The sequence below is a fragment of the Euphorbia lathyris genome, chromosome 2 (assembly GCF_963576675.1).
Source record: "Euphorbia lathyris chromosome 2, ddEupLath1.1, whole genome shotgun sequence".
Taxonomy (NCBI): domain Eukaryota; kingdom Viridiplantae; phylum Streptophyta; class Magnoliopsida; order Malpighiales; family Euphorbiaceae; genus Euphorbia; species Euphorbia lathyris.
The window spans coordinates 59,692,925-59,765,013 of NC_088911.1; the positions used below are offsets into that span (position 1 = coordinate 59,692,925).

A 72,089-nucleotide genomic window follows, 5' to 3' on the forward strand; every position below is an offset into this window, starting at 1 on the left:
TAGTGGGAGGTCACCTGAAGGTTGTACATTTTAGTTTGAAATTTTTTTGGTTGTATACCAAAGTATGAAAATAGGTAAAAGTTGTACACCACGTATGTAATTTACCCTTGCATTTAAGTCCACAAATCCCCCTTTTGTTTGATCTCCAATCTGAAATGTGTGGGTGATTATTCTATAAAACATCCAAGCGATAACTTTATCAATATGACTTATCATCTTCTTTTCAGCCCAATGCGACAAATGTGCTTGTCGTGGTCTTGAAAGTCAAAGTTTGTATGTTAATATATGTATAACATTCAAGTTTCATACATTACAATGTCTGAAATGTGTACCTGCCAATTGTTGTCCCTCATAAAACCATCATTGTAGAGTAGCTCTTATGTACTCTACCAACATTGTCATAGGTAAACGTCTTCCTACCACCATAATTGCGTTCCATAATTCTTCTATGTTTGTGGTAATCATGTTATACCGACGAGTATGAAATTATGCATGTGACTATTAGATATGGATATTTCTGCTGTAATTTAGGAATATAATTGATTTGTAATTATCATGTTCACACATATATCTTGTGTATATATATCACATTATCAATGAATGGAAAGGCAAGGATTCTACATTATCAGTGACCACTTCTTGATGCCGACTTGCTCTAAATATTCTATTGTAGGGCTATGTAGTTGCCGAAGTCGAGAAAATGCCTCATTCAGAACAAAAAATCTATAAGCTTTAGTAGCTCGCCAGTACACCTCATCTATCTTTGTAATTTTCCATAATGGCTTTCATATTCATTCTCATATATTGACAAAAACATCCATGTATCGCATTTGGAAACACTAAATTCACGGCACAATCAATTCCCTTATGCCTATATGAAATTATGGCAAAATTCTTTATATCCCCAATACATTATTTAAGCTTGGTCATAAACCAAGTCCATGCCTCATTGCTTTCGTTTGATTGAACCCCAAAAGCAATATGATAAATCTGCTTATTACCATCTTTGCCAACTGCAATGCACAATTGGTCGGAATATTTACCTTTTAAAAATGCTCTGTCGATATAAAGAACAGGTTGAATATGTTCTTTAAACGCTCTAAGTGAAGGACCCATCGCCAAAAAGAAGTACTTGAAGTGATCATCATCATCAGTTTGAATATGTGTCATCGTATATGGATTGCATTTTTTTAAGGTATCACAATAGTCCGATAACAGCATATATGACTTTTCCGGTGAACCCCCACATCTTCTAAGGCCTAACATCTTGCTCTCCAAGCTTGCATGTAAGACATGTTGATTGCATGCACTTTATCAAAAAATTTAACAATGTCCTTTCGTCGATACTCTATCTTCGAGATCAAACCTATCCGCAAATAATATACCAACAACTTGTTTCCCTACTTGCTTATGATGTGGTAACATTTGATCTTTGGCATATGTGTGTTTGTTCATTTCATCCATTCTTCGGAGCATAAACATATCAAAATTGGGTATCGCAATACCTCTAGCTCACCATTTACATGTCTCATCATGCTTATATCTAACTTCAAACATGGACTTGCTAGATTTGTACACTCTCCATTCGAACCTATTCTTAATTGCGTATTTTCCAAGTGTATCTTACAATTCTCGTTTGTTTGAGAATATATCATGCAGCTTTAACTCGACAACCCTTTTTAATGCACTAGATTCAATAGGAATCACATGTGCGTCATGGACCTCTGGTTGCCATCGAAATGGACCAGTCCTCTTTCTTCTTCTTTCTTCATCATCTGCCTCATATATACTTAATGATACATGGTCAGGTTGTGCATTGGTTTCGGGAACACCTTCGCGATGAGATTGTTTCTGAGGGATATGTTGTTCTTCATATACTGTTTTTTCATTTGCATCATCATCATCATTGGGTTATATTGGCCCCAAAGATCTTCTTCATATACCATTTTTTTGAGGTCAAAAAACATATTTGAGCTAATATCATCTAAACAAGGGTTAGATGCAAGATTGAAATCTGTGATCTTTTCTTTGCCTGGACGATGAGTGTTAAGTTCAACGGTGGTGTCAACTCCAATGGTGGCGTCACAACTTAATTAAATAATATTCTCTTTCTTCATATCTCGCGGTAGTTGTGCATCTATTGTTCGTGGTTCAAAATTAACATATAGTGGCATAACATCGCTTGGATTCATCCAGCAATACTCTATGAAGCACTCAACATCACTTGAATCAACAATCATAACTATTATCCCCAAGAGCTTTGTTTGGATTGTATATATAGTTTGCATAGTCATGTGTACGTCAAATGATGTTGAATCAACATGTGCATAAGTGTAGACTCTCTCTTGTAAAATTTCGAAGTTGATTTTTGTTGAAAGTCGAAGCGACTTTGATTCACCCCCCTGTATGTTATGGCTTTTCCCATGGTTATTAGTTGGCAGTTCCACATGATCACACGTAAGAAATTGTCGGTTGACTTACTGCTACTGTTAAAAGTAAACACATAATCAAACAAAAAAGAAGAGGGAAAATGCCAAGAAATGTGTTTCATATTTCACATGACCGTGAATTAATGATACAATTGCGGAGTCGTAGTTCGCATAACCGCAAAGTAATAATACAATTGTGGAGTCACAGTTCTTTGCAATTATGCAATCTGAGGACCCTATTTTTTGATATTATAGCTTCATAGTTTACGATTTTGCGAAGCAAAATTATAAATTGCCAAGTGAATGGGTAAACGCTGATACATACGAAATGGTAAAATTTACTTAAAATACACAAAACTATCATATACAAAGTAATTTCAAGATGTAAAATCAATAAAAAAAATACTTACATGAAAAGCTTGAATCTTGGATTGATGTATGAAATTGAAAGATTGCAAAGGATTGGAAAAAGAGAGAAAGAAAGAAATAAGGAAGAGGAAGAAGAAATGGCTAAGTGTTATATTATATATATGAAGGATATTTTGGGAAAGTCCATATTGAAATAGTCTAGATATATAATGGGTGGTGTAGTGAGTCTAAATAGTTAAATGGGCCTCCAAATTGAGCTAGTTTTGTAATTTACCCATTTAATTTTTGTTGATTAAGTGCTTTAGCTTTTAAATTGATAGATTAAGCTCCTAATTAATTATTTTTAGGGTAAATTATAAAACTGGTCCAATTGAGAGACCTATTTACATATTTAGACTCATTAGACCACCTCTTACCAAACTAGACACTTTCAAAGTGAACTTTCTCGAAGTGTCCTTAGTATATATATTATCACTTAATCAATTCTGAAAGACAACTGTAGATTCACTTCTCATCCTAATCAATCCAACTTCAATTTCATATGTTAATCCAATATCCAAGCTCTTCATGTAAGTATTTGTTGGTTTTACATATGTAAATTCCTTTATATAGGTTAGTTCTGTGTATTTTAAGTTAGTTTGCACCTTGGAGACTGAAATTTGGAGTTTTTATCCAACCAGATGGGTTCGCAGTTTATGATTTTGCTCCGCAGAATCGTAAACTCTAAAGCAATTAGCTTCGCAAAATCGTTAACTATCATCCGAATTTAGGTATAAGGGTTATGAGAATAGGGTTTACAGTTAATATAACTGCGAAGAACTGCAAAACAAATTAACTTCATAGTTGCATTAACTGCGAAGCACATTTATTTCGCAGTTCTCTGCCATTTTCCCTAGTTGTTTTGACAATGTGTTTGTTTCTCAATAGTGGTAGTATGTCAACCGGTTATGTTTTATGTGCGATCACGTGGAACGACCGATGGATGACAAAGGGAAAAGCCATCATATACTTTAATGGTGAATCAAAGTTTCTTCGACTTTCAACAAAAATCAACTTCGAGATTTTACAAGAGAGAGTCTACACTTCTATTAGTGTTGATTCAACATCATTTGACCTACGTATGGCCATGCAAACAATGTACAGTCCAAACAAAGTTCTTGGAATAGAAGTTCCTATTGTTGATTCCAGTGATGTTGATTGCTTCATAGAGTATTGTCGAATGAAAATCCAAGTGATGTGATCCTACTATATATTACTTTTGAACTATGAACAATAGATGCCAACTACCATGAGTTATGAATAAGGAGAATGTTGTTCAAACAAGTTGTGATCCCACTGTTGAAGTTGACACTCATCAACCAGGCAAAGAAAAGGTCACGGATTTCAACCTCACATCCAACCTTGATTTAGATGATATGAGCTTGAATCCTTTTTTTTTATCATGAAGTAACGGTATATGAAGAAGATATTTGGGGTCCTTATAACTCCAATGATGATGATAATGATAATGATGATGAAGGCAAAAATCCAAAGAATTAGAAAGATTGACGAGGTGTATCGGTGAGCTACTAAAGCTTATAGAATTTTTGATTTTAACGAGGCATTTTCGAGACTGAGACAACTACACTGCCCCACCATAGAATATTTAGAGCAAGTCAACATTGAGAAATGGTCACGTGCAAACTCTCATACTCGTTAGTATAACATGATGGCCACAAACATAACATAATCATGGAACGCAATAATGGTTATAGGAAGATGTTTGCCTATCACAATGTTGGTAGAGTACATAAGAGCTACTCTTCAAAGATGGTTTTACGAGAGACAATAATTAGCATGTCAGAAATTTCAAGTCATCATATAGGGATAAATTACACCAATGGTACCTGAGCTTTACCCTAATTCACACTTTGATATCTAGGTTTCATTTTATCCTAAAAATATACCTGAATTAATTGGTCGGAACTTGCCCTCGGGATCTGTGTGAGTCATTCAGATCTATTTTAAGACCAAGCCACCTTCTCTTATAGGGCCGAACTTCACTTTTTTTTTGAAGGCTCGGGATATTCTCCTTTGATATGGTTGTACATGATACAACATCGTCATCTTCTTTTCCTCGACTAGTGCTAACTGTGAGGGGAAATTAGACAAGTCTAGACACAATAGAACTATAAGATTTTATCTATTTTTATCTATTTCCCTTTTTCCAAGATCCGTTAATCGTTATTTCATATAAAGAGGGATTAAACATATGTACCTTAGTTGACGAACTATCTACCGTTGCAAACGAAGTGCCCACGTGGATATCACGTCAATCACGAACACAAACAAAAACCAAAACCAAAAGTTAGTAATCAACCAAATAGCAATCAAGTATAGATTGCCTCTAACAGTATCCACACGAATTAAGAAACGAATGGAACATAGGAAATAATTTAGTCGAATGAGAGACGGGAAGAAATCCTATTTCCTATAGTGTGTTGGCCGAAAATCTCATGGCAAGGGGGTCTATTTATAGTCCTCAATTAATTGAATCACAATTCAATTAGGTTTAGTTAATTAGAATCCTAACCATATTAGGTATTCTAATTAGATAATAATTGTATTTATCAAACATTATCTTATATCAAATATAATATATATTTAATAAATACTATCCTAATCTCATTAGGATAATTAATTAGGTTAAGATAATAATATAGATGTATAATCACATTATACTATCTAATTAACATTATCCCTTTAATTGATTTAACCATAAATATAACCTAATTATATTTATCTAAATAAATCAATTAATCCTCCTAATTTATATACTACAAATTTCGCCCCCTACATGTCTCCCTCTTAAATTACCATTCCATTCTCTGGTCTTAGTGTGACCCATTAGGTTCTTATAGCAGTTAGCTGTACATGTTTATTTAAATTAATTTAACCAAACTAATTTAATCCTAAACATATAACGGAATGAGTGTGAAGACTGTTTTATCAGAATCGTCACATTCCCCTAGAGCGATAAGAAGTCATGTTGATTCTAACGTTTGCCTTTTAGTATTAGGTCTAGTATAATTCAATCATTCATCAACTATATCGTTAGACGAATCTGTAACTATGGAATATGTCAAGTTACATATAATGAGACGTCTGTTTTACTTGTTCAGGTAGAATTAACTCTGGATAAATACGTTAAGTGAAATCTCTATTTCTGCTGTTAACCCTATCACCTTGCAAGGGTTTAAGTTAATTCTCCACAAGTGGTCCATGGATATATCTCCTATCTATCAGGAGTGAGGAATGCTCAATCTAATATTACCTATGTGCTTGCACAGAATCAAAGCATCACACTCCATAATTTAGAATCACTAATTAATGTTTATTTGAGTCTGAGGATTACTTATACCTACTAACACCATTTGAGATGAAACAGGTGACATTAGATAAATCCATCCATCCTGTTATCTCAAGTGGAGTCCCCAATCCTAATGAACTCCTTCACCGGATCCACGTAACTGCCAAGATATCTGAATACATAAAGCTTGTGAGATCAGCTCTCTGTTCACAATAGAAGACACTATTACATGCAAGTCTCAACAGTAACATGTTAATCCCACAAACACATTACTTGACTTGGGGTTGTTTTAAGTTTATCAGTTTATTATAAAGTTATGTCTCACTTCATGCTTGTATGAACACTTTATGATCACTTAAATAAACTTCGAATTTCTTTTATTTAACTTGATTAGTTCTGATAAAAGATAAATACCTTTATATAGTTAAACATACTATATGTTATAAAACAAACGATTCATTTACAACTGGTTTATATCTTACAACAATTGGCTATATGACACTAAACCCCAACATACTGATCAAACCTCTTTCTGACCCACTCTACCTCGGGTATCCTAGCCTCTAGTGTGATTCTCAATGACTGCTTTTCTATCTCGATGGGTAATACCACCTCTACCTCATAGACTAAAGAGAATGGAGTTGCCCCAGTTGAAGTTCTGATCGTGGTGTGATAGGCCCATAGTGCAAATGGCAGTTGTTCGTGCCAATTTCTGTGAGAGTCGGTAGTCTTAACAAGAATTCTCTTGAGGTTCTTATTTGTTGCTTCTACCATTTCATTGGCTTGGGGATGATACGGAGATGACCTTCGGTTCTTAATCCTATACTCTCGGAAGAGGTTCTTCACTTCTCCCTAAAATTGAACTCTATTATATGTAATCACGTGATGAGGCACCCCGAATCTCGTAATAGTGGACTTCTCAATGAACCTTCTCATATGCTTTGCTCCTAACTTACTAAACGATTCAGCCTCAACCCACTTAGTGAAATAGTCAATGGCTACCATAATGAACTTATGTCCATTTGATGCATTAGGCCTTACTTCGCCAATTATTTCTATGCCCCAAGTTGCGAAGGGCAAGATCGGAGCCAACAAATGTAGTGTTGGGGCCGACAAGTGATTGTAATTGCCGTGTATCTGGCAGTCGTGATACTTCTTGGCGTATTCATGGAAATCTTTCTCCATTGTAAGCCAGTAGAATCCTTGTCTCAAGATCTTATTTACTAGCACCGCTCCTCCTATGTGGGCTCCGCAAATGCCCGAGTGCATTGACTCCGTTGCTTCCTGGGCCTCTCTCTCGTCCAGGCACCTTAGATGTAATCCATCTATATGCCTCTTATAAAGCATGTCAATCTTCGGATTACCGCTCGGTCCCATGCTTCTGAATCAGATGGATATGTGCCATCCTTCATGAAGGTCACAATGTTGAAATACCATGGCTTATTATCGACCCCTATGAACATCACATCCTCATAATAAGGTGTTGGGGTTTTGGTGTCCTATAGACAATTGTTCTAGGATACAAACTTAATGTAAATGAATTGTTCTTTATATCATTTGTTTTAATGAGATATATGTTTTATAACTATATAAAGGCAATCCCTTTTAAGCACTAAATAAAGTCTAATAAAAGGAAATCCGTAAGTTTGTTTAAAGTGATTATAAAGTGTTCATATAAGCATGAAGTGAGACAAAACTTTATAATAAACTAATAAACTTAAAACCACCCCAAGTCAAGTGATATGTTTAGGATTGATATATCACTATTGAGACTTGTATGTAACAATGTCTTCTGTCCGACAGAAAGCTGATCTCACAAGCTTCATATATACAGATATCTGGACAGTTACATAGATCTGATGAAACGTTGTTCATTAGGATTGGGGATCCGATTTGAGATAACAGGATGGGTAGATTCATCCTTGTCACATGTTCATCTCATTGGTATTAATAGGTATAACTAATCCTCAGACTCAAAGGAATGTTAATTGGTCATCCTGAATTACTGAATGTGAGACTTTGATCCTGGAGTCCCACGATCCTTAACAGAGATGACTCTAGGGTGTGAACGGCAAAGGTTGGGTGTCACAGGAGGTAATGTCAGGGTAGTTATACATTGGATTGAGCATTTATCACTCCCGATTAATGGGAGATACATCCAAGGATCGCTTGTGGAAGACTTGACTCTAAATCCTTGCAAGGTGATAGCTTAAGAGTAAGAAATACAGATTTCACTTAACCTATCTTTTTGAGTTGACTCGGCCTGTACAAGTAAAACGAACGTCTCGCTATATGTGACTTGACATCATCCATAGTCATAAGATTCAGTTCAAGGATGTAGTTGATAAAGGATCGAATTATACTGTAACTAATACGGAAAGGTTAACGACGGAATCAACCTGTCTTCTTAACGGACTCTGGGGGAATGATTACAGACTTGCCAATAACATACTCAGTACATCATTCCGTTATGCAAAGATTAAATATAATTCTTGAAGAAATTAATTTAATAGTTGCATACGGCCAGAAGTGGTAAGAACCTAATGGATCACACATAAGACTTGGAACCAAAAGAGAGATGAATGTTATTAATTGATGGAAGCCCAATTGAGCCCAGTAAGGCCCATTTAATAAAGGGGGCCGAAATTTATATATAATTAGTAATTAATTATTTTGATTTTATTAATCCTAATTTGATTAGGAATATGAATTAAATTAATTAAGCGATAATTAAGTTAGGAGTTTTAATTAGATTAATATACTCCTATTATTATCCAATAAGGTTGTTTATTATTATCCTAGATATATTAGATATATAGTGAGATAATAATTAGGAATTATATTCCGAATGGAATTCCTATTAAGTAGCCTATTCCTATCTAACTAGGGTTTAGATACAAGTGATTATATATACCCCCTACTACATAGAATTTCGACTAAGCCTATATACTCCCCTTTGTGAATTTCGATTTTTGCAAGAGAGAGAGAGAAAAGAATTCGACTCCCCTAGTTCGTGGACAAGAATTCATACGGCTTCCATCGATCGATTAATTTCATCTATCTCCCTTTTTCTTTGATCTTGTGTTGATTAATTAGAGGCAATCTATTTTGGTTGCATCTCATACGGTTGATTCTAACTTAATCTTCTTGTGTTTTACTTTGTGCTTGGGAACTCGGATTAGAGTTGTGGGCACTTCATTAACAATGGTAGATTGTTCATCGTAAGGTATTTCTTCTTAACCCTCTTTATATGAAATAACGATTAACGGATCCTATGGTTATATGGAAGTAGGCTAAAATTTTTATATTTCCGCTGCTATACCTTAGCCTAATTTCCAACAGTGGTATCAGAGCCATCGTTAAATCCGTTATTTCATATATGAAAATTTAGAAGTTTTTCAATAGGATTGAATAAATATTTATGGTTAGGTTAATTGATAAATAAGTTTTGATTAATTAATCCTAAGGATAAATAAGTTTTAATTAATTGTTAATTAAAATTGATTATGCATATGTTCCTAATTATTTCGGTTGATAATCATTATCACAGAATCTATTAGTTTTATAGTTAGGTTAATAAAATCAGTTTTATTAAATCTAAAGATAAAACGGAAACCTATTGTAGTTTTTCCTATTTCTGAAAATCGTTTTTAAAATCTGATATATATATATATATATATATATATATATATATATATTTATAAATAATAATAAAAAATATATATATATATAACGCGACAGCGGGCCGAATCGCGCCTCGCGGCGCGACTGGCCGCTGTCGCGCGCGGCTGCTGCCTCGCGGCAGCAGCTGCGTGCGGCGCTGGGGCGCCGCTGCCGCAAGGCAGCGACATCCCGCGCGCCCTAAGGGGCCGCTGCCGATTGGCCCGACCCGATACCCACTTGATTTTAAATGGTTTAAAATCGTTTTATATTTGAATATATATATATTTCAGAAATTGATAGTTTTATGTTTTTGATTATCGAATGAAAATTTGTTTAAAAGTTTGTTTTACCAATTTGTAAATCAAAATGTTAAATGAATTAAAATCTAAATAATTGGAACATACATAATTAAAGTTTTGTATAGTTATATTAACCTAAAAGTTTAATATAAAAGGATACGAAGTAAAATTGGATGAAAGTTAATTTGATAAGTTAATGTGATTAACATAAATATTACATAAGATAGTTATGTAATCAACCAATTAAATTTATTTAATTGAGTCTATGGATGTTTGGAGTTATGGACATATTTGGACCCTCTCTTTAGTCTTTTGGTATTTTTGAAATAGGGCCTACGAGTCCTGCCTATCTACTATCTATTGTAATTTCTCCTCTCATCTAATTCCCTTCAATTCAGTTGAAGTTTTCTTTAGTAGTATAGAAATTAATATGTAATTTCAAGGCGCCATGGAGAAGACGGAGGACCTAAAGAGAAATATGTAATAGTTAGTATTTCCTTAGGTTTGCCCTTTTATTCCGTCTCTGGCTCGACGGAATAATTTAGATGATATGTCCATAACGCCAATGTATGTGAATGTATGTGTCTGATGTATGCTAAAGCAAATCAAGACTAAGTTAGATTATGAGACCTAAAATAAAATCTCTCATTAAAAAGTTAAGTAAATAAGTAAGTTATTAAAATCGGTTGCCCCTCCCTAATATTATAATTCAGCCGGCAGTATTGGGGGCCTTTGGGTTGTTGAGTAAACTCAAGCTCGGGGTCTTATGGTAACACCTGAATTATCGAAAATCGTTCTTTCATGAATATGGGGTAATACTTAAATTAGATTATGATAATTGGATGAGTAAACTCATGTTGCCATAAACTAATGGGCAAGATGGTTGAGATTAATATGAATAGCATATTAGTTACTAATGTGATTAGTAACCCAATAACCTAGGAATCACATTAGAGATGTGATTGATCATATGAATCTACCTAATGAATGAGACTAGCTTGTTGAGTAAACTCAAGGCGAAATCTCAGGAGTTAGGATCCTAGCTCACTAAAGGATTTGTGAAATTCTTCGAATTAATATGGAGGGTAATTAATTTGTCAAAATAGTGGGAGCAATCTAAAATAAACTAAAAGACCTATAATTTTAGATTGTTATACTTTAAAGCAAATGAATGACATACGTTTACTCTTTCTCACTCTCAAGTTTAATTAAACACTCTTAAAATCATGACTAACACCAATCTGCAAAATATACTTACCAATAACAAGTTGAATAGTTCAAACTTCACCGACTGGTTTCGTAACCTCAAAATCGTTTTGAAGTTCGATAAAATAGGGTATGTACTTGATACATCGATACCCCCTATCCCTGAGGATGATGCTCCCATCGAGGAAATCGATGCTTACCAGAAGCACAAGGCTGATGACGATCATGCCGGATGCATCATACTTGCATCAATGACATCGGAATTACAAAGGCAACTATGCATGTTCCATCATCATGCACCTAAAGGAACTGTTTGGGAAACAGACCAGGTGCGAACGCTATGAGATATCCAAGTTGCTATATCGTTGCAGGATGCAAGAGGGCACATCAATCATGACACATTGTGTCAAGATGATTGGCTACATTACCAAACTTTCTAGTATTGGATTTGCGATGGATAACGAATTAAGTATAGACTTAATTCTTCAATCCCTCCCAGAAAGTTATTCACAGTTCATTATGAACTATCAGATGAATGACTTGCAAACCTCTCTTGAAGAGCTTGCAAATATGCTCAAGTCAGTTGAGCCCAATATGAAGAAAGACAAAGACATACCGGCTCTTGTCATTGAGGGATCAAAGAAAAGGAAAGGGAGCTATCCCAATCCTAATTATCCCAAGAAAGGTAAGAAAGCTGTGCCCTACAAAGCTAAGGGAAAGGAAGTGAAGAAGCCCAAAGGAGAGTGCCACTTCTGTGGTAAAGACGGGCATTGGAAAAGAAACTGTTGGTGTACCTAGCCTTCCTCAAAAGGGGAAGAAGCTGGGACTTCAACATCTGGTATGTTTTATATTGAAATTTCACAGTCTGATTCTTTTGGTACTTGATACCAGATGCAGCCTGAGGATATTCCAGGAATATCTAGAAATATTATTTCTATTAGCCGCCTTGTTGACGACGGCTTTTCATATTTCAATAAAGACAAACGTTGCGATTTTTATAGAGATTCGATCTTCTATTTTTCAGGAATATCACAAAATGGGATTTATGTGTTAGATGGCAAAATTTCTGTTTTCGCAATTGATACCAAAAGACATAACCTAGATAATTCAACTTGCTTGTGGGATTGTCATATAAACAAGAGACGCATGCTAAAAGCTACATTCAGATGGGCTTATAGATCCAATCGATTCCGAATCATTGGAAACATGCGAATCGTGTTTAAAAGGTAAAATGACAAAGACACCCTTTAGCAATAAAGGTGAGCGTGTATCAGACACTCTAGGACTCATTCATTCAGATGTATGCAGTCCTATGTCGGTCCAAGCAAGAGGAGGATTCAGATACTTCATTAGCTTCATAGATGACCATACTCGATATGGTTACATCTACTTGATGAAGCACAAATCAGAAGCTTTTGACAAGTTCAAATGCTTCAAGAATGAAGTAGAAAATCAATTAGAAAAGAAAATAAAGACACTTCGATCCGATCGAGGTGGCGAATATCTTTCTGATGATTTTCTGAATTATCTAACTGAATGTGGGATATGCTCACAATGGACACCCCCCTATACACCACAACACAATGGTGTATCCGAGAGGAGAAACCGTACCCTATTAGATATGGTACGATCCATGATGAGCATGGCCTTGCTTCCAAAGACGTTCTGGGGCTATGCCTTAGAAACTGCCCTCTTCACCCTAAATCGAGTACCAACTAAATCCGCTAGTTCCACACCATATGAATTGTTCATTGGTAGGAAACCCGTGTTCTCATTCATGAGAGTATGGGGTTGTTCAGCGTTTGTCAAACGCATTGCGTCCGACAAACTAGATTCGAAATCTGATAAATGTTTCTTCATTGGATACCCTAAGGAAACTATGAGATATTACTTCTATCATCCAGATGATCAGAAAGTAATCGTATCCAAGCACGCAACCTTCTTAGAGAAAGAGTTTCTCGAAGAAACACAAAAGGGAAGCGTGATTGAACTTGACGAAGTTCAAGAAGAAGAAACACTGACTGAAACAACAGAGGCGGTTGAGGTACCCGAAGGAGTCCCATTAGATGAGACTCCAGTGCCACCTATTCGTAGATCACGAAGAGTTCGTGAACTCCCAGTTAGATATGGTTTTCTAGTGGGAGATGATAATGAGGTTCCCGTGTTAGACGACGAACCCGAAAACTACGAAGAGGCTCTTACTAGTCCAGATTCTAAAGAATGGCTTGAGGCCATGGATTCTGAAATGGATTCCATGTATACTAACCAAGTGTGGACTTTGGTTGATCCACCCGAAGGGATAATACCCATTGGGTGCAGGTGGATCTTCAAAAAGAAGACAGACATGGATGGAAAGGTTAGCACCTACAAAGCTAGGTCAGTAGCGAAAGGATATCGTCAGAAGCGAGGAATTGATTATGATGAAACTTTCTCTCCTGTGGCTATGTCCAAATCAATCAGAATCATGCTTGCAATTGCCGCTCACTACGATTATGAGATTTGGCAAATGGATGTGAAAACAGCTTTCCTAAACGGAAACCTGCTTGAGGATGTATACATGATGCAGCCTGAAGGTTTCATATCAAAGGATGCAAATAAAGTTTGCAAACTTCAAAGATCCATTTATGGATTCAAGCAAGCATCTAGAAGCTGGAATAAGCGTTTTGACGAAACCATAAAACAATTTGGTTTCGAACAAAATTGCGAAGAAGCTTGCATTTATAAGAAAGCAAGTGGGAGCTCTATAGCATTTCTCATACTATATGTGGACGATATATTATTAATGGGAAATGACGTTGCTCTCTTACAGTCAGTGAAAGTTTGGTTATCTGGTAACTTCTCAATGAAAGACCTTGGTGAAGTAGCCTATATACTTGGTATAAAGATCTACAGAGATAGATCGCGTAGACTGCTTGGTCTTTCACAGGCTACATACATTGAAAATGTGCTAAATCGGTTTAGCATGCTTGAATCGAAATGAGGTAACTTACCCATGCTACATGGAGTAAAGTTAAACAATCATCAATGTCCTAAAATCGATGATGATAAACGGCGCATGGATGTAGCCCCGTACGCCAGCGCAATCGGTTCGATTATGTATGCTATGCTATGCACTAGACCTGACGTAGCGTTCGCGTTATCTGTAACGAGTCGTTACCAAGGGAATCCGGGAGACGAGCATTGGATTGCTGTCAAGAACATTCTTAAGTACTTGAGAAGGACTAAAGATATGTTCCTAGTGTACGGAGAAGGAGATCTGAAAATAGAAGGATTTTCAGACGCTAGTCATCTCACAGATGAGAATGATTTTAAATCCCAATTAGGATACCTGTTTATCTTGAATGGGGGCGCGGTCAGTTGGAAGAGTTCCAAGCAGGGAAGCGTAGCTTTCTCTACGACCGAGTCAGAGTACATCGAGGCTACGGAAGCAGCAAAGGAAGCAGTTTGGATTAGAAAGTTCATTACAGAACTAGGTGTGGTGCCTGACATTGTCAATCCCATTACTCTGTACTGTGATAACAATGGAGCCATTGCGCAAGCAAAGGAACCACGATCTCATAATGTATCCAAGCACTACCTTAAGCGATACCACATCATTAGAGAGATTGTGGCTAGAGGAGATGTGAGAATAGAAAGAGTACCTACAGAGGACAACGTTGCAGATCCGTTGACAAAGCCTTTAACCCATAAAGTACATGATCGTCATTTAACTTCTACTGGGATAAGTTTTAGAAACAATTGGCTTTAGTCCAAGTGGGAGTATGTTGGGGTTTTGGTGTCCTATAGACAATTGTTCTAGGATACAAACTTAATGTAAATGAATTGTTCTTTATATCATTTGTTTTAATGAGATATATGTTTTATAACTATATAAAGGCAATCCCTTTTAAGCACTAAATAAAGTCTAATAAAAGGAAATCCGTAAGTTTGTTTAAAGTGATTATAAAGTGTTCATATAAGCATGAAGTGAGACAAAACTTTATAATAAACTAATAAACTTAAAACCACCCCAAGTCAAGTGATATATTTAGGATTGATATATCACTGTTGAGACTTGTATGTAACAATGTCTTCTGTCCGACAGAAAGCTGATCTCACAAGCTTCATATATACAGATATCTGGACAGTTACATAGATCCGATGAAACGTTGTTCATTAGGATTGGGGATCCGATTTGAGATAACAGGATGGGTAGATTCATCCTTGTCACTTGTTCATCTCATTGGTATTAATAGGTATAACTAATCCTCAGACTCAAAGGAATGTTAATTGGTCATCCTAAACTACTGAATATGAGACTTTGATCCTGCTGTCCCACGATCCTTAACAGAAATGACTCTGGGGTGTGAACGACAAAGGTTGGGTGTCACAGGAGGTAATGTCAGGGTAGTTATACATTGGATTGAGCATTTATCACTCCCGATTAATGGGAGATACATCCAAGGATCGCTTGTGGAAGACTCGACTCTAAATCCTTGCAAGGTGATAGCTTAAGAGTAAGAAATACAGATTTCACTTAACCTATCTTTTTGAGTTGACTCGGCCTGTACAAGTAAAACGAACGTCTCGCTATATGTGACTTGACATCATCCATAGTCATAAGATTCAGTTCAAGGATGTAGTTGATAAAGGATCGAATTATACTGTAACTAATACGGAAAGGTTAACGACGGAATCAACCTGTCTTCTTAACGGACTCTGGGGGAATGATTACAGACTTGCCAATAACATACTCAGTACATCATTCCGTTATGTAAAGATTAAATATAATTCTTGAAGAAATTAATTTAATAGTTGCATACGGCCAGAAGTAGTAAGAACCTAATGGATCACACATAAGACTTGGAACCAAAAGAGAGATGGATATTATTAATTGATGGAAGCCCAATTGAGCCCAGTAAGGCCCATTTAATAAAGGGGGGCCGAAATTTATATATAATTAGTAATTAATTATTTTGATTTTATTAATCCTAATTTGATTAGGAATATGAATTAAATTAATTAAGAGATAATTAAGTTAGGAGTTTTAATTAGATTAATATACTCCTATTATTATCCAATAAGGTTGTTTATTATTATCCTAGATATATTAGATATATAGTGAGATAATAATTAGGAATTCTATTCCGAATGGAATTCCTATTAAGTAACATATTCCTATCTAACTAGGGTTTGGATACAAGTGATTATATATACCCCCTACTACATAGAATTTCGACTAAGCCTATATACTCCCCTTTGTGAATTTCGATTTTTGCAAGAGAGAGAGAGAAAAGAATTCGACTCCCCTAGTTCGTGGACAAGAATTCATACGGCTTCCATCGATCGATTAATTTCATCTATCTCCCTTTTTCTTTGATCTTGTGTTGATTAATTAGAGGCAATCTATTTTGGTTGCATCTCATACGGTTGATTCTAACTTAATCTTCTTGTGTTTTACTTTGTGCTTGGGAACTCGGATTAGAGTTGTGGGCACTTCATTAACAACGGTAGATTGTTCATCGTAAGGTATTTCTTCTTAACCCTCTTTATATGAAATAACGATTAACGGATCCTATGGTTATATGGAAGTAGGCTAAAATTTTTATATTTCCGCTGCTATACCTTAGCCTAATTTCCAACATAAGGCTCATGAGATCTTCAGAGCACCAGTGACTTTGAGGCGAGATTTCGAGGATTGTAGAAACGACATTCCTTGAACCTCTGTATTAGCCCTCCCAATTGATCCAGATACATGCATAGTCTTTCTTCCCTTAACCCCCAATCTCCGTAGACCTATTCGATTATCAGCTTCGAATCGCCCCAAATGATTCTAACCCCTAAATGCATGCCTCTTATTCAGCCATATTATTGATTAGTGGGAAAGATAACTTTGTAGGCATCGAGTCCTCTCATCCTCCAGGGTGATAAGCATGACTCCTACCCCCGCTCCATTTGAGTTTACTGCCCCATCAAAATACATCTTCCATGACAGCACCTCTATCGCATTTAAATGTTCATCCGAGAAATCATAATTTGTCTCCTCCTCGTCAGTCCCTAGGGGTTAATTAGCCAAGAATTCTAACACTGCTCTCACCTTGATCACCTTTTTCGTCACATATTCAATGTCAAATTCAGATAGAAGTAGCAACCATCTTGCTAGCTTTCCAGTTGGGGATGAAGTTTGGTATAAATACTTCACGGGATCTATCTGGGAGATAATAATAATAACCTTGTACGACTAGAACTAGTGCCTCAACTTCTTTGTGAGCCACACCACTGCAATACACATCTTCTCAAGCATATTGTACTTGATTTCATACTCTAGCAATTTTTTGCTTAAGTAGTAAACAATGTGTTCCACTTCCGTGTCCCCTTCCTGGGCCAACATCGCTCCAGTGGACTGTTCCTCAATCGCTAAATATAACAACAGTGGTTTTCGGTGGCCTTAGCACTGACGGTTTAGTCAAATACTTTATGATGCTCTCTAGGGCCTACTAACACTACTCATTCCACACTACAGGTTGGTTCTTTCTTAATAGTTTGAAGATCGGCTCACAAATTATGGTTAAACATTCAATGAATCGACTGATATACTGTACTCGGCCTAGGAATCCTCTTACTTCCTTTTTTTATCTTGGGTGCTGGCATTTCCTGTATAGCTTTCACTTTGTCCGGATTAATTTCTATTCTTTTGTTTCCTATTACATACCCTAGAATCTTCCTTGATGTAACCCCGAAGAAGCACTTCTTCAGATTCAATCTTAGCTTCAATTCTTTAATTTTCACCATGAACTTTTCTAGCACCTTGAAGTGCCCCTCTCTCGTATCCGACTTGATCATTATGTCATGGAACATCGCCATCACCATTCTTTGGTATGTTTCCCCGACATTCTTTAAACCGAAAGGCATAACCCAGTAGCAATACGTGCCATATTCTATTGTGAATGAGGTCTTTGCTTTATGTTTCTCTGCCATTTACACCTAGTTATACCCCACGTAACCATCTACTATTGTGTGCAACTCACTAGACGCGACACTGTTGATCAACACATTAATATGAGGAAGTGCAAACCCATCCTTTGGGGATGCCTTATTGAGATCTCGATAATCGACGCACATTCTGACCTTGTCGCCTTTCTTTGCAATTGGGACCATATTAACCACCCACGGTGGATACTCGATTACTTCAATGAAGCTCGCTTCAAGCTACCTCTTGACTTATTCTATGATATTTTCAGCCCATTCTGGCCTTATGCGTCTCAACTTCTGCTTAACTGGCTTTGCATCGGGGTATGTTGGTATACAGTGAGTCATAATTGATTTGTCCATCCCTAGCATGTCTTCATAAGTCCAAGCAAATATTTTCTCGTGTTTTTTAATTATTCTCTCGAATGATTTTCTCTCTTCAACAGTTAAATTTTGAGCAATCTATATAATTTTAGGATTTTCATCCGTGCTAAGATGAAAAGTTGACATTTCTATCATATTGATTTCAAATATAGGCCTATTATATGAATGAGAACACATCGAATGATTAGGATCAACAATAAGCAAGTAAGTAAAGTTAGAGTTTATTTCATTAATGGCGGTTTTGAAACATCATCATTTTCAAAGAGAGCTACAATATAATCATTATCTATTTTCTCCTTAGATCCTGAAGTCTCAGGGTCGTCCTCCACCTTCCAGACCTCCTCGACAGTGATCACTTATTCATACAGGCTAGCCTCCACTACCATGATCTCCTCCACGAAGCAACTCTGCTTGTCTTGACCCTATTTGGCCACATCATTGAAGATTTCAAAATCCGGGAGGATTTTTCCATCTCCAGAAGTCCACGGTTCTGGTGCCCCTGTGTAAATTTGACTGTGCCCCTCATATATGAAGTGCTTCTTCAGGTCCATTTTTTCCTTATTGTCTGAGTTGGAGGAGCCATAAGATGTCGGTGGCGGAGATGCGTATGTTGAGATGGATGTGTGGTCACACGAGAAAGGACCGGGTGCATAATGAAATAATTAGGACAAAAGTAGGGGTCACATCTATTGAGAATAAAATGAGAGAAAACCGACTAAGGTGGTTTGGCCATGTGAGACGTAGAGCGCTTGATGCGCCGGTTAGGAGAACCGAAGAGTGGCAAAGGGATGTAGTGGTGAGGGGTAGGGGAAGACCTAAGCAAACTTGGAGGAGGGTGATCGAGAGTGATATGAGTTTATTGGGAATTGAGGAAAATATGGTAGTGGATAGGACGGAGTGGAGGGAGCGAATCTGTGTCGCTGACACGACTTGATTTTCACGGTTTTATATGATGGTTCATGTTAGCCGACCCCGAATCATTTCGGGACTAAGGCTTTGTTGTTGTTGTTGTTTGTCTGAGTTGGAGGAGCTTCCTTTCTCATATCCCAGACCCCTTTCTAGTCTTCTGGCTCTTGAACTCTGGAAATTCAGGCAAACCTTGATGCTGTGCTCCTAGTCCCATACCTGGAATGAAATTTCCCTTCATCATCTTCAGGACGTCCATATTCATGTTGGAGTCGTATATCCTAGATACATGGAACCCCAAGAAGATCTGTGGTTCTATCCCAAGTGCAGCCACAGAGCTCAACTTTTCCGCTTTGATCGTCACAACTTCACCCTTAAAAGGAAACTTAATCATCTGGTGGAGAGTAGATGGTACCCTCCCAGTTTATGGAACCATGGACGTCCTAAAAGCACGACAAAGGTTAGAGGGATGTCTAAAACTGTTAATTCTGTCTCTTTTTTGTGAGGGCCCACCCCTAGTTTGGCTTTAAACACTCCCTCAATGTGGCGTCGACTATCATCATATGCTCGGATAACAGTTTCTGAAGCCGTCAGATCTCCTTTTTCTATCCCAACCTTAGACAAGAGATTTAAGGGACACACATTAGTGGCGGAACCATCGTCCACCATTACACAACCAGTTCTTTTCCCATTTATATATGCCCTTATGTACAAAGGCTTATTGCGAGCCTTCCCCTCCTTTGGGAGATCTTCATCAGTAAAGGTAATTTCTATGTTCTTTCAGGCCATGATCGCCCCTACCAACTCTACCGGTTCCGTATTTGTCGAAATGACCAGATTCTGCAATTCCCGGATCAGATTCTCTCCATGATACTTTGAGTGGAATATCATCTCCCACACTGTCGATTTCGACTGGGTTTTCTTCAATTGTTCTAAGACTTGATCGTCCGATTTAGGGGCCGACCCATCCTCATTTATTGGTTCGACAATTAGGGCTCTCTCCTCCGCCACCCTACCTGATCTGGTCATTACTGCGGCATCTGCTTCTTTGTCAGAATCTGCCCATATGTCTATCATCAACACTTTCTTCTTAATGTCCTCTTCGTCGGAGGAACTTTCGCAGATATCAACCACCATCATATCCATCATCTGAGGTGCATCTATGTTCATGTAAGGCAAATTTGATCCACAAGTACGGGCCCATCCCCATACCTCTTCAAAATTCTCCAGAAACGCACATCTTAGCATCCTCCTGATGTGCGGGAGAGAGCTTACAACGATCATAGCCACTTGGTCTAAGTCGCCTATTTCCTAATGCTATTCGGCATACCGATATCTCCATCTCCTCAGATAATCCTCAAAGGATTCATACCACTAGCTCCACCTCTCTCAACGTTATAGCCCGTGGTATGTATTTCTCATACTTTTTGATAAAGCATATATGAGCAATCCCCAACGACTTTTCACTTCTAGCGGAAGCAAAATATACCATCGCAAAGCTTCCCCGACCAAAGACTTAAAGAACAAGTCCGTCATTTCTCTCTCTATGAAACCAGTCACCTCATTTTGTTACTTGGTCAGGAAAATTGATTTTTTAAAAAAACTTTGAAGGCTCAAAACTATGAGATTCTCAACTGATTTTAGTGAAGTAAAAAGTGAGAGTTGAAGATGGTCATGTGATCAAATTTTAGAGCTAAAGAACACTGAAATTGGAGTAGTATAAGAAAATTAGGCAAAGTAGGTTGATCAGAACAATTTGAGAAATTTAAGCTAAATGAAATGAAATGATGATTTGAGGTTGGAAATAAAGAAAGCACGGAATTGGCTACTAAAATGATTTAAAAGGGTAAAATTGTGTTTTGTGTTGTTGGTTGATTGAGAGTGTAGAAGAAAGATAATGCCTCTTATTTTTGAAAAAATGACTTTGGTGAGCAAGAAATCAACATCCACTAACTCAAATCTCCCTAATAATTAGCTAAATTCACTCTTCATTAATTTAATTGACATTATGCTTTGTTTATAGGAGAAAAACGTGGCCAAAAAACATGAAGAGTGGCTAAAAGTTGCCTTGAAAATAACTGAACTCGTAAAATCTTGTGTATTTTTTGCTTCAATTTCGAAAATTCATATCTTCTTCATCAGTGATCTGTTGGAGCTCCATACATAGGGGTGAGCAGAACCGAACCGAAAACCCAAAGACTGAAAAAACCGGACTGAAAAAACGAACCAACCCGGACCAAATTATATTTTGGTTTGGTTCGATCCTAATTTTTAAGCTAGTTTGGTTTTCGGTTCGGTTTGATCCGGTCCAAAACCGAATAAAACCAAACCGAAATAGAATATGTACTACTCCTAATTTTAAGGTTTTAAATTAATTAACTAATTATATATAGAAAAGAAAAAATAATTAAACATGTTTTTTCTCTCTCAACTAATTATATATACAAAAGAAAAACTAATTATATAATTATTTTCTTTATATAATTGTTTAGTTAGTGAAGATACAAATAGTTATAGGTCTCTAGTGCTTTGTTTGGTCCAAACATAAACCAAACCGGATCGAACCGAAATAATTTGGTTCGGTCCAAACCAAACCGAATTATAATTTGGTTTAGTTTGATCTTAAAAAGTAGAGATAATTTGATTCGGTCCAATTCAGTTTGGTTCGGTTTTTAAATCGAACTGGACCATGCTCACCCCATACATGGTGTCTGAAAACCTTGATAGGATTCCATAGTGTCAATCTAACAATTCGATATTTGATGTCTTGAAAAAATCATCCGAGTGCACTTAGTTAAAATATAGGAACTAAATTCAACTTTATAACTTCTTTTGCTTTTATTATTTTTCTGTATTTTTTAATTTTTTTTTTATATTTGAATTCCATTTTTTTTTTTTATTTTGGAAATAAAACCATACCATAATAAAATTCTCAAATTCTAATCGTACAATTTTAGGGTGTTGTAATATTAGATTTGACCCAACCTATCATATGCATATCCCTACGTGGCACAGTAATTACTATAGGGTAGAAAATAAAAGAGAGAAAAAACAACAACAACTGTTTGGTGTTATGAGCAGATCGTCCGTACACTGCATAAAGTGCACATGTGACGGTCTTGATTAAGATGCAAAGTGCACTCGGTACTACTTTGATTCGATATTTATTGTGTTGAAGAATAGATCAGGACCGTTGGTTTGTTTTACTGAATAACAATACGTGTCAATAGGGAAGCCTGAATTACCTTGATAGAGTCAAATACGATTGGACGGCCGTGATGTCATCGCAAACTGAAAAATTTCACATCAGATCACTTCTCATTATTTTAAGTTTATATTTCTCTCTCATATGGTGGTCCCCCCTCATATCCGATCCCTCAGATCCAGCCGTGCAATGCGAATCATGAGATTCCCTCTTCACCATTCACCCTCTGCGCATCATCACACTTTATTATAGCCCTCTCCTCTTACTTATCGTAATTCACCAAAATCTCGTGTACGATAAATTGGTAGAAGAGAAAAGCACAGCTTCAAAGTTGAAATTCTCTCCACCTCCACACTCTTACATACACCCGTTTTCTGCGGCTCCGCTTCGTCGCCAACGGATAAGATCCCTTTCTGCCACCGCCCATCCAGCGGCCAAGTCTTAACGACATCCACGTGTCTAAATCGTGATAGACGGTCTTCTGTTTATCTATAGTTAAAAATCTAACTCACCGGTGGTTACTAACAATAAAAAGGTTAAAAAAAAAAACAAAAAAACTCTCCTTCTTTCTTTCTCCTCTCTCTCCAGCACCTATAACTCTTTAGTCGATGGTTTTCCAGATCTAGCAAAGATATCAATTAACAAAACTAGCTCTCTCTCTCTCTCTCTCTCTCTCCGAGCTTGTATCGCTGAAGAATAGAGGAAAAACACTCTGATTCGAAAGAAGTCGCATTAATGTTGCGAATGGCGAGCTCGTTCCCTGAGGAGGTATTGGAGCATGTTTTCTCCTTCTTACAGAACGATAAGGACCGGAACGCTATATCTTTAGTGTGCAAGTCCTGGTATGAAATAGAGAGGTGGTCAAGGAGGAGGATTTTCGTCGGAAACTGTTATGCGGTCACTCCGTCAATGGTCATTAGGAGGTTTCCTGAAGTGAGATCGGTGGAGCTCAAAGGGAAGCCGCACTTCGCAGACTTCAATCTCGTTCCTGACGGTTGGGGTGGTTATGTTTTCCCTTGGATCGCGGCTATGTCCACTGCCTACCCCTGTCTTGAGGAGATCAGATTAAAGAGAATGGTGGTATCGGATGATACCTTGGAGTTAATTTCCAAGTCCTTCAAAAATTTTAAGATTTTGGTGCTTTCATCTTGTGAGGGTTTCTCTACCGATGGACTTGCTGCCATTGCTGCCAATTGCAGGTTTTTTTTTTTTAAATACCTTCATTTCCTTTTACATTGTTCATGGTTGTTGATAAATGTGGATTTGGGATGACGAGATGCAGATTTGATTAGATTCCTTGATTTGTTTGGTTTATCCTTTTGGGTTTATTTCTGTTAGATCTGAACCGTGTTTGTTCTTTGAATCTCGCTGGTTGGTTTTTCCAATTGCTAATTTCTCAATTGCTGCGAGTGTTTCGACTTTGGTGTGAGATTGTCATTCGATTATGGATGGTTGCTTCCTTGTACATTGTGGGTTTCTTAAGATTCCTCAACTGAATTCTCTTTCATTTATGTCATTGTTGCAGGAAGAGCGTATCTTTCTCTTTTAAATATTAACGGAAGATCAAATTAATTGTAATGATGATATATACATTAAAAAAGGACCAAATTCTATGAGTGTACTTTTCATCAGTGAGTTTAGGATCAGTTATAATGTAAAACTTTGTTCTTAACGTGACAATTTTGGTCGGCTTATGAGCTAGTAAAGCGGAAAGCTGGTGAGTTAGTTCAGTCATTTCATATGATTTTAAAAGCTGGGCCACAAAATTTTATCAGAAATTTGATTCAATTTGCTTTCTTATTGGGATAAAATCAGTAAAGAAGATCTACTGTATCTTTTGTATTTTGAATAGATATATTTCAAGTGTCTTAGGCAGTGTTCTAAATTAATCCAATTGTCTGTAGGAATCTGAGGGAGCTCGATTTGCGGGAGAGTGAGGTGGATGATCCCAGTGGGCACTGGTTGAGCCACTTTCCTGACTCATTCACATCATTGGTCTCTCTTAACATTTCCTGCTTAGGGTCTGAGGTGAGTTTCTCAGCCTTGGAGCGTCTAGTGGGCCGGTGCCCCAATTTGAGGACTCTTCGGCTCAACCGAGCTGTTCCCCTTGACAGGCTTGCAAACATACTTCGCAGGGCACCCCAACTAGTTGAGTTGGGTACAGGTGCCTACTCGGCTGAGTTGCGGCCTGATGTCTTTTCAAGCCTCTCTGGAGCTTTTTCTGGGTGCAAGGAATTGAAAAGTTTATCCGGGTTTTGGGATGTGGTCCCAGGTTACCTTCCTGCAATTTATCCTATCTGCTCTGGCCTAACATCATTGAACTTGAGTTATGCAACTATCCAAAGCGTTGATCTTATTAAGCTTGTTAGTCAATGTCAGAGTTTGCAGCGCCTGTGGGTAAGTTTTTCTTTCTAAACAATGGCTTTGATTAGGATTCCATTTGGCAATGCATCATTCAAAGCAGTTAATTGCAAGTTAAATTCTAACTGAAGTTTGTTTAAAATTTGAATGTAAAGAAAACTATAATTTTCCCATTCTGTTTGCTGATTTTCTGTAGAATTATGTGCTGGATCCACAACTATAGCTTTTCTGAGAGTAATGTCAGGGTGCCAAATATGGATCTTAGTCTAAGTTGTCTATCACTTTGTGTTCTTAAGATAATCAAGGACGTGAATGCAGGTGCTGGATTACATTGAAGATGTTGGACTCGAAGCTCTTGCAGAATTTTGCAAGGATCTGCGAGAATTGAGGGTGTTCCCATCTGACCCGTTTGGTCCAGAGCCAAATGTGTCTTTGACAGAACAAGGCCTTGTCTCAGTTTCTCAGGGTTGCCCTAAGCTGCATTCTGTTTTGTACTTTTGCCGTCAAATGACTAATGATGCGTTGGTGACCATTGCCAGGAGCTGTCCAAGCATGACTCGGTTTCGTCTTTGTATTATTGAACCAAGAACCCCTGATTATGTAACCCTTCAGCCACTGGATGATGGTTTTGGAGCGATTGTTGAACACTGCAAGGATCTCCAGCGCCTTTCCTTATCAGGTCTCCTAACTGATAGAGTGTTTGAGTACATTGGAACTCATGCCAAAAAACTAGAGATGCTCTCTGTAGCATTTGCGGGAGATAGTGATCTTGGACTCCATCATGTGCTGTCCGGGTGCGAAAACCTTCGGAAACTAGAGATTCGAGATTGTCCCTTTGGGGACAAAGCTCTTTTGGCCAATGCTGCAAAGCTGGAGACAATGCGATCCCTTTGGATGTCTTCTTGCTCAGTGAGTTTTGGAGCATGTAAGCTGCTAGGTCAGAAGATGGGCAGGCTAAATGTCGAAGTGATTGATGAGAGGGGACCTCCAGATTCAAGACCGGAAAGTTGTCCTGTTGAGAAGCTTTATATTTACAGGACTCTTGCTGGCCCTCGTTGTGATATGCCTGGCTTTGTTTGGACAATGAACGAAGATTCTTCATTGAGGTTTTCATGAAAGTTGTCCATTATTCTTCTGGTTGAAGCCCCTTTGTCTGGATTGAATGGATGCAGCAGGTACATGCCCCATATGCATATGCTACTCTTGTTGCACAGTTAAATATCTGTAGCTTGATATAATTGCAGCCTGATTGGTGAGTGGGAACAAAATGTGGAAGGTATACTGAGGCTTGAGAGCTCAATTGCCATCCATTTTTTTAAACAGTTGGCTGAGCTATATTGGTTAGCAGTTAGTGAGTAATAAAAAAGATAAGGAAACAGACTGTTTTCAAAGTATGTAGTATTAATCAGATCAGAGTTATTTAATTCGAGATACCTTGTATACTTTTGGAATGTTTAATGCATTTATTTACATTATGAGGATAATTGAGAAATAAAGTTGGAGATTCACGTGCATAACAAGTGAAGTGAGATAGATATTATGATGTGTTTGAAATATGAAGATTTTCTCTTTATTCTCTTTTGACACTTTATATGACTTTATTATATTTGCATTGATGAGCCAATGCCAGATTCCAGGTATTGTAATGATGAAACCAATTAGAAAGATGTTTTTTCAAAATCAATATTTCTGTGCCCTGCCCTTGTTTATTAAGCAGAGCCTTCTCTAATCATTTTGTTAATGGGTAGTAGCAGTAGCAGTAGCAGAAGAGGCTCATTTCTGAAATGTGTGGAAAGTAAGTAATACATTAGGGCATGGTCTGTTTTTGAGCTGTAGGTGTAACCAAGGGAGGGAACCAGGAGATAAAAGGTAGCAGGATTGGATTGGATTGGATTAGGTGATTTGATTTTGATTTAATTCATATGTTTTGGGAGTGTAGGATTGACTGAGACAATGGAATAAATAAAGAAACTATTATGTTCATGTGTGGTAACTTTCAGCCTTTTCCTTTTCTTAGAAATTGTGAGCCTCGACTGCTGTGCCATGTGATGGATAGAAGATAGATTCGGTGATATTGGGTGGACAGCTTTTTCTTTGCTCTCTCTCTTTCCTACAAGTTCCATTTTTACACAGTTTATTTTCATATACATATCTTGTTATCTCCTTATCACCTTTGTTAATAGGTTAAAGATCCATACATACAGACACGTGGATTCTATATCATCTTGAACAAAAACTTAAAAATCTTAACTATGGAGTTTAAATGTACTCCATCTCTAAAAATATGTATACTGATGATACAAGTCAAAATGAGGTAATGAATTTACAATTGTTCCATTAATGATCCTTACCTTAATTATACTATGTAATAATGTTATCCGAAAAAAGAAAGATGTACTTGTTGTTGAGTGTATGGTGTAGTGGAATAGTAAAGATTTGAATTGGTTGATGATGGGCACACGGTTCATGTATTTATCAAGTATGATGATTTATATTCTCTCTTACCATGATTGTTGCTGATTGATTTCCTTTCAAGTATTTCTTTTACTGTTTTACTTCAATCATGAGATGAGATGAACAAATATGCTTTTTTTTTTATGGCAGTAAAATATAGTAAATGGGCCAGTCATTGGAAAAAAGAAGACCTTTTTAATTGATTAAGGGAATCAAATCAATGATTTTGCTACCTTCTACTTTCCCTCCCAAACCCTTATAGTATTTGGATCAGATCCAAATAATTCCCAAAGTTATGCTACATATTTACTTGTTAAAACCAAATTAAGATTTTTTTTTGAAAAATAAATAGGATTTTATAAAATTGTTGAATTTCAGAAGGTTGTACTTCAAAAATGACTCATCAGACACTACTATGGATCAACTGACACAAAGGGTGAGCGACTTGTTCGTGAATCATGAACGAAAGAACCTAAGGAATTCTCAAACATGGAGGACAACTCCATGGTAGGCGGCGGGAAGCTAGAAGAGGTTTGGTCGGCGCTGAAGAGATAGGGTGGTAGGAGGGAATATTAAGTCCTAATATTGGGTTAATCATGGTTTCTGATACCATGTAAATGCTAAAATAATAAATGAATGAATGAGTTTAGCTTGTCTTGGTTAGAGGTTACAGAAAGTATATCTTTATAGAAAGAAGTAATCTAGCCTTATTCTAACTCTATCTTAAATAAAGCCTAGATAAAAGATAAAGATACAAATAAGTATATATATATATCTAATTCCCTATTGTTTTAGTGTTAGTTTTACCATTTAGATGCATATTTAGTTTGTTTTATGTTTTAGATGTGTTTTTGGAGATTCAATTCAAATTGGAGATTAAAATGCTAATTTTATGGAGCTTAAAGTGAAATTGGAGAAATTTGTCACGTCTCAAGGCATGCCCATGGCTTAGACCATACCGAAGAAAGAGATTTTGCACTAAAAAGTTGATTTATCCTAACCCATGTTCATGGATAAAAACCAATCCGAATTAAGAGTTTAATTGTGATTGTAAAACTTTCTTTATATTTTTATTATCATTTGTAATATATTTTATTTAGTAAGATATTATTAGGATGGCTATTAAATCCTAAGTAGAGTTTTTTTCTTTTAGGTTTTTTCTTTTCCTTAACTAAGTTTTAGGAACCATGGATCTTCATCTTTTTTATTCATTTCTGCGTTTTTCTTCTTTCATGAGGAACCTTATCTTCTAGCTAGAGGACCTTATCTTCTAGCTAGAGGTTTTTAAGTCTTGAACAATCAATTACGAGATCATTTTATCCTTTATCTTTTTCATATATTTTAAGAAATTGATTTCTATTCTGTTCTCGTTCGTATTGCATGAGTTGATTGAATTCTTGATTGATTATTTACTTGTAACCGTTTCACTAGTTAGATGTTTAAATACATAATCATTTAATTCATCTAATGCAGGTAGCAAATAACATAGTTGATTATGGACAAACTTTTAACCTATGTTGAGAAGGGAATTGATATGTTTTAAATAATCATGCTTTAATGACTATTGAGTAGAATTAGTATATCTTTCATACTTTAATGCTTTCAATCAAATTAAATTCCAAAGCTTGTTTGGAATTGTTTGATTGATTAGGAAAAATTAACAACTTTTCTTAATTGTCCAAACGGTAAGAAGAGATAGGTTATTAATGTTTTTTTTAATAAACATAACTAAATTTATTTGAAGGATTGAAATTTATATCTTTTATGATTGATGACCAATTGGTTCAATTCAAGACTCGAACCCAACACCCTCTTTTACTTTCAATTGTTAACATCGAAAAGTTATAATTTGACTTGTCTCTGTGGATTCGACCCTACTCAACATTTACTATAGTTTTTGGATTCCAAGAGGAGATATCTATTTTTGGTGAATTTGACACTCCTCAGTGTTCATCCGTTGACCTATCACTTCTTTAACTCTTTGCTCGATTCTCTGCTCAAGGCACTGCAGATCCTCATGGCCATAAACATCATCCACACGTCTCTCTCTTCATGATGGCATGGTGAATATGTTGACCAGGCTCTAATACCAACTGACGCAACGAATAAAAATTGATTGTTGCTAATAGTTGATTCGACGCATAAATATTCTAATTAGTAACCTTCAAAATTCACAAGAACTTTGGTAAATCTAAAATCAAGTTTTCATTAAATCAATAGTTCCTCCTTACAATGAAAAACAAGCCTTTAAATAGGCAAAACTCTAAGCAGCAACTGAAACGGAAACGAAAATACAAAAGAAAAATATTAACTAGCAAAAATACCAAATTAGAATAATAAAAGGAATGAGAAAATAGAATTCTAATTAGAAAAGGAAAAATAAAAAGGAAAATGCAAATTAATACGAAAATAACACTAAATTTGCGAATTTAAAGGCTTAAACGTCTGAATTTGAGCGAAACATGACAGAGCTTATGGAACTTCCATGAGTTTTAATTTTTGGCCCATTTTCAATTAAAATAGGGTCCAAAAAGCCAAAATATGAAACCCCAAACTTATCAAAAATTTACAAAATCGCCAAGACCCATAGAACTTGAAAGTCTCCTTCGGCAAGCGGATGTTACTCATTGTTGCTTCCCCAAAGAGAAGGACATCATCAGTGTATAGAAGATGAATCATGAAATTGATCCCCCTCCCTAGTGTACTGCATAGGCAAAAAAGAACCTTGATCAATCAGATAGGAGAACCATCTAATAAGAAAGTCCTCGACTATACCAAAGAGAATGGGGGGAGAGGGGATCGCCTGACAAACCCCATGGAAGCACCTAAAATAACCATTGATAGAAGCATCATTCTGAATAGAAATATGTGTAGAGGATAGAATGTCAAGAATCTAACCCCTAAATTTTGCTCTTTTTTTTTTTTTGGGTGGGGGGGGGGGGGGGTGGGTGGGGGGCGCGCTTCTAATAACATACTTAAAAAATGGAGATTTAGTTGTAGATCATATGAGATCCTCTTATCCTTATTATCCGGATCTTTTATCCGAGTTTCTAGAAGTTTCATTCACATTTGATCGATGTAAAGGCTTCTCTCCTATTTAGGAGTCTCCTGCCGTGTAGATAACACCAAAACAGATAAGGAATATTGACACTCTTGGTACCTTTTCCTTATTAGAATTAGAGAAAATTTTCTCCTATTTAGGTTAGGAGTCTCCACTCCTATATGCAAGGGTCTAACTCCGTTATTAAGGTACGACAACAATAATACTGTATCACTATAATGCAAAATTCTCTGTTTGTTTACTTTCTCTCTTTTAGATCAGAACAATTTGAGCGTTGGAGTACCCCTCGTTACGACTCCGGCTTATTTTGTAGGAGATTCACACAAGGAAGACAAGCGAACCTACACATCCAGTTCCTTCGCGCTTTGCTCGGGTTAAGAACACATATTTATATCTTACACATCACATCCCAGATATTTGACGACAAAATTTTCTCTTGACGTTATTAGAAATACATGTAATTTAAAAATAAAAAATAATATACGATTATAACATTGGCAATCAAGAGCAATTTTACTAATAGCATCCAAAATGATACAATTTTAGCCTTAAAGTTTGCAAGTTGGCCAATGTTACTCTTAATGTTTGAAAGTTTAACCATTTTGCAGTTATTATTAACTTCATGCAGTTTTGAAGCTCATTATCTCCACTCTATTATATATAATGTTATCACTCATCGCTAATAGATTAAAGACATATGTTCACACAAAATATATAATTTTTTATTACGTGCATGTATTAGATATATATTGTTTATTTGTATTTAGGGTTAATTACAAAAAACTACCCTGTGGTTTGGAATTTTTGCGATGTAGTACCTGTGGTATTTTTTTTTACAAACGCAACCCTATGGTTGTCATCTTCTTTTCTGACTTTTCTTTTCTGACATTTTTACTTTTCTTTTCTGACTTTTTGGGTTGACTTCTTCTTCTTCTTCTTCTTCTTAATTTCCAGACGTGAAGAACGTTTGGAAATTCTAGATTTCTGGAATTTTCAGAATTAAAAAAAATTAGAAGAAAAAAAGAAAAAGAAAAAATAGGAGGAAGAAGAGAAGAGAGGAGGAAGAAAAAGAAGAAAAGGGAGGAGGAGAAGGAGGAGGAGAAGTTGAATCAAACGATGAAGAAGGAGAGAGAAATTAAAAATTAAAAAAAATGAAAAAATCGAATTTCCTAAATTGTTCCTGTGCCACGTCAGCTTTTTAACAGAATTTCGGCCGTCTCCTTTATTTGTCTAACGGTGACAAGCACATGGTTGTGTTTGTAAAAAAAAAAAATACCATAGATACCACATTGCAAAATGTCCAAACCACATAGTAGTTTTTTTTTATATAATTAACTCTTGTATTTATCCTAAATAGTTAGTTACTTGATTATAGCCATCATTATAGGATTAGAGTTTCATTATGATTGAGATTGTACTCTGTATATATATAATCCACACATGAATAATAAATCATCAAGAGTTGCACTCTATCATAGATAGAGTCAACTTAATTTATTCAATCAATAAGGAATATTGGAGAAGCTTCTTGCCATGAATTTTCTATATTAAGTGGTCTTTGGAGACTCAGAAAATGGTATGCTCGGAGATGCCAAGTGAAGATGGAGGATTTGGATTTGATGACTTTTAATGGCTCTTCTCATTGCTTTCCTCCTCCTCCTCCTCCTCCTAGCTTAGTTAGAATTATTATTGTGATCCATATATTATTATTCATATTGGAATTTCATATTTCTTCAATTTTCATTTCTTATACATCAATTTCCTTTGCTCTTTAATGGACAGGTTTCCATTTATCTATCTATATTTATGAATTAATTTGTTATTGTTGAAAACCATGTGTGGACTTTCTATTTTATTAAGCAATGAAAGAGAAGGTAATTTCCAAGCTGACTTGTATCTATTGAAGTTTGCTTTCTCCACTACAAAAGAGTAACAGAGAAAGTTCTGTATAGTTTCATGATTTTCAATTACAGTGTATGTAGTATGTTCTCTAATCTAATGGATACCTATCTCACTCACAAATATTTTTAAGATTTGTATCTTCTAGTATCTCATAACGTTAATTAATATATGAATACATAAACCTAGTTCACATCAAACGTACGTTTGTTTCAGACAATAAGAAATTCCAACATTCAACAACAATAAAAAGTCGGTTGCTTGAGACTTGTAAATGGCTAATTTGAAGCTTGAATTATTTGCAAGAGATGCTCGATTTTGTACTTCATAACAGGCTGACCACGCCTAGTCCTCTTGAACATCTTCTGTTTTTCAGCTTTTCTCTGAGCTTCAGCCTTTTCTTTTGCTTCCTTTCTTGTCTTAATAATTGCCTCTCTCTCCATTCTTTCCTTCTCTTTCTCTTCTTGCTGTTTCTCATACAATTCTCTCAAACTATTTGAACCTCTTTTCTTCTTCCTTTTTATCATTTTACCAGCTTCCACAGTTTCATTCTTATCCTGTAAATACAGTGCGCAACCAAATTTAAGTGCATACTGACACCTAAATAAACTTGATCCAACAACTTAGAAACTTGACAATAAAAGAAGCATTTCAATTCGGAATCCAAATCAAAGATCAATTGCCTCCTTTTCTTTTTCATATATCCAACACATTCATATAGTGTTCCAGTTATGGCATACTGTTACTCAAATCAAACAGAAAGCTACCAGTTCTAAATGTATTATGAAGATTAGAGTACTATACCACCACCAGTCTAACAGCTGAAGAGACACCATTCTGCTGATTTTGTTGTTTTAGCTTTCTCTTGAACTTGCTCACAAACTTGGCATTCTTATACAACTCTTTCTGCTGCTCTGAAACCAAACACAGTCAAAATATCAAAATATACAAAATTAACCAATCAATTAAAACTTAAATTCTTCTTTATATGCCTAATTCATGGAAACAAAGGGAAAGTACAAAAGATAACTGGTAGAGCATACAATATTTCACCATTGCAGCATGTGATGTGCTGAGAGTCAATAGGGCAACTTTTATCTCCATTTTAGCAGTCCTATTTGTCCGTCCATTTGCCAGTCTTAAAAACTTCCTTTTAGTATCTAAACCACTTATTAAAATAGCATAACATGATTACCAGCTCAAGGATGGATGCATCAATGCAAAATCTTTTTAAGGATATCAAGTGTCCACATTGTATATTCAACACAAAAATTGCATTCAGAAGATGAAATCCGGAAACAAGGCTCTTTTCTTTCCTTTTTTCCCCAAAACATTAGAATTAAAGCCTGCACTCGTTCGTAGACAAGATGAACTAAAATTGAAACTTTTCAGAATGTGAATTCTTAAAAAATAGTTAATAAAAACAAAATGTCAAAAACACACTTCAAACTCACATACGACCCGAACAAAATTCAATATTCGAAACTTATACAATCGAGCTCAATCCGACAAATTCCAATTACCACAGAAAGAGCTATTGTATACTTGTATTTAATAAAAAAAAATCGAATGAACGGAAAAGAAGAAGAAGGAGAAGAAAAGTTGGTACTTATAAGAGCGGGATTGTAGTGAGTGGTGGTGGATTTGGCATTCGCAAAGGCTTCAAGTGAAAGACCATGCCCTCCTAATCTGGTTATGTTCTTTTTCATCTTCATACTACTAGTAGATATTGAGCCATTGGCCTTCTCCTTTTCCGGATTACCTCTAGACACCCGATTTTTCATTTTGCTGGAAATTATCGAAATTGATCGATCAAATAACAGCAATTTCGGAACCCTAATTTCGCCCAATGCACGGAGAAATACAAATACTAGAACGGGAGAAAGGAATAGAGAGCTGTTCAGATGTCTGCTAGAACATAGTAAGTATGTGGTGTCAGCCAATGGCAATGAGGTAAATTAACAATTATATTTCAATTTCGGAAAGTGATTTGCTTCACGCCGCCCCTTAATTCCCACATACCGCCTCCAATTTACAATTTTGCCCCTTCCCTTATATTTGCAATATTAAGTTCAAATTCAATTTCTAACTTCCAAACACTTTAGTTCAAACCAAAAGAAAACCCGGACTAATTATGGCTGGACGTGGAGGTAAAGGAAAGTCAATCGGGCTCATTTCGGTACGTGTTTCTAATTTTTTTCAATTTTTTTTTTTTTTTTTAAGTTTTCTGTCCCAAAATTCGGGACAGAAAAGTTTATTTTGACGACCATGGCGGGTCCAGGACCCGCCATGGTCATATGCGTGGCGGGTCCAGGACCCGCCATGCTCAAAACCGTGGCGGGTGCTGGACCCGCCTTGGTTTTGAGCATGGCGGGTCCTGGACCCGCCACGCATATGACCATGGCGGGTCCTGGACCCGCCATGGTCTTAATACTGGCGGGTCCTGGACCCGCCCGTCAAGAGATAGCGGCGGGTCCTGGACCCGCCGATGTAATTTCGAAGTCGTTTTCTGTCCCGATTTTTGGGACAGAAAACTAACAACTAAAAAAAATTAGAAATATTTAGCGCATTTATTTTAGAAATATTAACGTGTTTTTTTAGAACATATTTAGCGTATCTTTTTTAGAACATATTTAGTGTATTTTTTAGAACATATTTAGTGTATTTTTTTTGTAGAACTTTAACGTGTAGTTTTTGTAAATATTTAGGGATTGTATTTAGCGTATTGCTTTTAGTAACTGTTGAATGTTTATTTTCCAGCGTGCCATTGAAGAGGGTTCCGGACCTCGCCATCCTGCTAGACGTGGTGTTACAGCATCTGTTCGGAGGGACCGAGAAGCCGAGAAGCTCATGGCGGATGCTCAAAGGGCGCACGTGACAGTACAGCGGCCCATGAGTGACGATGAGGATTATGCTACCATGGATGCTGGTGAGGACCTTCCCGAGAGCGACCCTAGCCCAATTCGTCGGGGGTCGAAGGGGAAGGGTGCTCGTGCCGAGTCATCTGGTAAATAATTTACATTTTTATCATAATTTTTATTTATTAATTTACTTTACTATAGAAAAATGGTATAAATGTTATATGTTTAATACTATATTGTAGGAAGTAGTAAGCGCTCGAGGAATGTTGTAGAGGATGACTGGATTGTCACGGATCCGGTCCCCGGTGGTCCAATTGATGGTACTGTGATTCCCAGCTTCTTGGGACATGTCGCTTCTACCATATGGACCGGACAGCTGAGGTCGGAGCTCAGGGGCCACACTAGAGGGACATTCTGCAGGAAATTAAATGACTGGTATAAGAGTGCTCGTCCAGAGGTCAGGGCGCTTATACGGGGATCGCAACTATCACACCTCCCATCTACCATGTACACACACATTGATATGCCCCTTATATGTGCTTTTGTGGAGCGGTGGCAGCCAGATACATCATCATTTCACATGCCATTTGGGGAGATGACGATTATGCTGCATGACGTCTGGGAGATTCTACGTATCCCAGTGGAGGGGCGGCTGGTGTCTGATAGCATTGGTGGGGAACAACTTCAGTCGGTAGTGATGGAGGTGTTTGGGGTGAATAGAAATGAGCTGCTGGCTACCCATTGGAAAGGTGGCGGGGTATTCTGCAATTCAGTTGTCTCTTTATGCTCTGTAGGTCGGATGTCTGAGTTTGAGGCTATCGGGTGGATGTTTTTGATGTTCGGTACCACCTTGTTTATAGACAAGAGTAGCGACCGAATCCGACCCGCGTGCGTACTAGAGGTGCAGGATGGGGTAGAGGATGTGGCTGGCTACTCCTAGGGCACAGCTACACTAGCATACCTATACCGGCAGCTAGGTGTTGCTAGTAGAGGAGATTGTGGACAGATAGCGGGTTGTTTGACTTTTTTGCAAGCGTGGATATACGAATATTTTCCGTGTTTCAGACCTCAGCGAGAGGGTCTCACACCCCATCCGGATGCTCCCCGAGCTCGTATCTGGATCACGACACAGCAGTCTAGGACAGAGACTCGTTTCAGACCCAACGGTAGCTAGATTCGGTCTCATCCTGCATAATCGCATACGCGATTTTGAAATTGTTGTTGCATGGAGTCATCCCAACAATTTCGAAGAATGGCATTCTGTACTTGTTGGTCTTGTATGTTGAATCCATGCCAATATACCAGTGGTACGTCCGTAGTAATTCAACAGAAGCTGGATGTGCCATAAATACATGTGTTAACACATTAGTTTCCGAATCAGCAAGCGAAGCATGATAATACTTGTTCGTGACGGCAAGGTGGAAAAACTGACTAATCATATCTCTACCCTCAAACCCATCCTTCCTCAACCGGTCTCTATAATTGTATACATGCTTTATTGTTGGGTTATCTTCTGGATGTTTCGTACGAAGTGCCGTCATAATAGCACACGGCTTTGCTTGATACGAACTCATGTCACGCACAATTAGCTTCGCTGTTGGACTAAGACCGCTAATCTGTCGGTGTCCCTCCGCATAAACTATCATTTCATGATTATGCGTACTCAGCTCCCCAACATTAGCAACGATCTGCCAACCCGAAAAATCTTGCAACTGCCTGACTTTTAGCCGAAATGGACAGCCACACGCTTTAGTTTTTGTTTTCCTACTCCATCTTCTAAGGGAATAGGCAATCCTCTATACCGTTCGCCACGTGAACATCTCAGAAGAGTTTGTTTACCTCCGTGTTTATGCGAAGAAATAACGATCTCGAAACCATTTTTGATTGCAATGTTTTTCGCCCATTGAATTGCTTCCACATTTGTTTGAAATACCGTGCTCGTTATGAAATAAGGACTATAATCGATTCCGTCGCCAACCCAAACTCTAGCTGCCTCCTGAAAATACATGCAAAACGGACTAATGTTAGATTAGTCGCAAAACGGGTCCTTGGACCTCCTGCACATAGGCAGGCGGGTCCAGGACCCGCCAACATTTAAAGGGAGGCGGGTCCAGAACCCGCCTCCATTCAGACGCGGGCGGGTCACGGACCCGCCCCCCTTAAGACGAGGGCGGGTCCAGGACCCGCCCCCCTTCAGACGAGGGCGGGTCATGGACCCGCCTACGTCTGAACCGGGGCGGGTCCTGGACCCGCCCAAGTCTTAAGGGGGGCGGGTCCGTGACCCGCCCCTCACAAAATTAAAAAAAAATAAAGCAATTTATAACTTAAATTTAAAAAAATTAAAAAAATATTAAATCATTACCTCATCTTCGGAGTTTTCGTGTTCCGGCGTTCTCGGATCCATAATTTTTTGTTACGTGCTTTGTTCGGGTGTGAGAGAGAGAGAGAAGGGTGATTTCAAATTTTTTAAAAAAATAATGGAAGGGGCATAATGGGTATGTAAGGGGCGGGGGCTGTAAAAAAGGGGCGGTGTACGGTAACGCCCTTTCGGAAATACGGCGCTGTTTAGTCAAGCGTCACTATTTGATTTGGGATCCATTACTATCTGAGCTTGGGCTCACCAAAATCTTTCCTTCCAGTTTGGGAGGATTCGTGAGAGACCAATAAGGTGAACTTGGATGGATTGATTAAAAATTAGAATAGGTTTTTCTCGCCAATGAGGGTTGGTCTGAGTGGTAAAGCGTTGAACCTCTGTTTGAAAGGTTTGAGGTTTGATTCCCCACTCTAATCTTAATAATTAAGATTAATTTTACTTTTAAAGTTAGCAAATTTTATTTTGTTTTTAATTCTATACCAATTACATTTCATTTGGTTCTGAAAAAACAAAATTTACATTTTTTTCTGTGAATTAGTAATAGAATCAGATATGAATATTTTTAAATTCGACAAACTATTTGAAATTTTTTTGTCCAACCCATACAAAACACGGTGTAATTTTTTAGTTATGTTTATTCATATATTTGTGATTTGTTGCTAATGAGAAATGACGCATATATGAAGTGTAGATGACAAAATTAACGAGAAGAAAGACAGTTTGATGAATTATTTTTCAAACTGACCCAACTTACGAACATTACGAGTAAAATTGCTCTTGGTTGCCAACATGAAATGTAAAGTTGCATCATTTTAGACGTTAGAGGGTAAAATTGCTCATAACTCTTAACGTTAAGGGTATTTTTACACTTTATCCCATATGAATTAAGGCTCAAATTGTCAATGTAGCTCAAATTGAAATTTCGACACTAATTCAATTTTTGAAGTTTGTAATATTTAATAAATTCACCTAAATTTAATAAATTTTTAAGTATTTTTTGATATATTACAAATTTTGTAAGTATTAAAGCTAATTGTATTTAAGCTAATTTGTCAAATATTGCTAACTTTAGTGAAGGATAATCTTTAACCTCTAAGGGACGGGTAATGAACCCGGATCTATTAATAAATATACAACGGATATATGTTTACCTCTTAAGTGCAGATTCGTTGATTTGCAGCATAAGAAACAAACAATGACTCCGTATCACCAATCTAGATGAATTACACCAAAGAAGCAATCGCCGTAGGTTCACGAACTAAGAACGCACAAGAGTGGAGCGACGACTTGTGAAGGGAGAGAATGGAGGAATTGCCTTTTGCAGTCTTAGCAATATTTGTTGTGTTCTCTGTGTATTGTCTATTACCTTTAGTCTCCCTTAACTTTCTATTTATAGCTAAGCTAAACCCTAATCTCTAATCCATAAGGTTATTGACAGGCTTAATGGACTAGTGCTGGGCTAAGACCTATTTAGTTCATTAATTCCTACATCTCCCACTCGCACGTAATAGAAACATACTCCATTACTCCGGCTCGTTCATACTCGCAAATAGTTCGTACAACTGACATACCATCAAGAACTCAAACGAAGGGGTACACTTATCCCTTAGTGAGTCTTTGAGCGACAACTTATGACGCATCACCTAGGTCATGAGCTAAATCTTTCGAAGATAAAAAACAGACATTGATCTATTTCTTTAAGGAACAAAGCATTCACGAAAAAACAATATTTCAGATTACGTGTGTATATGACTTATTGGTCACACAATATGCAAACAAATTATAATGGTATATATATATATATATATGCAAAAGATGTCATATATTTGAAAATAATCTTTGATTCGTAATCACATATTGATAATCATTTAATTAGAAAAATCTCTAATAATTATTTTTAAAAAAGGAAAATACACGTCTATTCATAAATCTATTATATATAATATCTAAAAATTAAAAAGTATAATTAATCATCTTTTAATTTAACTTTTAATGAGAAACACGTCTTTGAAAAATAATTTTTAGAATCTGAAAAAAGTTTTAGTTTGTTGACACTAATTTTTAATTTATGTAATTTTTTAGGCATTTTAAAATAATTTTTAAAGATTAAAAACAATTTCAGAATGCTAAATAAGTTAGTATTAATTATTTTGTTTATCCAAAAATAAATTAAAAATTATAGAAACACCCTCAAAATATTTCAAGCATACATGGAAAAAAATGAAGCCGAGATGACGATAGGAGGTGCCGAACGTGCGCGCGATAACATGCGGCACGTGCAGGCCATGTGCCGCCCTCTAGACGGATTCTGACGGTGCAAATTTGGCCAGTGGGGGGTTTTCGGGGTCTGGGAGTTCGATTGAGTGGCCGGTTTTGGGTTTTGAGGGTCGGAAATTGGGGAACGATGCAAACATCCTCCTTCCCATGCACATTAAATTGGAAAAACGCGGCAGAAAAAATTCCAACAGTCTTAGGATGATTTTTAACGAACCAAAATCATCCGAAAACACAAAAAAACATATAGAACAAGGCATGACTCAACCACACATACAAATATTCATTCATACTAATCAAAAGAATCAATAATCATGCAAAAGGGTTCCTAATAGACGGAACACAGAGCTAATGACTTTGATACTAATGAAAGATAATCTTTAACCTATAAGTGACGCATAACAAACCTGGATCTATCAATAAATATACAATAGATATAGACTTACATTTTGTAGTACAGATCCGTTGATTTGCAGCGGAAGAAACAAACTGTGGCTCTGTATCACCGATCTAGATGAAGGCTACATCAAAGGAGCAACCACTGCAGGTTCATAAACTAAGAACGTACACCAATACCAAAGAGGGAGGGGGGGGGGGGGGACAGCTTGTCAAGGGATTGAAGAAAGGAATTGCCTTTTACAGTCTTAGCAGTATTTTTTGTGTTCTCTATATATTACATATTAGATTTATCCTCATTTAGCTATCTATTTATAGTTAGGCTAAACTCCAATCCCTAATCCATAAGGTTACAAACAAGCTTAATAGATTGATATTAGAAGAAAATCCATTTAATCCATTAATTCCTACGTTTAAAATTAATACTTAAATTTCAATTTGTTATTATGTCCGTCAACTATAATACCATTTTGACCATTAATTCATTAAATAATAAAAAATGATGGACCATTGAATAGTCAATTTTATTGGAATATTATTTGGGTGGAGGTAAAAGTTTTAGTAGGTTATATTAAAGAAAAGTTCTAAAAAATTATATTTTTTGGAACTAAAAATAACTTACAATTAACCTTTATTAATTTCCATTTAACTTTTACACTCTTCTACGAACAAGGTTTTACTTATCTAATTTTCTAGGGTTAATTATAAAAATGGGTCAAATGGGAGGTTCATTTACATATTTAACCCATTTACTCAACCTACTGCATATCTAGACTGATTTTGTGTGACTTTCCGATAATACTCTCAATATTTACGCGCGTCTCGCCCCCTCCCCGCCTGACTTCGCAGATTCCATATTATGCGAAGCATGCGAGCTAATGTTTGGGTTTATATGCGAAGCCTGCGAATCTAATGTTTGATTTACTTGATGAATTTACGCGCAATCGAAGCCTGCGAAGCTAAAGTTTGGTTTACTTGATGAATTTAGTTCGCATATGCGAAGCCTGGATGTGTTTTGAAGCTAATTCGCGAAGTGGTATATAACAAAAAATGGCAAACAACAACGGATTCTAACATTAAAATCATAACATTATCAAAATTTACAACAAGATTGCCACAATAACAACATCAAAATTTACAACAAGATTGCCACAATAAACTCCTAACAAAGCACATTCACTCCTAAAATGGTTGGTTAGTAGAGATTGTGCCAGTAATCCGGTACCAATTTTGAATCGGATGAGTAATCTTGGTGTGCACCGTGAGACACATCCATCCCAAAAGGTCTGGACTTCCATTTCTCATCCCAAAAGGTCTAGACTTCCAGACCTTTTGGGATGAGAAATGGAAATCCATACCTTTTGGGATGGATGTGTCCCATGGTGTACACCAATATTACTCATCCGCTTCAAAATTGGTACCGGATTATTGGCACAATCTCTCCTAACCAACTATTTTAGGAGTGAATGTGCCAATCTTGAGGGAAATTTCTCCATGTACAGGAAGGAAAGTTATCTCCCCTGCATCCTGAGATGCCGCCTTCTAGAAAGGGATGTTATGTAATCAACCACCTTCAGAAAAAATTAATCGTGTTAGGCAGGGAAAAAGACGATTTTGGCTTCACGAAATGAGGATTAGCGAAGCATGCGAATGTAAATGTGCAGGGAAAGAGGTGATTTTACTTCGCTAATCGATGTTTTCGCGAGGTATGCGAAGTCTGAAACGTGACGATCTACGTCGCATATCGATGCTTTCGCAAAGTCTGCGAGTCAAATTATGAACTTTTCTACTCACAGACTTCGCGAAATAATCAATTCGCGAAGCAGAACCATACCTTTCAGGCTCTTTCTCTTCGCAGATCTTCACGAAATCATCGATTCACGAAGTAGATCGTCATGTTTTAGGCTCTTTCTCTTCGCAAATCTTCGCGAAATCATCGATTCACGAAGTGTATTCATGATAAAACGCAGAAAAAACAACAGATACTTATATTTTTCGCGCCTTTCACCCTTAAAAGCGACAATAACAATATGATAAACTGGGAAAAACGAAGAAAATAACGTAGAATAACCATTTCTTTGATGGTAACAAAAAGAAAGAAACCAAGTAACGAACAGGAAGATGAAGAACCATGACTTCGTTTTCTAGGATTAGGAAGTTGCAGAATCAAGAGATGAAGAGAGGAAAAAGAGAAATTCATTGTGATTTGGCGAAATGGTGCAGATTTCGTGCAATTTAAAGGAAGAAAGGAAGATCAAAAGTCTTGAAATCATTAATGGAGGAGCCAACTTTTTGCGTAACCAAAGAGATGGGGGGGGAGCGGCCGTTCGCGTTGTGGTGGGAAGTGGGAAGGTTAGGGGTATTATGGGAAAGTCACACAAAATCAGTCTAGATATGTAGTAGGTTGAGTAAATGGGTTAAATATGTAAATGGGCCTCCCATTTGACCTAGCTTTGTAATTTTCCCAATTTTCTATTATTTAAGATCCTATTATCTCCATCTAAACAAAGTTTTAAACAAAAAGGGATTCCCAACACCATCTTTGAGGAGGGTGATATTTTCTTTATTGGAAAGGGAAGAATGTGGTTGGATACTTTTCATTTAGTAGTATAAGGTGGTTTTTTTTTTCTCCTTTGTAAACTAGGTTTGAGTTTAATATTTATTTTCTTCTACAAGTTTCAAGCTTTCCTCTTGCAGATAAATTCGGACTAAAATTGAGAATATTAAATAATGAAATCAGGATTTAATTTGATTTTTTTTTTCAACTTAAGAGCTATTTGGTACACAAAAAATATACATCGGAATGAGAATGAAACTAGTTGATTCCTTGTACGATGTTTGATATATTTCTTAATGAAAATCACATTCCCCTAAACATGAGAATCATGATTCATTTCTTCCGTTAATTAAATTTCATTCTCATGTCTTTATTAAATTCAATTTAAAAAAAAAATAATAACTAATATATATATATATATATATATATATAGGGGAGGGATCAAGTGAGAACCCTCCCTTAGGTGAGGACACTTTCATAGGTGAGAACCAATTAAAACTACGCCGTTTTGGTCATTCTACAAAACACCTGCTATTCCAATCAACAAATCGTGCAAATCACTCACAGTAAAATCACGATAAAAAAACGCTCAAATCCCTCACATCTTCTCCATCACCGTTCTTCATCATCGTTCTTCATCAGCGATCTTCATCATCATTATTCATCAGCGATATCCATCATCTTCTCCATCATCGTTCTCCATCATCGTTCTCCATCATCGTTCTTCATCGTTCCGTCAATTAGATCGGCCTCCTTTCTCATCGTTTCGTCATTAAACACTCCAAAAATAATCTGAAATCGCAAATCAGATTAAGAAAAAACGATCTACAATCAAAGAAATAGCATCAATCAGGTAATTTTATCTCCAACAACTATAAATGAATATTAAATTGTATTCTGTTTTCTATGTTTATAATTATTCAGAAATTGCTTAAATCTGAAACAGATTGGAAATCATTCAGATTCTATTACGAAACAATGGAATTGCATGAAATAATAGACAATGATCTACAGGATAATGATGATAACCATGAAATTTCTCTGTCTTCAACTATTGAAAGAGGAACAAAAGAATGGAAGCCATGTTACTCTCCGGAAAAAATACCTATTGTAGGAACAAAATTTAATACTATTGATGAGGGTATTGAATTTTACAAAGCATATGCCACTGAAGCAGGATTTAATATTAGAAAATCTACAGTTAAAAAAAGAACACAAATGTTGTGATTTTTCAACACTATTTGTGCAATAAAGCAGGCCATAAGCAGAAAAAAATGTTGAAGATACTGAAGGACAAAAACCGAGAAGAAGATTAATCACACGTGTTGGATGCCAAACACAAATTGTTTTAAAGTACTACAATGATGGAAAATATATTGTCTATCGTTTAAAAGATGAACATACACACCCACTTTACAGTCCACGTTGTATGAAATTTCAAAAACAGAGAAGAAAACTGACAATACTACACAAGAAGTTGATTGTTGATAATTCTAAGGTGAGTCATATTCTAAATTTACTTTCCTAACAACATCTACAATGTTTTCAAATTGTATTTACTTTCTTTATAAAATCTGTTCATGTGTTTTATGTAGATGAATGTCGGACCCGTAAGAACGTACAGACAAATAAAAGAAAATGTTGGAGGATACAACAATGTAGGAGCATCTAAGCAGGATTTCAAAAACTTCCACAGAGATTTAAAGGCTTACATTTATGAGTCAGATGCCCAAATGTTTATTGACATTTTCAACAAGAAAAAACTTCTGTGGTCTGCTTTTTTTTCGACTTTGATATGGATGAAGACGATCATCTCTGCAGAGTTTTATGGGCAGACCTCATTTGTAGAAAGAATTATGCTCTATTTGGTGATATGGTATGTTTTGACACAACATACCAAACAAACAGGTATTATATTACATGTACCAATTTCTTATTGCAAAGTTCTAAATATTTATTTGCATGTTCTAATATCTTATTGGCATGTTCTAAAATCTTATTCTTATATTCTTAAAAAGTTTTCTTATTTACAAATATTTGTATATTATTTCCACAGATATAACATGATCTTTGGCCCATTTACTAGAGTAGACCACCACAAAAAATGTGTTACGTTCGCTGCTTGTTTCATTGCTAAAGAAGATATTGCATCATTTGAGTGGGTTTTCAAAACGTTTCTTAACGCAATGGGAAGCAATGAACCTACGTGCTTAATAACAGATCAAGATCCAGCAATGAAGATTTCAATAAAAAATGTTTTCCAAAAAACAGAACATAGATTCTGCATGTGGCACATTATGAAAAAGATGAATGATAAATTAGGTAAGCCTTCTAAAGCTTTGTTTACAATTAAAAATTTTACTGCTTGATTGTTCTACTATATGTTTTGATCAGCTATTAAATTATATGTTCCAATATATTATTGGCATGTTAAAAATATTTGTATATTATGAAGATACTTACTGATTTTTTTAACAGGTCGTGCAATTATGCAAGAAACCAATTTCTTAAAAAGGATTCAACCAATTGTCTGGAGTGTTGAGATTGAACCTGAAGAATTTGATGAAAAATGAAAAGCAGTCATTTCAGAGTTTAATTTGGAAAAACATGAATGGCGATGTCAAATATTTGAAATCAGAAAAATGTGGATTCCAACGTACTTTAGGGACTTATTCCTAGGAGGAATTATGAGAACTACATCAAGGTCAGAGAGTGAGAACAACTTTTTCACTGCTTTTACAAATTCTCATTTAAGTCTTGTAGAATTTTATTTGAGATTTGATAGTGCAATGGATGCACAAAGGCATAACCAAGCTCACAATGACAATGATGCCAAACATAAAAGACTTGTATGCAAAACACCAATAGGTATTGAAACACATGGAGCTGATGTTTATACAACTACTGTCTTTTATGAGTTTCAGGAAGAGGTTTGTAATGGTTCTTTCTTTTGTGGAATAGACGGATTCTATAAACAACCTCCTTTCGAAATTTACACTATCAAAGAGCAAAGGACATCAAAAAACTTTCAGGTTATGTACAGCAGCATTGAAGACGAAAAAAATGTTCGTGCAAAAAGTTTGAAAGACAAGGCTTACCATGTAGACACATGGTGTGGGTTTGGAAGGCAAAAATGCTTGAATCAATTCCTAACAGGTATGTGCTTAACAGATGGACTACATTAGCTACAAGTAAAAAAAACATCAATCTGCACGGAAATCTTATGGAAGAATGTGCTGCTACAATTGATAAGAAAACATTGATGAATCAACTATGGTCAGAGATTAATGTTTGTGTCTATTTAGCTCAAGATAATGAGGAAAATATAAAGGATCTTGTGAAGAAATTTCAAGGAATCAGAATGGATTTAGAAGCTAACATCACTCAAAAAGACACTGAGAAAAACAGAACTCTTACAAAAAATCAAGACATTGAAATGTTGATTGGAACTAGTATACCAACTGAAATTAATGTCAAAGCACCAAAAATATCAAAGAACAAAGGTACATGTGTACATATTCCAAAAGGAAATAGTGATAAAAGATTGAAGAGTGAAAGAGAGAAAGTTGATGAGGAAAACCAGAAAAAAGAGAGGTTATGCAGAGTCTGTAAACAGCTTGCTAACCATGATAGCAGAAACTATCCAGGAAAAGAGAACTAATCTCTTATATTGTTTAGAACATATGATATATTTTTTAGAACATATGATACATGTTTTAGAATAACGATTTAATCTTTCCAATATACAATTTATTGTCACAAAATTATTATTTTTTTCTATGTAAGAAGCTGAAAATTTGTTATATTTATTTCTCTAAATTTTGTTATTTTTATTCCTCTATCTTTTTACCCGTATTTCATTCAATGACATAATTATCATATTTCAAAGTATTATAAGTATAATAATTATTTCATGTTCCTCTATCTTTTTATCTATATTTCATCCAATTTATGACGTGTGCCATAATTATCACATTTTAAGTATTATAAATATGATCATTATGACATATATCATAAATCTTGATGACAAAATGAATCTAACATGTTTATAGTGGATATAAACATGTATAGCAGTAAAATTTAACTTCAAGCTTCTCATGCTATTCTGATGAATTTCCATATGCCTATTGGCATTCTATAGATAATTAACTATACTATTCTATTGGACTGTCCCCTAAGTGCAAGAGCTACTGGCCTCGGGATCAGTTCTTCTTACACATTTTGTTAAACAAGCCTCTAAACTGCACATCTTTCCACTCTAAACAAATATATCCAATCTACACTTCATTGCTATTATCAAAATCGTGTATGTTCCAAAAAATATGTTTTACGTTCCAAATAATATGTCTTATGTTCTAACATATATAACATGTTAAAAAATAAAACACAAAGTTTGCCAACAGAAACTTCTACAATATATTTGACAAAAATTACAATAACTATCCCATATAAATTACAAATTATAACTAACTGAACTAATAATACTTGTACAAAAAATATTCTAAAATTCTAAAATACAATGCTAAAAATATTTACAGCAATTACATAATATAAAATTATTTTATTTGTTCATTCTTCCATTTTAATGCCTTCTCATTAACAACAACAACTTCTTTGTTTCCAGAATCTGACAAAATCCTCCAACAGTACTCAACTCTAAAATTCTTCAACTAATCAACCTGCAATATTACAAAATCAATATTACTAACATTCTCAAAATAATAACATCAGCCTATCATAAAAAAGATCTTAAAAAAAAAACTCACAATGTTATCTCCAACTCCAATATCCCATTTATTAACATTTTGTCCAAAATATGATTCCATATGCTTCATAAGGAAAACACCACAATCATCATTGTTGGTTGTGTCTTTTCACTTCAACTTCAAATGTCTTGCACTATAAGCACTGATATCATTCAAACACTTGGGGCTTTCTCTTTTAATATAAAGTGAATATGCTTTCACCTGGAAAACATAAAACAACATCTTATCAATATTAAAACATATCATCAACTATTCAGAACATACAGTTAGTTTTTGCGAACATGACAATAAATATATAGAACACAATAACAAAACTAAAAAACAGTTGAGTAATATTACCAAAGCCTTTGGAAAACCCTTATATTTACTAAAAGGTTGTACACCTTTCTCAAGAGCATTGTTATCAATAACGTCTATCTTTCCAGTAAAATGGTTGATAACAAAAAGATAGAAATGTGCAGCATAAACAACCAGAAAGAACACCTAAAAAGACAAACCATTAGCAATGATAATAATTTCAAACAAAAATTACAGTAAAACACAATTTACTTTTAATATAATTACCAACTGATAACTCTGTAAACTATCTACTTTAGCCTCACGAAGTTCATAACTAATCCTCTCAAAAAAAGCATTGTGTCTTTCGCTGTACTTAGTAGTTCTAGGAACTCCATTATCAGTACATAGTAATGCCTATACAAAAATACAACATTCATATTAATATAATCCAATTTCTTTTTAACAAAAAAAAAATCAAAAAGTAGAGAAGAAGAATTTATGCACAGTTTGACCCCTGCTCTTCCTTTCACAATTCAATATTCGAGACCACGCATCAACACCATTACAAACCAAATGATTCTTTCCTGACAAGGTCATAATCTCATCTCTATTGATTGTGGACAAACAATCACTATACAATAACTCACTTCAAAAAAAGCAACAGAATAAAATAAAAACAATAAGTATATCTTAAAGAAAATTCAAATTAACACAAACAACATTCAATTAAGATCTTACTGTGGGTCTCCAGTACAGAAAGCATATTCTACCAACATTCTCCTCGAACCAAGCATATTCTTTAGTAAATGCTCAGACTCAACAAAAAATGGAGACTGTAGATATACATGCAACTTTGAAATCCTTTTTCCACGATTTCCAACACCACCTTCTTGCGCTTTCTCAACTACATCGTTGTCTACTCTCCTATTAACAACATAAAAAAAATAACAAAAGGGGAAAAAATTAACCATGTTCCAAAACAGAAACCACATACTCTTAAATTCTATTCTCATGTTCTAAAATATAAACCATATGTTCCAAAAACACATACACATGATCTAAATTACAAAAAATCTTAAATATCACTTACATTGCATTACTATCAGAAACATCATCAGCAAAGCAGTCATCAAGTCCAGTAACTCCTACTCTTATCACTTCTTCCACAAACTCTTTCCGAACTTCATCCAAATCAAATTGAGTATATTGCATACCACACCTACTTTTCCACTACAAAATATAAAAAAATTAAAACCATAAAACAAACTATAATTTCAAAATAATGCAACAAAATCTTTATTATAAGTGCACTATACCTTTTCAGCAAACTTCAAATCATTGTCCATCATAATATCTCTCATGTACCGCATTACAAAAAAACCACATGTTTTATGATCTTTCTACTCTGGCACACCCTACAACACAACAAGCACAACATTAAATCATGTACATCAATCTAAACTTTACGTTCTAAACAATTTCACACATGTACAAAACCAATATACAAGTTAAGAGTTACCAAAAGTGCAGTCCATTTGACTTTAATTTGATCATTCTCAAAGTATAATAGAATAGCGTTGTTCACAACATCCATCCATACATCTGCCTTTGGCAAACGCCTTCTCAACGGATCCAACCAATAATCTCTAAAATTTATCAAATCGATAACTGTCAACGTCCAGTGTCCACTGAAAATAATACTATTATTATTTCAAAATAAAGAAAATTACTTACAAAAATATTAAATAAAATAACTAAAATATTTATACCCTATATTATATGGACACAAAAAGATAGACTTATCCATCGTGGACATCTTCAATCGATTCATCAACTCATATGACCGCTGGCTTACTGTTTTAGAACTTCCAATTGAATAAGTGTAATGAGGATCAACAAAATAAAACAATTTGTCCATTCCTCTTTTCTTCAACAAATTAAACAAGTAGCTACATAAAAACACAAAAGTACATAGTAAGAATCAACTACAACTAATATAAATAAAACTATAATATTTCAAAAACAAAATACCTCATATAGAAAATTATAACGTTGCAAGTTATATCTTCCATATGAACCATAGAATATATATCCTGCCTCAACAATAATGCTTTAGCAGCATGTCCAAACAATTCTTCACCAACAACATAGCTAACAAAATTACCTTTCACTAACTCCGAATTAGCCCATTTGCACAGACTCTGTAACTTATCTGGAATATTTCTAGACAAAGCTTGCAAATCTACATCCACCACATCTTGTATCTCCACATTATCAACTTCATCATCAACAACAAACCTGTTGACAAAACAAACCACCTTAAAACATAAAAAAGAAATAAGATAATCAGAAACATAAAACCTATGTCCTAAACAATAAGGCATATGTTCTAAAATATAACAAACATTAAAAAACATAAACAAAATATAAAATAATTCTTATCACATACATTACTTCAGGATCAGAATTATTCTTCACATCTGCAACATCCACTTTCTCAACAAATTGTTTTTGCTTGTGTAGATCCACCTTCAGCTCCAACAAAATCATGCAGCTTTTGACTCAACAAATTAAAATTTGGACAAGAATATTTTTCTTCAGATTTCTTCATTGGAGTTTCACTTTCTCTCTGATCTTTCTTCTCTCTTTTTATTCTTTCAACTAAAGCATCTAACTCATCAAAAAATTCAGAATTAAGATAAGGATGACTATCTTGACTAGACAAATCACATTCAAAATCTCCAGTCATTCCTATATCTTTTTTTACTTTCAGCTTTGTTCTCATTAACAACTTCTTCTTTCCCTCCTTCACTTTGAGTAATTGGATCTTCATTGCCTCGAGTATATTTACTCCACAAACTTTTGATCACATTACCCATGTCAACGCTTGTACCATCTTCACCAAAAACAACATTAGCTTCTCTCAACATACAGTACATTTCATTAACTTTAGAACCCAGTTCTTTAGCTAATGATTAGAACTTAGTAAGAAATTCCTGCATATACAAATCCATAATAAAAAAACAGGGCAAGTTATAAATAATAGTAAGCATGTTCTAAAATTTAATAAGCATATTCTAAAATTTAATAAGAATGTTCTAAAATTTAAAAACAAAGGCAAAGCTGTAATAACGTACAAAAATTTCTGCTGGTCCACTAGAAGAAGCTTCTCCACATTCCTTCCTATTGCCTCCTTCAGCATCTTGATTATCTTCATTCCTATTCGCTGTTTCTCTTTGCAAATTTCCTTCATCCCCATCCATACTTTCTCTTACCAAATTTTCTCCTACCAATATTCTCTTTAACACAATCCCACTTCCAAATCCCCTCAACTTCTCCAATGCCATCCTCTTTTGAATTCGTTCTTTATTCCAAACAGATATCAATGGATAATCTCTTGGATTAACAACATTAGCTCGTTGAAGCCTATCAAAATAACTTATCTAGAAAAAAATAACAAAAATGAACAAGTTATACACAAATTAAAAAAAAAACAACCAACAAATATTGTCAAACACATAATCAAAAAAAGAAAATTATACTTACCAACAAGAAAGGAAGGGGGCCTATGAAAAAAGTAGGACTCCTCTTCCAATCACTGACAGAATCTAACAAATGCTTATATGCAAAAGAACACCAGTCCAGATTTGCAATCTCATTAACATTCCGACAACTATAAAGAAATTTATAGTTCATAGCCTGGTTCTTGGTTGAACGAATACAACAATTCACCGCACAGAATACGAAATGCAACAAAAACTCATCACACAATGGTTTCGTCTTCAGATCATTCAACTTAGCAATCACAGTACTATTAATTGGACTTCCACTCTCAAGTCCAAAATAAGACCTCCATTGAGCAAAAAAATCTGAACAATCATCTTCCCCAACATCTTGTGGCTCCTCAATCTCTACACCTCCACAAGGCAAGCCATAAACAGCTTGAAAATCTTCCTTAACAAACTTCAACTCTTCACTATTGTCCAGCATAATGCTACACCTATCTACATTAAAACTATTGACAAGACTTTCACAAAAAGAAGCATTATGAACATCTAAACTTAGATCCAAAAAACCACCAAATCCAATCCGTTTAATTGCATCCTTATGAGTCTCGGAATATCATTAAGAATACCCATAAACTGTTTAGGAGGTATTCTTTGACCAAGAGCAGTCTTATTCCTTTTAGAAATATTTTCACCATCACCTACACTAACAACCTTCTTCCGCTTCTTTAAAAACCTAGAAGCAAAAGATAGGTTTCTTGCAAACTTAACTTTCTTTACCTTCCTAGCATCAACATCTTCTTTTAAAGCATCAACAGAAGGTTCAGAAACTTGAGAAGAATCAAAACCTTTGCTAGATAGACTCCTTGTTTGTCGCCTAAACGTACCTTTGCTAGATTGACTACTTGTTTCCTGCTTCAACGCACCTTTAATAGATTGACTCCTTGTTTGCCGTCTCAACAAATTATTAGACGGAACGACATAACTAGAGAGCAAATCATTGTCAGCAGGAATGGCTGACATTAAAGGTATTTTAGAAATTGATAACATTGTGATATTATCCCAAGGATCAAAAGAGATATTTGCTTAAGAACGCCACGTGTTGATCAACTGATACGGGAATACCGCGGCGTATTGAAACAAAGAGATCCGATGGGCGGATCACCAAGGTCTCACCAAAAGAGACCCGCGAGCGAACTTGTGAGGCGAATCTCCAATAACACTCAATTCGCCATTAGAACGGTTGGCCGATCCGGCTATAAAGACCATTAATGAGCTATCAATTAGCTAACATCCAACTTAAAGGAAACCAGTAACCGCCATTAATGGAACATTAATGGAGACTTTCTAGTTACTGAAAGTTACGGCTTCATGACTATATATAGCCTATGTCTCAGGCTATCAAGGTACACTTTCACTTACCCTTTGTCAATTCAGTTTGCTCTCTTGTTCTCCCATACTGACTTTGGCATCGGAGCTTCCCCCCGTCGAACCCAACGACGCCCCCACAGAGACGGATTCCTATCAGAAATTCTCCACTAGTCATCAATTGGTGCGGTGAACGTGGAACTCTTAATCAAATAAAGGGTTTTCGTTCACATTAGAAAAGATATGACAAATGGAGAACAGAACCCCTCCTCAGGGGTTGAAACGCCCTTGGTAACACCCTCAAGCCAACCTGAATCAAGCGCTGGATGCGTTGATGTGAGTACTCCAGCAACTCAGGACGGAAGGAGTCTGTCGCCAGATGCATTCGTTGAAACATGTGCGGGAGCCATAGGAAGAGCGTTTGGCCCTGATATGGAGAGATGCCTAAGGTCGTTCATGATAGTAACAGAGCTTCGGTGCACCAACCCTACGTCATCTCAATGGCAATAAGCCATTGTAGGATCTGGCGCCCATGATTCTTCATTCTTCCAAATTCAACCCACGGATTCCATGGTGACTACTACCGTAGCTGGTAATAACCCGCCACTCAATCGGCAATTATTTTCTGATGAAGCAGGTGGAAGTCAAAGGATAAATATGGGCGGATTAGGTAATCCAAGCCGCCCGCGGTCGAGTCTCCCTGAGGGCGGATCGGAAGGTCGAAGACACAAAAAGCGTAGAAAAGAGAAAAGTAGGCGGTCGAAATCACCTTCGCCCCGGAGACCAAGATCCTCCCGTGGGGGTAGATCACCCCCATCTACTGGTCGTAGACAAAGTAAGAGGTCAGTAGAGACGCCACATTCAGATAGGCCACCGCCACCTCCACACTAAAGAGAGGATAGACACCTTCCTTCAGGAGACCATGGAGGCAATAATGGCCAAGGTGGTGGAGGACAAGGTGGTGGCGGACAAGGTGGTGGAGGACAAGGTGGTGGCGGAAACGGTGGTGGAGGTGGACATTCACCATCAGATCCGTCATCTAGTTCCAGCTCTTCATCTTCTCCAAGTAGATCTCCCCGTAGAAGACCTCCGAGTCGATCGCCACGAAGAGGATGCCCCAGGGCGGGTCCGGAGAATTTTGATGATTGAGTTAGAGCTGCGGTGCTCCGCATTAATGAAGAGGATGCCCGACATAATCCATTCGCCAATCGTGATTTGCCTTTTACAGCGTGGATCGAAGCTGAGGAAATAGAGAGGTATTTTAAAATACCTAATATACCCCTTTATATAGGTGCGGACAACCCGGAGGCCCATGCAAGAAAGTACTGGATGTTGCTCAGCCTTAACCGTGCTAGTGAGGCGGTCTTATGCCGGATGTTTATCACCACCTTAGGAGGCCCCGCTTACGATTGGTTCCAATCTTTACCTCCTGGATCTATTGATAGCTGGGATCAATTGAGTAGGGAGTTTTGTGCTAAATTCGCCGGATGTATTCCTACTGTGGTCAAGTCACGAAAGCTTTTTGAATTAAAGCAGAAGGCGAATGAACCCCTCCGAGAATATGTAGACAATTTCAACAAATTGTGTATACGAATTGTCGATGTGGATGTCTCCATGGCGGCAGAAGCTCTAGCAAAAAACACCACGTGTGAAAGCCTGCAAGAAGATTTAATTCCGAAAAAGCCCCGTGATATGGCAGAATTAATCGAAAGATGCAAGGACTTTATGGAGGTAGACGACATTCGCCGAGAATCACTATCTCCGCCTAGAAAGGACAAAGGTGAATCTCGCCACCGAGATAGAGAGAAAGACAAGCACCAGGATTCCTCCTCTAGAAGCCGGGGGAGGGGCTCTAAGAACAAATCGGCATTTGTCACGTCCTTCACACCTCTTAATGCCTCTAAAAGCGAAGTGCTAATGTGGATAGAGCACATTCAGCACAAGCGGAGCATTTCATACCCCGAACCAAAAGGGGGGAATACACTAACACCGGGAAAAATCCCAAAAATTATTGTAAATACCACAGGAAAAATGGCCATGACACAGACGCATGTTGGGAGTTAGCCAGAGAAATAGAACGGCTTATCGAGAGAGGAAAATTGGACCGGTTCGTCCAAAATGATGGCAAGAAGGGAGATGGTGATAGATCCAGAGATGATCCGAAGAAGAAAGCAAAAGGGACCATCAATGTCATAGCAGGCGGACCTGGGTACCAACCTGTACTGAAAAAGGCAAGAACCACTGCTCTCGACAAGGCATCACTTAATCACCCTTTTGCAGATGTTGGCTCGGAGATCTCTCCTCATGCGGATGCCTTGGTCATTACTATGATGGTGGAAGGATGGGAGATGAAAAGAGTAATGATCGATACCGGAAGTTCGTGCAATGTCATCACAAGAGGAGCATTTGCCAAGCTTATGGTCGACCCAATCCAAGTGGAAACCACCGTAGTAGACATCCTGGGAGTGATGGGACATACCATCCAAACAAAAGGCCAGGTAACACTAGATTGTGAGTTAACAGATGAAGATCAAGTCTGGAAAGGCGATCTAGAATTTTCTATCCTGGATGGCAAAATAGCTTACAATATTATCCTTGGGCGACCCTTTATCTACGAAGCAGCAGCCCTTATCTCCATACGCCACTTAACTCTTTATATCCCCACGGCCAAGGAAGGTTTAATGATCAGAGGAAGCCAAAAAGTAGCTCAGGAGACGTATTCGGCATCATTAATGATTCGCCCCCAGTCTAAAGACGACGAGGAGGAAGAACTCGTTACAATGGCCTTGGGCGAAACGGAGATGTACCTCATAGAGGATGAAAAACAGGTACGAATGGCTAAAGGGCTCAATGGAGAAATTAAGGAAGCAATCACCAAGGTTCTCTATGAGGCAGAAGACGTCTTTGCATGGAAAGATGAGATCCTCCCCGGGATTAGTCCAGATGTGATCACTCACAAACTCAACATCGACAAAGACGCGGTTCCGGTAGCCCAAAAACGGAGAAACCATGGTCTTGAAAGGCAGAAGGTGATAGAAGAAGAAATCACCAAGCTCCAGCGGGCGGATGCTATCGAAGAGGTACTTTATACACAATGGCTAGCGAATGTGGTTCTAGTCAAGAAAGCGGGCGGATCATACCGCATGTGTATTGACTTTACAGATCTCAACAAAGCTTGTCCCAAAGACAACTAACCTTTGCCGTGTATTGATATCCTCGTAGATGGAACCGCGGGACACGCCATGTACTCTTTCACTGACGTAAAGTCGAGTTATCACCAAATCCTAATGGAGCCTTCAGATAGAATCAAAACCTCGTTCATGACTCACCAAGCCACTTATTGCTTCAAAGTCATGCCCTTTGGGCTTAAGAACGCAGGTGCAACCTATCAACGGATGATGAATAAAATATTCGCGGAAAGCAAATGTGATAACTACTCCGTCTATGTAGATGATATGATCATCAAGAGTACCACTGTGGAAAAGTATGTAGATGATGTAAGGGAGGTACTGGGCGTACTCTGACGCCACAACATCAAACTGAACCCGGAAAAATGTACCTTTGGTGCAACGTATGGAAAGTTCTTGGGATTCATGATTAGCCAGAAAGGAGTGAGCCCAAATCCTGACAAGATCAAGGCCGTTCTAGAGATGCAAGCGCCACGGAATATCAGGGAAGTGCAATGTCTTAACGGGCGAATCGTATCCTTGGGCAGGTTTATCTCATGTTCGGCCCGTAGATGCCAGCCCTTCTATGAGGTGATCAAGAAGCGAAAGGCGTTTGAATGGAACGAGGATTGCGAAAAAGCCTTCGAAGGAATCAAACGGTTTCTCACAGAACCTCCCTTGATGAGTCGACCCTTGAAAGGTGAGAATCTTTACATGTATGTCTCGGTTACAGATAAAGCTTTTTGCACGGTCATGATAAGGGAAGAGGATGGCCAGCAGTATCCAATCTATTATGTAAGCAAAGTATTAAAGGATGCTGAAACCAGATATTCCAAGCTTGATAAAATGGCGCTAGCCGTTGTCACCACAGCAATCCGCCTTAGGCCTTACTTCTAGGCTCATACTGTCATAGTTCGAACAAATATACCCATGAGGAAGGTATTGCAAAAGCCGAAAACTTCAGGGAGATTGATGGAGTGGGCAATCCGCCTTGGAGAATTTGATGTACGATACGAAAGCAGATCAGCCTTGAAGAGTCAAGTCTTGGCAGACTTTGTGAATGAATTCACGGAAGAGGGAATAAATCTACCTAAATCTCAAGTTGAAGAATGGACAATGTATACGGATGGAGCTTCCTCGGCCGAAGGAGCAGGTATAGGCATTGTGATCAAGGGTCCTCACTATATAAAGCTACGGTACGCAGCAAAATTGGATTTCCTTGCAACCAACAATGCGGCGGAATATGAGGCCTTAATATTGGGACTGCGCCTGTTAAAAGAAATCACTCCCGAGTGGATTGTGATCTATAGCGACTCCAAGTTGATGGTCAACCAGGTGATCAAAAATTACGAGGTAAAAGATGATGTTTTGGCCAAATATGTTGCTGAAGTCAAAAAATTACTTGATCACCTTGAAGCAAAAGAAACTAAATGGGAACTGATCCATGTACCTCGAGGATCAAACACCGAGGCAGATCATCTAGCTAAAATGGCCTCCAGCAAAAAGAACTGGGCGGATCCACAATGCCCATTCGAAGTCAAAGAAGCTCCCGCCTTCGCCTTGGAGGAAGTATCTATACTCACGATCGTAGAAAATGATTGGAGGTCCACCATCCGCCAGTATCTATTAGATGGAGCCCTACCTATGGACAAGGAGGAAGCTCGACGGATAGTCATGAATGCGGCCTATTTCTCTATGATAAACGGTTGCCTCTACAGAAAATCTTTTAGCCACCCTTGGTTAAAATGCATTTTGCCAGAAGAAGGACAACATGTTCTCAAGGAGATGCACAAAGGAACATGTGGTGCCCATGAGGCATCCGCTTCGATCTTGAAGAAATCTAGGTTAGCGGGATTCTATTGGCCCACGGCGGAACTTGATGCATAGAAACTGGTGGAATCTTGCCATAGTTGTCAGATTCATGCGAATGAATCCCATACCGCCAAACATCTCCAGAGGCCCATCATCGAAGGTCGACCCTTTGCTGTCTAGGGAATTGACATTGTTGGACCATTTCCTCCTACTCGTAGACAGAGGAAGTACGTGGTGGTGGCAGTAGACCATTTCACCAAATGGGTAGAGGCTGAAGCTGTCTCCTCCATCAATGCTGAACGAATGGTGGAGTTCGTCAAAGATAATATCGTGGGAAGACAAGGGGTACCACACACGATCATCACTGATAATGGGACGCAATTCAACTGTGGTGAGTTCAAAGCTTTCTGTGAAAAATTGGGCATTCTGAACAGATTCGCCTCCGTATATTACCCACAATCAAACGGTATGACCGAAGTCACGAATCGGACAATCGTAAAAGGAATAAAGAAAAAACTGGGTGAGCATGATAAGAAATGGGCGGATCAGTTAATGAGCGTCTTATGGGCGTATCGTACTACTCCCCGAACGACCACAAGCGAAACCCCGTTCGCCCTCTCTCATGGTGTGGAAGCTGTAATCCCAGTCGAGATACTGGTTCCAAGTGACAGAGTTGCATTCTATTGCAAGGATGAAAACAGTCAAAGATTGAAAGTAAGTCTTGATCAAGTGGAAGATAGGAGAGACAAAGCATATGTGCGTATGGCGGCATACAAGCAGCGGATCGCAGCTTATCATGACAAAAATGCCAAGCTTGTAGACTTGAATGTGGGAGACCTCGTGCTCCGCAAGGCCGAAAAAATCCAATCTAGAGAAGGGAAGGGCAAGCTAGGGCTCACCTGGACAGGTCCGTATCAAATAGTGGACAAGATTGGGTTCGCCACATTTAAAATTCAAGACATGGAAGGCAATACATTGCCGCGCACATGGAATCTCCAAAATCTCCGCAAATACTTCGCCAGAAAATAGAATGTGAAACAAGGTCTTGAGTACTCTTTTTCCTTTAGTAAGCTTTTTTCCCATGGGGTTTTTCTTATTAAAGGTTTTAATGAGGCTCACATATAAGACCTGCTTGCTGTAATAAAGCGTATCTCCTATCAATAAAAAGCAATTATTCTATTGTCCATATTCTTTTTAAGTGTTTTCTTGCAGCAATATAAATATTCCAGTCTCAAAAAGAAGGGGGGCATCCAACGCTTACCACTCTAAAAAGTACTGCTATCACATAGCTACTTTTTCTCCTCAAAGATAGGAGAACAATCTCATGGGCGGATCCATCCTTAGATGATCACCATTCGAGATAGAGTTAAAACATTCCTTGGACACAAGGTCTTTACACTCTCTTGCACCCTTCCCAAAGAAGGGTTCACAAGTCCTAAAGGCGAATCGCTTCACCTCAAAGATAGGTAGCAAGACGATCCCTAAGGCAGCTTAACTTCCTCTAAAGGAATAAAACAGCTTCAAACCTTCACAAAGGTTCGCACAATGGAGTATGGCTGGCCACCTACTTCAAAACAAATCCTAAAAGCCTATAAATTTACTTACGCGAACGTAAAAGTAAAATAAATAAATAGCAAGGATTTTGAACAACTGTACTTAAAGTTTTACAAACAAAAATTAAACATGAAGGAAATTAGGGCTAAGGTATAGCAGCGGAAATATAAAAATTTTAGCCTATTTCCTTTTAACCATAGGATCCGTTAATCGTTATTTCATATAAAGAGGGATAAGAAGGAATACCTTTCGATGAACAATCTACCGTTGTTAAAGAAGCGCCCACAATTCTTCTCCGAGATTCCAACCACAAAGTTTAACACGGAGAGGTTAAGATGAAATCAACCCTTATGAGATGCAACCAAAATAGATTGCCTCTAATTAACCAACACAAGATCAAAGAGAAAGAGGGATGAATAAGATTAATCAATCGATGGAATGCCGTATGAATTCTTGTCCACGAACTAGGGGATGGGAATTCTTTTTCTCTCACTGAATAGCAATTTCGAAAATCACTAAAGGGGGAGGGATTAGGCTTGGTCGAAATTCACATGGGAGGGGGTATATATAGTTGCTTGAATCTAAAACCTAGTTAGATAGGAATAGGTTACTTGATAGGAATCCAATTCGGAAAAGGATTCCTAATTATTATCTCACTATATATCTAATATATTTAGGATAATAATAAATAACCTAATTGGATAATAATAGGAGTATATTAATCCAATTAAAACTCCTAATTTAATTATCTCTTAATTAATTTAATTCATAATCCTAATCAAATTAGGATTAATGGAATAAAATCAATTCCTTATCTCTATATACAAATTTCGCCCCCCTCCATATTTTTGGGCCTTACTGGGCTCAATTGGGCTTCCATCTATTAATCATATCCATCTCTCTTTTGGTTCCAAGTCTTATGTGTGATCCATTAGGTTCTTACTACTTCTGGCCGTATGCAACTATTAAATTAATTTCTTCAAGAATTATATTTAATCCTTGCATAACGGAATGATGTACTGAGTATGTTATTGGCAAGTCTGTAATCATTCCCCCAGAGTCCGTTAAGAAGACAGGTTGATTCTATCATTAACCCTTCCGTATTAGTTACGGTATAATACAATCCTTTATCAACTACATCCTTGAACTGAATCTTATGACTATGGGTAATGTCAAGTCACATATAGCGAGACGTTCGTTTTACTTGTTCTTGGCCGAGTCAACTCAAAAAGATAGGTTAAGTGAAATCTGTATTTCTACTCTTAAGCTATCACCTTGCAAGGGTTTAGAGTCGAGTCTTCCACAAGCGATCCTTGGATGTATCTCCCATTAATCGGGAGTGATAAATGCTCAATCCAATGTATAACTACCCTGACATTACTTCCTGTGACACCCAACCTTTGCAGTTCACACCCCAGAGTCATCTCTGTTAAGGATCGTGGGACCGCAGGATCAAAGTCTCACATTCAGTAATTCAGGATGACCAATTAACATTCTTTTGAGTCTGAGGATTAGTTATACCTAGTAATACCAATGAGATGAACAGTTGACAAGGATGAATCTACCCATCCTGTTATCTCAAATCGGATCCCCAATCCTAATGAACAACGTTTCACCGGATCTATGTAACTGTCCAGATATCTATATATATGAAGCTTGTGAGATCAGCTTTCTGTCGGACAGAAGACATTGTTACATACAAGTCTCAACCGTGATATATCAATCCTAAACATATCACTTGACTTGGGGTGGTTTTAAGTTTATTAGTTTATTATAAAGTTTTGTCTCACTTCATGCTTGTATGAACACTTTATAATCACTTTAAACAAACTTACGGATTTCCTTTTATTAGACTTTATTCAGTGTTTAAAAGGGATTGCCTTTATATAGTTATAAAACATATATCTCATTAAAACAAATGATATAAAGAACAATTCATTTACAATAAGTTTGTATCCCGCAACAATTGACTATAGGACACTAAACCCCAACAAAACATTAACAGGAGCATCCTCCTTAACATTCTTCTCGCCTGATGCGCCTTCTTGAGGGGCTTCCTGCTCAACGGCTCCGGATACGCCCAACAGAGAGATTTCCTTTTCCACAGAAGTAGTTCCCTCAAGAGGAAGAGTGCCATCAGTTATCAGTTCCTCACCTGCCTTTGGAGGTACTTCTTCAAGATCCACAAGCTTGATGCTGGCGGTAGGTTTGCTTTCTTCGGTGGGTCCCTTCATCCATTTCCGAACTTGATCACGGATGTAATCCTTGACGTCCGGGATTTTGCGATATTTAAGGACAACATCCGGGTCAGGAACGGAGAACTCCGGATCAGTAAAATCAATCTCAGGATTCACCAGTTGGACGTACGCCATGATCCATTCGCCGTAAAAGAAACCTTGCTCCCCCGCCATGAATTCAGCATCTACTAAGGCATCCTCATGCTCCTTAGCATCCGCTTCGATATTTTCCTTCAGCTTTTGGTTCTCAGCCTCCTTGAGGGCAATGGCGGACGCGGCATTCGCGTTAGCATCAGCGACTTCTTTCTCCAACTTTTCTATAGTGGCCTTATCCGCCACACCTTGAAGAAGCTCAGCTTCCATGGCACGCAAGCGTGTATACATCTATTAATACAAACAGTTCATTCAAACGAAAGAACAATGGCTAAACTCTCCCCAAAGGAGATCATTTATTCAAACCAAACAAAGGGACAGAAGGAGCTTACCGTTAGCAGCTCTGTCTTTCCCATTCGGACATGGGTTGATCCTGGGATCTGGTTTTGATTCTTCTGCACCTCGCCCAACTGACCAAGAGCCTCGTCTAGGTCATTAATGACAGACTCATTTTCCAAGGATCCCTGGACACCATGTTTGGCGGACCAGTAACCGCCCAAGTCAGGCTTTGCCATCTACACAAAAATGGGAAAGTCAGAACTTAAAATATGGCAAGAGGAAAAGGTGAAACAGCTTACTTGTTCCTTCTCCGCCAAGGGCCTTGCGGATTTCATGGCATCCGCCATGAACTTTTGTCTGCTAGAAGCTGCAGGTTTCCTTTTCTTCAGAGGCGGATCGGCCACTATATCCGCATGACGTTTCCCTGCACCCTTATAAGGATCTGTTGCCTGCCCTCTCTTTCGAGCCTCCTCCTCCTTCATTTTCTTACGCATCTCTACAAGAGCGTGATTAGCCTTAGATAAACCCCTGACAAAGAGAACAATAAAGTAATCAAGGTTCAAAGAAAGCTCAAAGTTACCTTGATCAAATTGAGCAAACTTTGAGTAAATGAATTTGTCCCCTTCTCGGCGAATCAAAGGTATGTCATTCATCATGAAGTCCAAGGCGTCAGCATAGGTCCAAGCCTCCGCCTTGACACTCTTCATGAGCTCCGCCACTACCTCATCACTATCTGTCAGTATGCGCATGTCTCCCGCCATGTGCAGAGGTTTGGCATTCCAGTACGAGGGAAAGCTTAAAGACTCGCCCTCTTGAATCTTTACATAGAAGAATTTTTCGTCCCAAAGATGGACGTTAGACATCTTGCCACTAAACGGCCTTTGCAAAAGTGAGGAAAGACTCAGACTTTCGCTTTGACGGTTTATGAAACGTTCGAAAGACGCGAGGAGTACACACTATCCCTAAGTTTGAAGCTAGATAACAATCTAAAGCTAGATCTAACCAGCCATTTGGATGTAATTGGCTGGCAGTAATGTCAAAGTAGGCAAGGATATCCGTCATCATCTTAGGAAGAGGAAGTCGGAACCTCTTTCTACATGACTACTATATATAGACAGATATTCGCTTGGCGGACAGGTGGGTCGTTGATGGGCAGCCGCCAACTGGGTCTCATAGTTATTTATCCACGGAAAGCGACTTGCCGGATCCGCTAGATCCGCGGCACTCATGCGAGAGGAAGTGGACTCCGCACGAGGTGCCTTTTTCCTAGGCGGAGCAGAAGAAGAAGCCACCATCCCGGAAAGTCGCCTAAAATCTATTGCCGGAGTAGTACTAGTAACAGGGGTGGAAAGGTTTTGAAGTCTACTTGAACGAGTTTGACCACTATTACGCGTCGAGTTACGCAACTCAGCTAAATTAGAGCTAACCGTAGCTTCGGAGGAATAAGAACTCTCCGATGAAGATGTAGTCCAGCTAACTACGATTTCGGAGGAAGAGGTCAAATTAAAAAGCTCAAAGGTCGATTCGGAGGAGGAAGAAGAGCTCCTAAACATTCAGAAATAATAGAATGAAAAAGATGAACTTACATGAAAGTAAAAAACTTCGAGAAACTCTGAAACTCCGAGAGAAGCTCTGCAAAGAAGACGCAAAGGAAAATGGAGAGAAAGAACGAATGAGGAAGAAAGAGAAAAAGAGAAATGAAGAAAGCGTTTTCTCTTTCCTCGAGCGGTGTGCCAGCCACACGTGTCACCCCTCGATTGGCATCGAACAGGGTGATCATTAATGCAGGTAATCATGACGGCGCGCAAAAGTCCTAAAGGACTTTAAGGGAACTTTGGGGGGGGGGGGCTTCTGATAACATTGTGATATTATCCCAAGGATCAAAAGAGATATTTACCTAAGAACGCCACGTGTTGATCAACTGATACGGGAATACTGTGGCGTATTGAAATAAAGAGATCTGACGGGCGGATCACCAAGGTCCCACCAAAAGAGACCCACGAGCGAACCTGTGAGGCGAATCTCCAATAACACTCAATCTGCCATTAGAACGGCTGGGCCAATCCGGCTATAAAGACCATTAATGAGCTATCAATTAGCTAACAGCCAACTTAACGGAAACCAGTAACCGCCATTAATAGAACATTAATGGAGACTTTCTAGTGACTGAAAGTTACGGCTTCATGACTATATATAGCCTATGTCTCAGGCTATCAAGGTACACTTTCACTTACCCTTTGTCAATTCAGTTTGCTCTCTTGTTCTCCCATACTGACTTTGTCATCGGAGCTTCCCCCCGTTGAACCCAACGACGCCCCCACAGAGACGGATTCCTATCGGGAAATTCTCCACTAGTCATCAGAAATGGAAGGTCTTTTAGAAGTCCTCTTAAATCTTCTAGATGTCTGTCTTTTTGCACTTATAGCTTCAACAAGAACAACACTCTTATCTTTCATATCTTCATCAGAACAATATTCTTCAATAATTTCATTCAGCAAATTCTTATCAATCACATTACTTGGAAAAATCTCTTCTCCATTGCCGCCCATTTTCTACAAAAAAAATAGAACATATACTCAACATTTTAGAACAAACAAATGGAAATATAGAACAAATATAGAACAAAACATAAAACAAATGCAATAACTCATCAACAAAACGTAAACTAATTTAACAAAGCAATAACTCATAAACAGAACATATGTTCAATATTTTAGAACAAAAACCATACAAAATAATACTGCAACAAACTTTGAAAGTTCAAACAAGCAAAACCCCTAAACAAACCAATATCTCATTAACAGAACAATTGTTAAAAATTTTAGAACAAACACATGCAAATATAGAACAAACATAGAACAAAAATAGAATCATTTTGAAACTCACTAAATTTCAAAATCAAACCACACCAAACTTACAGATTTCAAACAAATGAAAAACCTACAAACCAAAAAGCAACAAAAATAAGGTATCAAAACTTAAAAATAGAGAACAAACATAAAACAAAACAATATACCATTAACAGAACATACGTTCATAATTTTAGAACAACAAACACAAAATATAAAACAATAATAAAACAACATAAAAACAACATAAAAACATTCTCAAACTGAATACATTTGAATACAAAAAACATAGAAAAACATACAGAAACTTCTTCATAAAGTTCAAACAAACGAAACCCTAGAAAATAAAAAAACTATAGAAAATCGCTATCAAAATCAACGAAGAACATAAAACAACAAAATAAACGAAGAACATAAAGCAACAAGCCTCGTTCAGACGAACAAATTCACGGAAAAAAACGAAAAAAACGAAAAAATGCAAACAAAAAAATAAAAAAACTACAGAAAATCGCTCTCAAAATAAAAAAAGAACATAAAACAACAAAATAAACGAAGAACATAAAGCAACAAACCTCGTTCAGACGAACAAATTCACGGAAAAAAACGAAAAAGCGAAAAAATGCAAACAAAAACAATGAACAGAAAAAACGAAGAAGATAAGCAACTAACCAAAGTTCAGAGAAACAAATACACGGTATAATCGATAAAATACAGAAACCAAATCTTCTATCAAAACCAAAGTTGATCGACTGTAGAAATGAGAGAAGATAGAAATGACAAAGGAGTCGAGGAAGAAGTCGAGGAACGAAGATATACAGCTTTTCAACTTCAAAGAGACGCGCCACATCCAACCTAAAACTCACGGTTTTTGCTAAAAATAATACCCCAAAACGACGTAGTTTTAGGTGGTTCTCACCTAAGAAAGGGTTCTCACAAGAGCCCTCTTATATCTATATATATTTGCTAAAAATAATACCCCAAAACGACGTAGTTTTAGGTGGTTCTCACCTAAGAAAGGGTTCTCACAAGAGCCCTCTTATATCTATATATATCTATATATATAAATGTATCATTTTAATAAAAATATATTTATCAAGATTCTTATTGATTTAATTGATCTAAAAAATAAAAATATTAAATATTAAATTGCGATTGCAAATCAAACTAAACTAAATTATTGAATTATTAAATAACGATTTCGATTCTAATTCTGATTTTAAAAATTTAACCGAATGCCGTTTTAGTATGATTATTATTTTACTTTTTGAAATTAATTTAGTTATGATAATCCTGATTGATTTAAATTTGATAGATTAGGGTTAAATTAAAAATTTAGTTAAAGAATTGATTATTTAATTTAAGAGAAAGTAAAGAAAAAAATTTGTGATTTGCTCTATTTGCATTTAAAAGTTTATAAATAAAGATTTGAGTTATGTTTCGTTAGTGTTTAAATAACATTATTTATAACCCATGATGTGTTCATTTGAACAATAGAAATTTTCACATGCACCTTAATGAGCAAGTGAATTTACTCATTTACCGTTAGATATATACTTAAAAAACAGTTTAATACATATGTTGCTGTCTGTACTTGATCCAAACCTTCAATTGTCCTATTCAGTGGCGGAAAATTTTTTTTTTAGTCTAAAAAGAAGGGTTAAAGTGCAAAAATACCCATAACGTTTTGGGTCAGGAGCAATTTTATCCCTAATGTTGGAAGCCAAAAGCAGTTTTACCCCTAACGTTGATAAATTGGGTCAATTTGAGAAATAATTCATCAGACTGTCTTCTTGGCCATGAATCTTGTCATCTACACTTCACACATGCGTTATTTTCTCAGTAACAAATCACAAACATATGTTGGGATGTGAAAAAAATAAGAAAAAAATATTAAAAATATACTGTCTTTTGTACGAATTAGACAAAAAAAAATTCAAAAAATTCACCGAATTTATAAATACCAATCTCCAATTTTATTATTAAATTACAAAAAACATTATATTCTTTTTTAGAACAAATTGATATGCAATTGATGCAAAATAAAGAAAAAAATGACTATATTTTATAATAGTGTCTGAAATTGATCCAATTTATCAACGTTAGGGATAAAATTGCTATTGGCTACAAACATTAGGAGTAAAATTGCACCATTTTAGACGTTAGGAGTAAAATTGCTCCCAAAACGTTAAGGGTATTTTTGCTCTTGGCTACAAACATTAGTCTAAAAAATTTTTACATAGAATTTTGCCCCTCTCTCCCTCAAATCCTGGATCCGCCACTGGTCCTATTGACTTTCAAAAGTTCCAATGACCTCTATACTTATCCAATTGCATTTAATAACCTTATATTCTTGTCCAATTTCATTTAAAAAACATCGTATTCTTGTCCAATATCATTTAATAACCCCATATTCTTGTCTAATTACATTCAATAACCCCAAATTTCAACTGCCCTGTAAACTTTCAAAAGTTTCTAATTATTTTCAATGTGATGGAGCGTGTCTTCTATTTTCCGCAACCAATAAATTTTAGTGAGAAGTAGTGAGTTGCTAATTGTAATTAGATAAAAATTGAAGATAATTTAAAACTTTCAAAAGTTTAAGGGAACATCGGATCAAGTACATAGGGCAACAAATATATTAAACTAAAAAAAAATATAAAATCATTTAACCAATCGAATTTTAGTTGCTTTCAAGCCTATTCCTCTCATCTTCGGACATACAATGAAAATCGTCTATTCTTGTTCAAGAAAGAAAAAATTTAGTATGATAAATAGTTTGAGAACACACGTCATCAGTTATATATAGGGTTAATACACATATTTGTTCATATGTTTTCGCGGAAAAACAGATTTGCCCTTAAATCAAATAAACCCACAAAACTATCTCTGAATTTTCCATAAACCTGCAATTATACCCTAATCTGACGAAGCTGCTAAACGGCGATGACATCAAACCTTTTTGTTTCCAAAAAAATTGGATGACGACAATCAAAATTCATTTGGTTTCTTATTGTTTTCTATTGCTATTGCTTTTGGATTAATTAGGAGGTTTAGACGTCGTTTTATTAGGTTGATTGAGTTTTTATGAAAATGAATTTTGACCAATATGTTCTTCTAACTTGCTTTTAATCGAAATTGAATGTGCATATTTTATTGTTTGTGATTGGTTGTTCTTTTCTGAAGTTTTTTCTGGAGACAATCAGGTTTGATGTGAACGCCGTTTAATAGCTCTGTTAGATTATGGTATAATGACAGGTTTATGGAAAATTCATGGATAGTTTTGTGGATTTATTTGATTTAAGGGTAAATCTGTTTTTTCGAGAAAACACAAGGACAAATATATGTATTAACCCGTTATATATAAGAGAAATATAGGCTAGTGTTATTTGTTAACCTAAGATATCTGAGATAGAAATTGGTCTCTTTATAGGCTACAATACATTTGATTGATTCGGCGGAAGAAAAGAAAGGCAGCCGTTTCTTTGTGAAGGAGCACCACTTTTAGTGCTTAAATTAAAGTTAATCACTACCTATAACTACAAAGTAGTACCTGTTTTCAAACTTGTGCATTTGACTAGTATACTAGTATTTAATTAAACAAACAAGAGATTCCCGATCTATTATATTAATTAGCTAGGATTGCCTTCTCCTTTTCTACATGCTGCAAATATAAATAAATATACACTTCTTCTACAAATTATGAATCATAATCATCACTTCATTTTTCATTTTCTTTTTAATTTTAATTCCGGCGGTGACAAGAGAATAATATACGTAAATATGTTCCTTTTAATAAATTCCTTTATATTTAAAATTTTATTTATTTTATATATATATTTTAACAAGTAAATTTTTTGTTTATTATATATGTAATAGTTGATATTTTCAATATTTCAAAAATACGTATTCGTAAAAATAATAACTTTTATTTACAATTCTCTGGACATGAAAATATTAAATATTAATACTGTGAATATTTTATAATATTTGATATAATATTTAAATTATTACTAAACATATACTCCAATTAATATCAGCATTGTTTAAAGGGATAAGGTACCAAAATAGGTTTAAGGTTTTTGGAAAAGTACCAATTTAGGCTCAACGTTCAAAATAGCACTAATATAGGCTTAACGTTTACAACATAATATCAATTTAGACTTAACGCTTACAATATAGCATTAATTTAGGTCCCACGTACAAAATAGCACTAATATAGGCTTAACGTTTACAAAAATAATACGAATTTAAGCTTAACGTTTACAAAAGATATCCAATTTAAGCTAAACGTCACAATTAAATTAACCATATTATATTTTTTTTCTATTAACTTTATATGTTATCTTTTTATTTAGTTCTATTTTCTTATTTATTATAATACAATTAATTAGTTTTCTTGCCCAGTAAAACCTTATATTTGTTTTTCATCAACCATTTCATGACTCCTAAATTCCATGACTATTAGTAGTCATAGAATCCTTTATGAAAAACGAATATAAGATTTTAATGGGCAAGAAAACTAATTAATTGTATTATAATAAATAAGAATATAGAACTAAATAAAAAGATAATATATAAAGTTAAGGGTAAATAATTTATTAATCCTCTAGTTTTTATCTAACACACTGTTTAGTTCCCTATTTTGAAAAACAAATTATAAGGTCCATAGCTTTTGCCAATATTAACCATTTGGTCATTTTGTCTAGTTTTTTTAGACTTGTAATCGTTATATTTTAGCATAAACAAATATATATATAATAACAGAGTAACATGGTCAACTTGTATTCTACTCAGGTTGTCCTAAAAGTTAAGATATTTTCGGTTAAAAATCTAAAAAATAGATAAAAGGACCACAAAGTTAATATTGGCAGAAGATGTGGACCTTAAAATATGTTTTTCAAAATAGAGGGACTAAACAGTGTGTTAGGTAAAAACTAGGGGACTAATAAATTATTTACCCTAAAGTTAATAGGGAAAGAATATAATATGATTAATTTAATTATGACGTTTAGCTTAAATTGTATATATTTTGTAAAACGTTAAGCTTAAATTTGTATTATTTTCTAAACGTTAAGTCTATATTGGTGTTATTTTGTACGTGAAGCCTAAATTGATGATATATTATAAACGTTAAGTTTAAATTGATATTATGTTGTGAATGTTAAACCTATATTGGTGCTATTTTGAACGTTGAACCTAAATTGGTACTTCTCCAAAAACCTTAGGCTTATTTTAGTACCTTATCCCTTGTTTAAAACACAATTAATTCTCCAATGCAATAGGAAGGAGGGTATAGACGGTCCACCTAAATCTACTCTGAAAAAAAATGGTTGCAAATAGTAGCATTTTATTTGGAAATAGGTATAGGGTTCCGGATTTTGCCCTTCACATTGCTCTCTCATAAGCTGTTCTGTTATTGCTTAATTGTTTTAAGTTTTATGTTTGTTCGCTTTTTATATATGCATAATATATACATGGTGTGAGATACTCTAAAGTTGAAATGATTAATTATTACAAAATCTCTAAAATTTCATGCGTTTGTTTTGGTAAACATGAAAAAAAAACACAAAAAACAACAAAAAAAAAAAAAACTAAGGCAAAATAAGTATAATAAATCTAAAATTATCTTCTTTTGAATTGTTTTTTTGTACTATGTTCGGACAGAGTAGTTTTCAACCATTCGCTGTTAGATTTAAACTTATTAAAATTTTAAAATAGAAATTAAAATCATCTTAAAAATTAAATTTAATAAGTTTAGATCTATGAATTTTAAGATACATGTGAACACCAATGGTATAGATATATACTTGGTGGGATACCCTTAAGTCGAATTTGAAGTTGAATGATGATGTTATTATAGTCTTAATTATTGAGATTTAATTATTAAACATTTAGAAATTTAGCATATAGTATTAATTAAATTGGTGAATTGAGATGATTGAAATGTAATAGGAAACAGAAGCGAAGTTGATTATTTATGGGTAAGTGGTTAAAGAAAGTGAAATTAATAACAGAAATCTGTTTTTGAACGTAAAAGGAGAAAATGAAGGTGACAAGTAAACATTGATATGACGATACTTTTGACACGTTTGTTTCCAAAAAATGCCAAGTTTCTCTTATTACATACAATGAAATGAAAGGAAAGGGGTAATTATTATTTGACAAAAATTGTACACAATTATATGTTATCTTCTTCTTCTGAAAGTGAATCATCAGACATTGAGTTGATTTGGTGTTGGTGCCTCTTTGAGTGCTAATTCTTTAGAGTTGGTTTCAGGCAATATCTGTTCATTCTTTTTCTTCTTGTAGATCAAGTAGAGTATCATCTGAGCTACTCCGAATAGGAATCCGAGTATGTTTGGCGACTGAAATAACATATATTCAAATTAGATACAATACAACATTGATATGGAAGAAGTATGGTATGGTGATTTTACAGCAATATAGAAGTCTTGAACAGCAAGGCCATATCCCAACCAGCAGAGCGCACACAGAGTGAGGAAGAAGGAAAGCGAGAATGGCATGTATTCTACACTCTTTGTTCGTATAACAAGTCTCTGAAATCATCATCATCATATCACTCAGTATAGTAATAGTATATATAAGAATAAAGTATATTGAATAAATACCATGATACTAAGAGGAGCAGCAAAGACGCAGACTGAGAAGATAGCACAGATCCATCCAACAACATGCATCCTCATATCTCCCTCTAATAATCGGTTTGTCAATACTACGATCAATACATAACTGCTAGTATTGAATATGCCTACCAGTTTCAACGTATAAATCTGCATACATAAATGCATCTATTGTTAAGTTACACTACACATATAATAAAAGACGATATTAAGTGTGTGTGTACGTACTCTAGAAGTGTTTGTTGCATATATGAGGTAGATGATGAGGTATATGGCTTCAATTACACAACCAATGGAGTTAATGGTTATAAGCATTAATGCATTTTGCTTGAGGGTTGCATAATAGAGTGTCAACATTGCACTGAATAATGCTACTGAATAAGGTATAGATTGGAATCCTTCTGTTGATTTCCTTTTCAGAACAGTATAGAATGTTGGCCTGAAACAAATTTATATGTTTTATTCAAATACACATTATAGAAT

The 72,089-nt window shown here is 36.4% G+C and overlaps 3 protein-coding genes across 3 annotated transcripts in view; 1 reads left to right on the top strand and 2 right to left on the bottom strand.

Moving 5' to 3' along the window:
• The first annotated feature begins 23,274 nt into the window (after window positions 1-23,274).
• LOC136218374 (protein TRANSPORT INHIBITOR RESPONSE 1) lies at window positions 23,275-26,652 on the top strand. Its single transcript, XM_066005208.1, has 3 exons — window positions 23,275-23,957; window positions 24,663-25,155; window positions 25,438-26,652. Exons 1-3 carry the CDS (start codon window positions 23,494-23,496, stop codon window positions 26,233-26,235), a joined length of 1,755 nt encoding a protein of 584 aa, XP_065861280.1. The 5' UTR covers window positions 23,275-23,493; the 3' UTR covers window positions 26,236-26,652.
• Window positions 26,653-32,509: 5,857 nt separating this feature from the next.
• Window positions 32,510-34,406, bottom strand: LOC136218375 (uncharacterized). Its single transcript, XM_066005209.1, has 3 exons — window positions 34,143-34,406; window positions 33,338-33,447; window positions 32,510-33,090 (listed from the first exon to the last, which is right to left on the bottom strand). The coding sequence occupies exons 1-3, from the start codon at window positions 34,315-34,317 to the stop codon at window positions 32,812-32,814; spliced, it is 564 nt and encodes a 187-aa protein (XP_065861281.1). The 5' UTR covers window positions 34,318-34,406; the 3' UTR covers window positions 32,510-32,811.
• A 36,555-nt stretch (window positions 34,407-70,961) lies between these two features.
• The window catches only part of LOC136218376 (bidirectional sugar transporter SWEET15-like), a 1,351-nt gene continuing 223 nt past the window's right edge, over window positions 70,962-72,089 (bottom strand). The window contains exons 3-6 of the mRNA XM_066005210.1: window positions 71,835-72,045; window positions 71,595-71,756; window positions 71,403-71,522; window positions 70,962-71,330 (exon numbers count right to left, since the gene is read on the bottom strand). Of these exons, the coding sequence (XP_065861282.1) occupies window positions 71,178-71,330; window positions 71,403-71,522; window positions 71,595-71,756; window positions 71,835-72,045 (646 nt within the window). The 3' untranslated portion in view covers window positions 70,962-71,177. The remainder of the gene's footprint in view (window positions 71,331-71,402; window positions 71,523-71,594; window positions 71,757-71,834; window positions 72,046-72,089) is intronic.

Bases quoted from the DNA above. Each gene is read 5' to 3' on its own strand.
- LOC136218374 (XM_066005208.1), top strand. From the start codon at position 23,494: ATGTTGCGAATGGCGAGCTCGTTCCCTGAGGAGGTATTGGAGCATGTT. The intron at 23,958-24,662 runs GTTTTTTTTTTT...AATTGTCTGTAG, and splicing joins GCCATTGCTGCCAATTGCAG to GAATCTGAGGGAGCTCGATT. The intron at 25,156-25,437 runs GTAAGTTTTTCT...ACGTGAATGCAG, and splicing joins AGAGTTTGCAGCGCCTGTGG to GTGCTGGATTACATTGAAGA.
- LOC136218375 (XM_066005209.1), bottom strand. From the start codon at position 34,317: ATGAAAAATCGGGTGTCTAGAGGTAATCCGGAAAAGGAGAAGGCCAAT. The intron at 33,448-34,142 runs GTACCAACTTTT...GTTTGGTTTCAG, and splicing joins CTACAATCCCGCTCTTATAA to AGCAGCAGAAAGAGTTGTAT. The intron at 33,091-33,337 runs GTATAGTACTCT...CTGTATTTACAG, and splicing joins CAGCTGTTAGACTGGTGGTG to GATAAGAATGAAACTGTGGA.